This window comes from Canis lupus, chromosome 2 (assembly GCF_011100685.1).
Source record: "Canis lupus familiaris isolate Mischka breed German Shepherd chromosome 2, alternate assembly UU_Cfam_GSD_1.0, whole genome shotgun sequence".
Classification (NCBI taxonomy): Eukaryota; Metazoa; Chordata; class Mammalia; order Carnivora; family Canidae; genus Canis; species Canis lupus.
The window spans coordinates 61949459-62021547 of record NC_049223.1 but is presented as its reverse complement, the minus strand read 5'-3'; the positions used below and the strand labels follow the sequence as shown (position 1 = coordinate 62021547).

The window sequence follows — 72089 nt, the reverse complement described above, 5'->3', positions numbered from 1 at the left end:
AGCTCTCTACCTCTGCCCAAAGCATTAAGAAGCTAAGAGGAACCTGTATGGGGGGCTTGTCCTTCAATGACTGAAATATATATGGCCTCTTTTGGGGGGACAACAACCCTAATAGGACACAGAGGGCATAAACATTCATACTCACTTTTCTGTCATTTATCTCTAGAGAATGCTATATACATGCTAGATAAATCCCCATGTGGTAGATGGATACATTCATGGTTCCATGAATCATGCCTCCTTCTATCTATGCCCATGTGTAGGTCATCCCAGTTGGACTGTTGTCTTGGTCATGTGACTTTCTTTGGCCAATAGGATGGTCAGCAAACATGTCCTGGGCAGAGGCTCAAAACATACTTGTGGATTAGAGTTCTCTCTCTCTCTTTCTCTTTCTCTCTCTCTCTCTCTCTCTGCTTTTAGAATCAGCCACCATATAAAGAAGCCTAGGCTAGCATTGTGAAGACATGTGATCCCATAGACAGCCAAGCACCAATACCCAGAAATGTGAGTTAGGCCATCATAGATACCCAGCTCCAGACAAGCAACCAGAAGTGACCCCAGATGAAACGGGCTAAACAACAAAGCCCAAATTTCTGACCCACAGAATTGTGTGTAATAAAAGTGGTGGTTTTAAGTTTTGGGGTGGTTTATTAGGCAGCAATCAATAACTTGTTATACCCAAAGCACTGGTCAGCTCTGCATCAAGAAAGGCAGGAGTAGTAACCACTCCTCTGGTTACTCAAAGGAGAAACAGAAAATGTCTCATTATATTGCCTGGGACTTTGGGCTTAACCTCTCCTGACGCAGTCCCTCTCTCAGCCCAACAAATCAATGCGAATAAAACACATGTGCTGGAAATCCCCTGATGCCCTTCTAGGCAGAACTTTTTGGTTAGGAAAAGAAAAAGAAACTTAATTTGAAGCTTTAATAACCTCCCAATTAGGTTGTTTCTGCTAGCATTAATATTTAATCATGACATTACTGTGACTATTTTAGAATTGAACTGAAATTAAGTATAAATGTTTGATCATAAATAATTTCATTATTAAAGATAATCTCTGTTATATATGTTTCTGTGCCTATCTTTTATTAAGTTTACTTTTCATGTTGACATTTTTAAGGGCGTAATTGTATGTTTTCGTTCTTAGTAATATTGTTACCATATATTAATTATGGCATCATGCCAGGAACACTAGTAATGAAATAAGTTGTTTTTTCTACTTCAAGAGCCAGCAATAGGCTCTCTCTCCTACACAACTAACAAATAGATGGTCAGCTTTGAGCTCTACACTGGTTCCCTGAATTATTCTTTCTATTTGTGCATAAGCACCATTGCTCTTGATTTATGGAAAAACTCAATGCAAATGAGAGCAGGAGGGATGGTTATCTTTGTCCTTTTTGTCAGGGGTTTCTTGGAAGCCACAGATACCACCAAAGGAGGGTGTGTGTGGCAGGATGAATAACAGACTCCCAAAGATGTCCACATCCTAATCTCTAGAACCCTTGACTATGTCATTGTACCTGGCAAAAGAGACTTTGTGGATGTGATTAAGGACCTAGAGATGGAGAGATAATCCTGGATGATCTAGGTGGGCTCTATGTAATTGCAAATGTCCTTAAAAGTGGAAGAGAGGCACAGGAGAAAGTCAGGAAAGTAGATATGACAATAGAAGCATCTGTTGAAAAAATCTGTGAGAAGGACTCAACCCCCTACTGTGGATCTTGGAGGTGGAAGAAGGGGACACACATCAACAAATGGGGGCAGCTTCTAGAAGTTGGAAAATGGAAGGAAATGGATTCTTCCCTAGAACCTCCGAAAATGAATGCAGCCCTGATTTTGGCCTAGTGAGACCCAGATCGGGCTTTAGAACTATACGATAACAGATGTGGGTTTGGTTAACTTTTGTATTTTTGTTTTTGTTTTGCTTTATTTATTTATGTATGTATGCAGCACTAATGTTTATTAAGCTGTGCCTTAGCACAGGTGCTGGGGCTTGCCCATGGAGCTCTTGATGTATAAGCTCAGCCGTTCTGCCAATTCTTGAGCTATGACCCCAGGAAATTAACAGCTAAGTGGATGTTGTACACGAGCTCATCATCTGTCATCTTTACGTGGCCAATGGCCAAGGCCAGAAACAGCACCTTCTTCATCCGGCATTTGATCATGGACTTCACTTCATCCACTTTGGCCACCATGCTCTCATTGTGGGTCAGCAAGGGAGGGAACTTGTCAGCTTTAATCAGGCCTGGGCTCAGAATTCATAGGATTTGCTAGATCAGAGATTCTGAAGCCAAAAAGACATCATTCTTCTTGGCCAGCTCCTTGACTAATTTTTTTATTCTTGTTGAGTTTCTTCAGTGCCTCAACATCCATAGCGGGGATAGCCACAGCCTTGGCCTCATCACAGAGCTGCTGGTCCTTCAAAACACATATGCAGAACTTGGGGCAGGGAGTGGTCTTAAGCCTGACGGTGCCTGGGAAGCATTTATCCTTCTGAGAATCCGAATTCTCCAAGCCAATCTGCAGTTTCACTGTCTCCAAAAACTGTGGCCACTTACTCTGGTGCCCTTGCAGGACTTCCTGCACCACCTCATACAGAGTGTCACGGGAGATTTTGCTGTTCATGGTGCTGCATGTCACAATAACTGGAAAAGAGCTAGATGCGTGTGGTTTTAAGCCACCAAGTTTGTGGCAATCTGTTACAGCAGCCACAGGAAACAGGTATAGGTTGCATTCCTTGGGAGTGCATCAGTTGGATCTAGGCAGTCTCATGTATGGGCTGTAGCAGGAGACAAGTTGTAAGCTGGCATTTTCTAGTCAATAAAGTAAGGGCAAGAGTGGTTACTTCATAAAGTTATTGGGATAATTAAATAAGGCAATTTGCATAAACCATTTAGCAGAGTGTCTAGCTCATTTTAAACACTTGGTAAAGGTCAATTATTGTTGCCGTTATTAAAACCTGCTGTGGCCGACTATTACTGTTCACACTTAGTGGTACCCTACCCTGGTAGAGGATCCCACTACCTACCCATTGACAAGTGACCTGCAGAGCCTTCCTGGAGGTGCTGCGTGTTCCCTGCCTCATTGTTAGGCTTGGCCCTGGGACTTTTTTTTGGCCAATGGACTACAAGCAGACTCCAGCCAAGCCACTTCCAAGGGGAAGCTTTTGGAGCAGGTGCGTAGTTTGGCTCAGCCTCTTGTTCTTTTCTCTTTGTGCCAAGAAAGACACTTCCCAGGTAAGGCCTGCTCCTTCCACCTGAGTCCTGGCTGAGTAGACACATGGCACAGAGTGACAGCACATATAAAGTGAGATATAAACGTTTATTGTCATAAGTCATTGAGATTTGGGGGTTGTTTGTTTTCATAGTAAAGTTGACAAACACACCTCTCATAGATACTGTTTAGAGAGTCTGTCAGCCTACACACACAGGCACACACCTGCCTCCAGACTACCTACACTTGGCCTACAATCACTCTGACACTCATTTAGTATTCTATCATACTAATGCTAGGAACCCAAGGGGTCTTAACCATAGTTAATCCAACCACAAATGGACACTTGGCCCCATGTGGGCAATTATAGGCTTTTGCCAAGAAATTTGGAATTGTGACCTGGAGGCAGCTAGAGAGCTTTGTCTAGGTCTATAGATAACAGGGAAGATTTGGAAAGAGGGGAAAATCCTAGAAACTATGTCCTGATCCTCCTGGACCTTGCAGTTGGAGAAGCAGAGAAGGCATATTTGCAGGGACAGAAGAGTAGAGATGAAAGAGTAGAAGACATGGCAGCCTGAGTCCCTAGCGGTTTTTAACTCCCTGAACATGTCTACCCTGAGGCCCATGGGTTCCATGGGATAAGCCAGTATCCTTTCAATAAGTCCCCCCTCCTACTTAAGTAATCTCAAGTTGGTTTCTTTAACCTTGAACCAAAGGTACCTTGGCCAAGTTGAAGTTCTAGGTAGACTTCTATCCAGGAGAATCCCAAAAGCCCTGAGGAATCAGTCTGCATGTAACAGAGGACACTCCTCTTCTCTGTCTGACTGAGCTCCATCTGTGCAGAGTTCATAACTCCCCACTTGCTGTAAAACTGAACTCTTCTGGGCACATTAGTCAGAGAAGTAGAAGAATATGATTTCAGTATAATTAGTTCACTGTGAACCATATATGTTAGAGTCCTATTCTGCTCTAGACACCATGATAGCAGAAAAACAAACAAACAAACAAAAAAAGATAGCCCCATCCTGCCATTTGTGAGCATATAGCTTTGCAGAGGATGAGAGGGTAGGAAAGAAGCTCAAAGGAAAGGTTCCAGGTGGGAGGTTGGGCCCCATTTCTTCCACTAGCTATCTGTGTGGCTTCAGGAACCATCCACCACTCTGGCCTTCAACCGCCCATCGACAAGATGAGGGGCTAGATTAAGTGATTTTTACAGGTTTTTTCCATGACACCTGGCCTATTGCCACCATAGCTAAGTTCTGATAAGCAAAAAGTAGCCATTGCCTTTGGACTAGCAATAATTTCCACATACATATAGTGTGAGGCTGGCTTCATCGGAACCATGTGGGTAACTGCCTGAAAATGCAGATTTCTGGAGCCTCAACTCCAGAGTTCTGATTTGGTGGAGCTGGGCATCACCTTGGCTAGTGCTGATTTTAACAAATGGCCCAATCTAGGAACCACTACCCCAGGCTATTGCAGATTCTACAGAAATGTCTTGGCCTTCCCACCTGTGCCCTTATAGGCAATCAGCAGCATGATAAATTGATAAACTGTACATTAGTTGGTAATACTTACATAGAAATTCTTTCCCAGCCTGGCACCGTATTATATCCTTTATATCTAGTATTAATTCCTAACAACCCTGGGAGGTATTTCACTCTCTCCAGAAAGATTTGATTCTCTCCTCCACACAGCTACAGACTTTGATCTGGCCTTCCCTGTAGGAAAGTGATTCGAATAAATAAATAATTAAAATCAAATAAAACACATGAGGAAGAGAAATCCTCATCATTTAAAACTAGCTGCTCTGTGAGCCACTCTTATCCCCATACTCCTAAGGACCTTATGTCATTATCTACCATGCCTCCAGTAAACAGTGAGGAAAAAATGACAAAGAAATGGCTAGTACTTCCAAGAGTAAGGTGGATCTAATGCAATGGAGATTTAGTCGGGAGCTTCTTCTGTCACTGATCCAGGTGTCAGGAGAAATCTGTGCATCAGATAAGGTAAAAGAAGTGACCCAGTTGGATGACCTTGAAATTTTATGATCAGATGTGATATCAGATATTTACACTCTGGTGTAATAGGTAATAATCTATGAATACAAAGGAAGTGAGAGAAGGTGTGAGGCCATAAGCCACTGAGGATTTTACTGGATCTGGGGAGGGTTCTATTTCAAGGAGAAATGATAGCAAGTGACAATAGTTTTAAAAAGGCATTCAATTATCTCTATATTTAAGTTTGAAGCTAGGTGTTCCTGCGTTGGTTCAGCATTGCATCCAGGATCCATATTGTTTTCTATCTTCCATTCTTTTATTCCATCATCATCTACATGTAGATACTCAGCCTCCAGCTTATTACCTCATGATTACAAGATAGCTGCCTTAACCCTGGATATTATATCATAACACCATAGCATCCAAAGCAAGAAGAGAGAGAGAACAAGCCCCTTCTTTATACATCTCTCTCTGTCATCATGCAGGAAAACCCCTCCCAGAAATAGTCCCCTTAAGCCTCTTTGGTTAGAAATGGGGTCACTTAGCCATTTATAAGGGTCAAATTGTGCTTCCCCAAAATTTATGTGTTGAAGCCGTAACTCCCAGTACCTCAGAGTGTGACCTTATTTGAAGACATAGTGTTTACAGAGGTAAGCAAGTTAAAGTGAAGTCTTTAAGGGGGTCTTAGCCACCTGTGTCCTTATAAGCCACCTGTGTCCTTGGACACAGAGGGAAGATGATGTGAAGACACAGGGAGAAGGAAGACGGCCATCTGTAAGTTGAGAGAAGTCTGGAACAAATCCTTCCCTCACAGCCCTCAGAAGGAATCAATCCTGCTGACACATTGATCTTGGATTTCCAGCCTCCAAACTGAGATAATAAATTCCCGTGGTTTAGGCCACCCAGGTTTTTGTACTTTGTTACAGCAGCCGTAGCTAACGAATACAGCCACCTGTACCTAACTTCAAGAGATGCCACAAAAGTGAGCAGATAATCAGCCTCTGTTGTGTGAGGCAGACCTATGAGCATACACTATGGAGAGGAGAATGTCTGTTGGCTAGGCAGCCAGTGATGGCAAGGCCATCTTTAAAAAAAAAAAAAGATTTTATTCATTCATGGGAGACAGACAGAGACGGAGACACAGGTAGAAGGAGAAGCAGGCTCCCTGTAGGGAGACCGATATGGGATTCGATCCCAGGACCGTGGATCACCCCCTGAGCCAAAGGCAGACGCTCAACCACTGCGCTACCCAAGCGTCCCACAAGGCCATTTTCGTTTGCAAGTCACAGAAATAGATTCTGACTTTGTCAGAAGGGAAGCCTTAGAATATGAAGAAGGGGTTAGGATTGGGGAATTGGTGAGAAGGATAGAGAACCAAGCTCAGGAAAATACAAAAAGCAGGGCAGACTGAGGATCTGGATAGCAGGAATGACATAATCTTCTCGTAGCTTCCCCATTCCAACGAATGCGCTTCTAATACATTTTCTGCCATTGAAATCCCAACAATTCTGAGCCCCAGGAGAGCAGGGACCTAGCTTTTGTCCTAGGAAGAAGAGAGAGGGCTAACCTGATTTAGGTGTAACAAAGCAAGCTCATACTTGGCTGGAGACAGATAATTCCCCAAAAGGAAATTATGGAATTACTTCTTAAAGAAAATTAGGAATAAAAGATGGGAGGGGAAAGAAATCAATTTCCACTATACCAGTGGAAGAAGTCCACTGTACCAGTGGGTACAGAAATTGGAGACAAACAGGGCTTCTTTACTATCATGGCCAGTTGTCCCATACCCTGGGGAGGGGTCCTCAGGACCAAGCTCTATGTTATTATGCTTAAGCTGCCCACACTTTCCATTAAAAAACCCTCAAACCCTAAGCCTGGTCATTAATTACCTAGTATCCATTCTGGATTCTTTCTCCAGTCTCTTCTTCTAGGTCCTCCCTATCCATTTGTAAGCCCTCAAAGGACCACGTTAGGAAGCAAACACAAAGGAAAATGGTTTAAATTTGCTAGGATCACCTATTTTCTTCCAATGCAGTACCTTTGTCCATGCAAATAACAAAGACAAGAAAAAAATCACTGAGTCTGTATCAAGGAAGCACCTAAACATTTAGCAGATTAGATCAAGTTGGCAAACAGCCTGTCACTCTGGTCGAGGGAGGAGAGAATCTGCCGAATTAGATGTTTGAGTGAATTGACAAGCTGTCTCGGTCAAAATAAGTCTTTTTTATTAAATGTTGAGAGATCATAGTATATCAAAAAGAAAATCTACGAAAGCCACTTTTCATCTATGTACACAGTAAAATCAAGGTGGCATATTGGAAATCTCTAAATAACACTTTGTCTACATAAAAGGGTGTAATTCTTTGGGTCAGAATAAATTAGGACAGAAAGCCTCCTATTTGACTGGAGAAGGACTGAGAGGCTAAGTTGCCTGGAGACCCTGTGTCATCTCTATCAATATGATTTCTTACCACCTCTACCATTTCTCAATGTGTGCATAGTGCCAGCCCCATATACTGAGTGATCAACATGCTGTTTTCTCTTTATTATCTTATTTAATCCGACCAACAATTCTATAAGGTGAAGACTACTATCTTCGTTGCAGGAAGAGGAAAACTGTGGTTTATGTTGTGTAAGTAGTTTCACTAACTTTACACAGATATTACATTTCAGAGAGGAAACTCAAACTTCCGTCTGACTTCAAAGCTGTTGGTTCAAACCAGGTGGCTGCCTTCTAAGAGTATTCAGTAATTTCTTCCTAGTCACACTGCTGGCATCTTTCTCTCTTGGGTTAACTCAAGAATTCTAGAACATTCTTTTTCAATTCTTCATGGTCAAAGAGTACCTCTTTTCACCAGAATAAATGCAAATAAATGCCCCCTATAATCCTATAAATGCAAAAATGCCCCCTCAATGGCCTTGGCTGCAAAATTCCTTAGTCCAACGTGCCCTTGCCTTTCATTGAGGCTCAAGGCAATGGAGTCCCATTGGGTGAACCCTGCCCTTTTCAGCACTCTGTTTTCCATATGCAATGTGGGTTTACCCCTTCTGCTGTACAGTCTGATCTTGGAGAACTCTCACAATTGTATGTACACAATAGTTATATACTGACTTCTTTTATTTAACTCAGGCCCCAGGGGGCTACTTCTTCGAGCACAATGGTAAGATTTTCATTGCATTGTCATTGACTTTTGCCTTATATTTATGACCACGTCTTCAATTTCTCCTTTAATTTAGAGAGCAAGAGCTGCTTAAAAGTCACCAAGGCTGGCTACTCAGCAGACTGTCTCCTGCCACTTCTTGCTGGCTTCTTCTCTTTTGTTCATCCCAATTTCAATTTCTCTTTTGTGCTATGTGACCAAAGCCCATAGGGAATCACAGAACATGAAGAAATGGTTTCTAGTTGACCCTTTTCTTCAAGGACAATAGCTCAAGGAGTGTGTAGAACCCTTTACAGCATGTGAACTTCTTTAAATTCTTTGCCTTTAAGGGGTCCAACGGAAATTAGTAAGAAGAGCAACCTTCCCATGATCCATTTTAGTAAGGCACGAAATTTTTTTGAACAACTGTTTCAACAGCCTAAATCAATTCTTTTAAATTCTAGCGTCCTATTTTCCCTCACTTATCTCTTAGATAAGCATTATATATAATTGAGCTGAGCTCCAAGATCAGACCCAGAAGTAAAATAAAGTCATAGGAGAAATGGAAACTTGAGTTCCTTCTTAAAAAAAAAAAAAAGGAAGAAATCTTCATAAGAGTGTCCAAACTTCTAGTCTTTGATCTCACTCATCTCTACTCTTAGAACTTAAAAGAATATTTTGTATTTTCTATAATTCTTTTTTCCCCAAAATTTATATTCACTTTCCAGGACAAAGGACTGTGGTGATATAAAACATACCCAAGGAATCATCTGTCCTGAAAGCTATCCCATGTGGCCCAACTGCAGCATTACTCTTAGGTTCGTATCAAGTTAGCAAAGGTTGAGAGTTTAACCTCTAGAAAGAGATCCATTAAATCAAATTTCTTGATTCTAAACAGCATTTCTTCTCCCTCTCTCCCAAAAAGCTTTTTATTAAATAGATGATACATGTTAGAATCCATGGCAATTTAAAAATTAAACAAATAATCCTCCTGACTCTCAGTCCAGGAAACTTCTATTAATCTATTATGTAATATTTAATATATTTTACAGGTACTATTTTGGATGTAAATCATGAGGTATATAATAAAATGAAAACTTGTGAGCTCATTATCCAGTGTATGCCAACCACTCTTGTCGTGTCTCCTTGTGGCCTTCTTCCCTATCCAAGCTCACTGCCATTTCTAAAGGCAAGATTTTTCATAGTTGTTTTTTTTTTTCCTGTTTGGTTTTTACGTGTGTGTCTTCCTAAACATATTGCTTAATTTTGCTAGTCTTTGAACTTTATAAAAATACTATATGATGTCTCCAATGACCTGCCTTTTCAATAAATTTTATAAGATTCATAGTTGATCTACATACCTGTGACTCATTTATTGTCTTTGCTGTATAATATTCCATTTTGAAACAACACCCTAATTGATTTACCCATTCTCATGTGATGAATATTTGGACTGTTTCCAATTTAGATTGTTCTCAAACATTCTTTTACACATCTCCTGGTAAAAACGTCCAAGGATATTTCTCAGACACATACCAAGGAGTGAAATGCTAAATCATAGAACATGCAAATGTTCAATTCTATAAAACAGTCCCAAATTATTTTCCAAAGTGGTCATAACAGTTTATACTCCCACCATTCCTTACTGCCACTTTTGTTTCAATCTTATATAAAAAAACAAGAACAGGACCAAGAGGATGAAATAGAAGATGAAACAGTATTTGATATAAGCTGAGTACAAAAGTAGATTGCACACGGTGTGCCACCCACACCAGGCTAGCCAGACTAGAATCTTCTTCCTGGATGAGTCTAATCATTCTGACCCAGCCCAGCCCACAGCCACAGGTGACCCATAAAAATCCATCATGACTGCCTGTTCCTCAGAACCTTTCCTTGTTTTGCCTCACACCTGCTTTCTTGGCAGAGCCTAGCAGTATCTGTCCTAGGTCTTGTTCCTCAATATAATAAGTCTACAAGGATTTCTTGAACACCTATCAGATGCCAGACTTTGGAGGTGTAGAAGGGATATGGCAGATAAGGTGGTGGCGTTTATATTCCTCTGGAGAAAAACAGACAAGTAAACAAAAGATGACTCAAGATTGTGACCATTGTCATTTGTCCTATTTGTTCCTTTAATAGCAAATGAAGAACTTGGGAATAGCATTCCAGTCAGAGAGCAAGTGGAAAAGCACTCAAGGAGGAAACGAAGGCTGTACCCAAGGGTCAGAAAAGAAGCCATGTAGCCAAAACCTTCCCAAAAGGCAGAATGGTAAAGAGGAGACTGCAGAAGTTGTCAAAGCCAGACCATGCAGGGGGTTTTGCAGGCCAAGATGGTGATAAGTAGCATGGGGTCTGCTGGAGAAAAGCATATAGATCCAAGATAGATCCACTCATAAGACAGAGAGAGAGAGAAAGAGAGAGAGATGGAGGGAGGTGGTATAGGGGAAAAACGGAGAGTGACATCTTGTTTTTTGGCTTCATCAACTCATATATTTCTTTCCTATTATCACCCTTTGGATAATTAGCTAATGTTTATGGTCCACGTGGTTTAGATTTTGCATTTTCCTGGGACACTGCTTCCAGGGTGGCTAATGAGGAACAAAAAAACAACAAAAGCATGGTTTCTTCATCTTTCTACCTCCCCACCTCCAAGTCTGGATCATCTCTCAGCTGTTTCCAAATGAAGCCATAGCATCAAGGGGAAAGCCCCAACATGGGGATTGTGGCCCCAAATTTGCCACTTCTTAACAATGTGACCTATGGACAAGTTGCTTAACCTGAGCCTTCATTTCTCTAGATGTAAAATGGGGGGGATCCCTGGGTGGCACAGCGGTTTGGCGCCTGCCTTTGGCCCAGGGCGCGATCCTGGAGACCCGGGATCGAATCCCACATCGGGCTCCCGGTGCATGGAGCCTGCTTCTCCCTCTGCCTGTGTCTCTGCCTCTCTCTCTCTCTCTGTAACTATCATAAATAAATAAAAATTAAAAAATAAAATAAAATAAAATAAAATGGGGTGGAAGAAGGGAGAGACTTTGAGTACCCAATGCACATCAGGCACTGTACGTACTTCATCTCTTTCCATCCCGAGAGTAATGACACTTTATGGATGACGAAGCAGAGGCTGAGAGATGTTCAAAGTACCCTTCCCAGGCTATGATGCTAGTATTCTAAACAAGGTTATCTAAGACTCTACAGAACACTATCTCAGTGGCATCATGAGCATGAAGTAAGAGAATATATGTGAAAATGTTGGGCAGCCCGCGTGGCTCAGCGGTTTAGTGCCACCTTCAGCCCAGGGTGTGATCCTGGAGACCCAGGATCGAGTCCCACGTTGGGCTCCCTGCATGGAGCCTGATTCTCCCTCTGTCTTTGTCTGTGCCTCTCTCTGTGTGTGTCCCTCATGAATAAATAAGTAAAATCTTAAAAAAAAAATGAAGGGTCATTAACTCTATAAAAAAAAAGAAAATGTTCAGTAAGCTACAGTGTTCTATGCAAATGTAATTTATAATTACTATTTTTAAAAAACTCATTTCAAATTGCTCTCCTGCATACTTTCTGCCCAGTGATGTAGTTGCCCCTTTCCAGAAGCTTCATGCACTTTAACTAAGGCCTTTGCTCATATAATTCCTTTGGCCTAAATACTCTTCCCTATCTTACGTATTACCTATCAGCCAATCTTTTATTTCATTTTCAAAAAGACTTGCTCAGTAATTACTTCCTCTCAAACTTTTTCTTACCCTTATCTTGCAAACAAAATTTATTACCACTTCTTTTAGATTCTAACGGCGAGCAACACATACAAAATACATACACACTGTTAGCTATTGGCACAACAATATATTTAATGTCCAACCTAAAACTCTGCAACTTCAAACAGCAATTATTTTTCTTGCTCACAAATTAGGTAGTTGGCTGGGTGCTGACCTGGGAGGGGTTTAGCAGCACACTGCATGTTGAATCCAGATCTGCTCCATGTAAGCACTGCCTGGAGTGGTTCCACAGAAGTAAGCTCTCTAGTGGAAAGAGCTGTAGAGTCAATGGCAAAGAATGTAGACTCGGGGATAGGGGAAGATTTGAGGTCAATGACTCAATCTGTCACGCATACCTATTAAAATGTGCATAGAGCCATTGACTTGGTCATTTCTTACTGAGCACCTACAATGTCCACCAGGCACTCCTCTAAGCTCTGCAGATATAGTAGGAAGCAAAATCAGAGAAGATCCCTATCTGTACAGAGCTAAAATTTTGATGGAAGAACAGAGACAAATAGACAAGAAAGACCATTTTAAATTGTGCTCAGGACTCTAAAGAGAATAAAACCTAGACATAAGATAGGGTAATGTCAGCAACAGTGACAACAAGGGGAGTGGTCACCTTTGGTGGAGTGGTTGGGAATGGCCTTTCTGAAGAAATAACTTTTGAACTGAGATGAATAATGAAGCAGAGCTGGTCCTACAAATTACATGAAGATCAGGCTAAGAGTGTTTCAGCTGAAAGGATGTTAATTGTGTCTGAGGAAGAGCCAAATGCCAGTCTCATGTCAAAATCACCTAGAAGACTTGTTAAAACAGATTTCTGGGTCTCACCCTCAGAGTTTCTTGTTTGATTGATCTGCCATGAGCCCAAGAATTGCATCTCTAATATGCCCTCAATGATCCTAATAGTGCAAGGACTACACTTTTGAAACTAGTGTACCTGTGTGATCAAGGAAGCATGGCATAGGATGAGGCCTTTTAGGTCATGATAAAGAGTTTGAATGTTATGATATGTGCAGTGGGAAGTCAGTGGAGGACATTAGCAGTGGAGTTCAGTGACCTGATTCAAGTTTAAAAGAGCACTCTGGCTTCTATATGGAGAGAGGGTCACAAGGGAACGAGAGTAGAAGAAGGAAGTTGAGATACTTGATACAGTCAACCATCGGCTCCCCAAGCAAGGTTCCTATTTGAGATGATGGGACATATGGTGCTGCTACCAACAGAATGACCAATCATAGTGGAGAGAAGGTTTGGAAGGGAGGGAGGCTAATTTTGAAATCAGTTTGAGGCCCCTTTGGGACATCCAAGACCTCCATGTTGCACAACTTCAGGGGTGCCATGCACACTGGGTATGGATCACAGGCCTGGAGCACAGAAGCATAACATGGCAATTGGAACAACACCTGCTGAAACTGTGTGACATGTCAGTCCTGGAGTATTCTCCCTCCTCTGAGCTCACATTCTAGTGACAGGAGGCAGACAATAAGCAAGCAAGATAATTTCAAATGGCGTTCCATGAAATAAAGAAAGTAAACTCCCAACTCTATTGATCTGGACCACTCATGTTGCCATTGACTCCTCCCCAACTACATGGCTGAGGCATCCTGGTGCTGGATTCCTAGAAGTTGCTTGGTTAAAGAACACATAGAATGGTAATTTGCAATAATAGTAGCTAAGGTGCCAAGCACAATAAGCTCTTTTCAGGTATTAGTTCAAGCAATAATCTTATTGGATGTGTATAATGATTATCCTCATTTTACAAGTGGGAGAATTAAGGCACAGAGTGGTTTAGTAACTTGCCACAGGATACACAGCTTGGAAGAGACAAAGCTGGGATTCAAGACTACAGAGGCTCTCTTACCTGGAGAGCGGGCTCTCTTACCTACTTGGCTATACTGGTTCTCAGTTAGTTGCTGACAGACTCTGTCTGGAGGGGTCTACATCACCATTATCCCTGGGCCAGGTTCCAATATTACCAAAGAGAAAAATCCAGCCTTGCCAAGGCCTATCTCCTTTGCCGATAAGTAGCTAGAACTGTCAGTGTCTGCAACATTAAGAAAACTCCACGCCTGAATCTATGTGCCAGACCTTTTACACAGAGAAAATATGGACATTTTCTTTTAATAATGCTACAGAGAAATAATGAAATGGTACCATTACAAAAACATAATTAGGTCTTCAAAAAAAAGATCTCCACTGGAGTCCTATAAAAAGACCACAGGTGTTCGTCATTACTTTTTATTTAGCAGACAGTTTTAGCCATTGTTTGTTTTCCCCCCCATTTATTAAGTTCTGGTATTTTAAGATGATTTGTGTATAATAATAACAATAATTTCCTGTTTGCCTGTCAGTTGTGAGCCGCTTTAATTACAGATATTCATTTTCACAAGTTAACTTGGTAAACATGCTCATTTGTTATGTTGCCTGTTCATTAAATCAGTTAGCACAGCTAGTAACTATGTTAAGTATCTTGCTGTCGGTTTCAGCAATGGATCTTCATCAGTTTCCAATACTATTTCTCATAGAGACAGACACAGACTTCCTGAGAGTCCCTTCCCCTTTGTTTGTATATGTTAAGTCTTCCATCTCTACAAGGCCAAGTGCGTTAGGCCCAATGGAGGCATACAGTCTAGATTTTGTGTATCACAGTTAAATTGTTAGAGTGCAGTACTGGGTAACCAGAGGCAAGATATGGGATAAAGGAAGAGGGATTTCCTGATGAGGGAGGATTTGAGTACACATGTTTGGAGCATACCTGACCCAATCCTCCCTTTAGATGCCCTCATCACCCCCACCAACTAGTCCTATAGACAAGGAGGGTCTATGGGACCACAGTTGTATCAAATGACCCTGAGATCACCAGTTGTTTCATTCAAGTATTTGAAGGAGAGATGTCAAGTTGGAGATATAAAATTCAGATAGAATCAGAGCTGAGTCTCTAAGGCCATAACAGCTCCAAACCATACACAAGCTTGCTGTTAGGAAAGGTATAAAGAGAACAATGAAGCAGACACTCCTCAACAATGAGAGAGCATGCAACCAGAAAGGAAAAAGCAGACAGAGAGAAGGTTACCTGAAGACCTAGTAGTTCCCAAGAACCACAATTACTTGTTTCTTTAAGACTTCTGTGCTTCTTTACAATAAAGCCGTTACTTGGCCAATTTACCGGGTGTCTGTTACTTACAACCAAATACCCTCTGATCGATACATTCTTCATCATAATGACTGGAATGATGGTGATTCCACAGAGGTCTCATATCTGGTAAATTCCAATTTTTCTAGGAAAGAGCTACGGACCCAGTACCTAGGTCATTGGCCACCTGTTGATTGGATGTTTCATTCAAAATTTTCCTTTAAGCAAGTGGGAACTACTAATATGCTGACAAGCCAAAGCAAGATGAAGGGGAAATAAAAGGTCATAAGCTACTCCCAGTAACTGAATCACGTAGCTCAAGAGGAAGTAGTTCATCTGGGGCATGAGTTAGGATGGAAGAACTATTGTCAAGGTGCTCAAGAGTAAATATTCAAAACAGAATAAAAGGTCCATGAGTTGCTCATGGTCAACTCTTTTTAATTACTCTCCTTTGCTCCTTTTGTGGCCTTGCTGAGCTTTCCAAAGAAAGAAAGGTCCATTGGTTGTAGTTGGATGAGCAATGATGAGAAATTGAATGAGAAAAAGGTTTGATGTAAGTATGAGGCAACTAGGGAAGATGATATTTAGTCATGCTGAATTTAAAGTGGGTCATCTATGTGGAAGCATCAGACCCTGAGGGGCAACATTAATCACCATAGGGCATAAGCCACCACATCTAATAAACCCAAACCAATCTGGTAAGGATTCTTCAAAAGTTCCCCAAATTAGTCCCATACTAATTTTTTCCATGATATATGACATCGCTCTACATTTCTTTCCCTGGTCGGTAATTTCAATGCCCCCTTGCTTGGCTCTCCTATTGACCATCTCATGCTCATCTTTTGGTTTTTCTCACAGGTCTCAGTTATCCCTGGATTACTATTATTATTATTATTATTATTATTATTATTCTTTTTTTTTTTTGATTCTTCTTTTTTTGAGAGAGAAATCCCTGGATCAATGCTAGAAATACACACTAGAATTGAGGAGAGATCTAAGAGTCTCATGCTCTACTCCAGAGGCAAAAACCAAACACCACCCAAACCACAGAGTCATGGGGATGTAGGGTAGATAAAGAAAGAATTTTTGCCACAAGACTTCCAGAGGAGGTGGATGATGGTAAGACCTCGAGTGTATATGAAGAGTTATAGTCTTAGAGGAGAAAGGCACTTGAAAGGGAGGAGAAATTTTCAACAAAAGCAGAGGAGTCATAAGGGATTTCCCTTTAGAGATCTTCATTCTCCCTGTAAAGTAGAAGTATGCTGGGAGTACAGGGCTCAGAGATAAAATTACAGGTATGAATTGAGTGGTAAATATTTGGAGAAGGCAATGCCTGTGTACTTATGAGACTTGCTTTCATGAGCAAATAGTCATTTGTGTCCTAGAGCTCTGTGGGTTTTTCCTAACATGCATCCTTTCTCCCTCATCTGATAATAGTATCTGGTTTTGATTTGGAACCCTCAATGGATAACAGTCTTATTGGGACTGTCAATCAAAGTGACTCACCTTCCCCCCCCCCCCCCCACATTAAGGCATGGGCAGATGACCTAAGCTAGACCAATCAGAGGTCCTCTCTAGACTCTGAATCATGAGTTCAGTAATGCAACACCTGAACACTCTTGGGGATGACTCATTCTGATAGTGGCTTCCAGAAGGGACTTCCTATTCATTTCTGCTCTCTAAAGGCAAGAAGCAACTGTAAGGCCAGCCTTTCCAGAAGTCTGGCTCTTCAAATCTTCCTTTATTTTTGTGAATCACCCCACATCCTTCCAAGATATTCCTTTTTTGCTTAGATTTGGTCAGAACCAAGTTCTGTTGCTTATAACCTAAAAACCCCAGCCAAGGCAGAAGTAGGATTGCCAGTGTTGAATAAAAAGTAAGACACAGCAGAAAAAAAATGAGAATTCCAAAACCAGGTTTCTATTCCCAGCATTGCCACTGCCACTAAGACACTGGGCAAGTTGGAACAGTCCCCTGAGCTTACCCAGCTTCATGTATCACATCTGCAGCAGAGGTTGAACCAGAGCCTATGTAGAAATAGTTTTTCCTGCATCTCAAGTAAACAGGCCTTAGTCCTTATTCCCTGTCATCCACTAGTACTGGTTTCAGCCATTGGGCTGAAAAGACTGAGCAAATGAAAGAACAGAAACATCTCATTTCATCCCAATAGCCTTCATCAAAAGAATTCCAAATCCCATATGATAAGCCAATTTCGTTAAGCAATATAAATTGAATCTGATTGTATTATTTTTTTCATTCTTTCATTTAGCACCTGCTAAGTACTTCTTGCACAGATTTTATATTCTTCAAGGGCTAAAAAGGAAGTCAAAACATGGTCTTTCAAGAAGCTTGAAATTTGATTGAGAAGGTAATTCTAAAATCCCTAGAGAATATGTCTAAGAGGGCTATAATCACATACCTAGCACCGAGCAGGTGTCACCTATAAAGTAAGGGCTTAATAAATATTTGTTGATTGAATAAGGGATAACACACATGTCCATACTGTTATATAGACTAAAGCCTTAAAAATTCAAAATGATAAAAAGGAGATGAATATTTATTTTGCAACTATTATGAATTTCTAATATGTAGAAGATTAACATAGGTTTCAATTCTGCAGATGTTGCTCCAATGAATCAATCACTGGATGATTGAGTTTCGAACAAGAATATTCCTAACTTAAGAAAAAAGACAGAATCATATGTGTTTAAAAATAATTCTTTTCTTTGTAATAAAGAAGATCATGTCAACGCTAACTGAGGATAAACCTGAACTTGACACATTAGAACGTAACTCCACCTGAAAACTTCGCTCTGCCCCTTAGATGCCAGTGTGATAGAAGTTGACATGCAGCAGCATTAAGCAAATGAAATTGTTAAAGCCTCAAGCCCCTCCCCAGGCCTGTCAACACTTAGAGGTCTGAGTAACACAGGGGACTCTTGTTTCAAGAGGCCAAGTTCACCCTGAAGATTACAATCCATTAGGGAGTAACGAGAGCCTTCTGGCACGGCCAAGTGGACGAGACTTGGGAAAATCTGAGCAGTGAATGCAGTAAAATTAAAATGCAATGGGGGTGACCTGCCGTGGCAGAAAGCATAACCTTCTTGGTGTCTTTAGCAGCGTTAATGGATCTACTTATGGCCCAGATGGTGGTTTTCAGAAAAGTCATTTTTTCTCTAACAAATTCATGACTAAACTAAAAAGACCACTATCAACTTCATTATGCTTTCCAATTGACTTGCTTTAAGGGTTATTCTTTTATTATAGCTCTTAAGCTCCCATTTCTTTTTTAAAGTACTTCTTTTAATACCAATTTTCACAGCACTAAGAAATTTAACACTCTTCAGTGGTTATATTATTGGCAAGTAACTGTTGCAGGCTAGAGAAAAGCATGAAAGATAGTGCTGTTGGACTGGTCATTTGTTATCTCCTCTACCACTAGTTAGGGACCCACATCCTAGGGGGTGATGACCAGATTGCCACTGAGGGGAGCAGTAAGGAGAGAAAGCGGGTGCCATACCTCCCCGGGAAAAACAGTCTTCCTCTCTACAACATGAAGGTTATGGCACACAATGTATTCCACGTTCCACTTTTCAAACATGATTCTACTACAAACCTTTCTAATCAAAATGTACCTATGCAGCTTTTTCAAGTGACCGGCAGATCTAATTTGGAGTTGATGGTGGAGTTGTATACCATGGGATCAGCCAAAGTTCTGTGTGATGAGCCAAGCAAACAACTTTATGATTTTTTTTCCAAAGTGAGATGGGTTTGGAGGGAGACCAGCTTTCACAGGAATGAAGGTGTTTATCGTAATATTATTTGCAAGAGTAAAAATTGGAAGGAATTTCCCAGCAATGGGGAAATAATTAAATATATTTGCTCACTCTTAAGAGGGGGATGGGGAAGGAAATACACAAATACAAATAAGGAAAATCATTACAATGCTAAGAGAAATCCGAGATATAAAATAAGCTAGACACAAGAGCATGCAACTATATAAAATATCTGAAATATAGGAAAAGCACCTGTAGAAATACATTACAATGCCACCAGTAGTTGTTCTCTGGTGGTGAAATTGCTTAGGTGTGCTCACATACTTTCTTTTTTCTATTTTCCAGTCTTATTTACAAATGCATCTATTTAAATTCATAAAATGAGGAAATTTTAATCTTGTACCTCATTGAAGCCTCCCTTCCTTATGGATTTTGTGCTTTGTATAACATTATGTTGAAAAATCATATTTAGCATCAACACTGGCCAAAGTAAGGGTCACGTGCTCCAACCCTTCCACTTCACAGGTAGACAAACAGATCCTGAAGTTCTTTACCTGAGACCAAGAAAGACACTTCTTCCTTGGGCTCCCTCACCTCTCAACCAGATTATTCCTTTCAAGGCAAATCCTCACTTGTGAAAGAAATCTGCAAAACTCTCAAAGGAAGAAAATTAAAATCTAGACTTTGCTTCATCAGACATAATCAAATTTTTTCACTATATCTTGCTATTTGTTTCCCAGAGAATCTCAAACTCAGTGGCTAGATTAGCCTTAAGGAGATGAAGTTTCCTAATTCTTCATTTATAAGAGAACTAACATGGCCTCCAAAGCCCTTTTATTTTGAGGCCCACTCCTGAGTATAGGAGCTGTGTGATGGTGTGTGAGCACTTGTATCCCAGTCTGGCTGAGAAAACTCTGGAATCTGCCTTTGCCACATCTCATTGTGACGTGGCCTGTGTGTGGTATAGATGTTGCAGGCATATGTTAAAACACAGAATGGCCTGCCGTATCTGGAAAACAGGGCCTCCAGTAAAACACTCTAAATTCTGTGCTTGCTGCAACTCATCCTATCCTGTGGGGGGAATAACATATTGGGATAGCTGAGGAAAATTGAAATGCTGTTCCATGAAAGGTTGAATTTTTTTGAGAAAGTTTTCTTCCTTTTTCCTCAGAGACATTTCCCCTTTGGAAATAGAGAGCAATTATTTTTTATTCAACTTGTCTTTAATTTTTATCTCATATGAAGAAAGAACAGTGATCACTCACAAAGAGGTTTTAATGACAGTAAAATGGTTTCATGATTGATCATTTCGTGTCGTACATTCCCCCTGGAGCGCCTGCAGATCGCCAGCATGGGAGAGCCTCTTCAGTGCAAGCCAGGGGCAGGCCTCAAGGGCTTGGCATATGGGGGGTATTCCTTGAACAAAAAACACAGGGGGAAAAAGGACCACAATTAGAGAGGCACCTTTAGAAATGGGGAGAAATACTCAGAATGTGAAATATTTGAGCACTTTTGAATGTGCTTTAAACTTTTAAGCTCTCCTATCATTTCTCATATCCTGATTTTTAATGAGGAACACTGCAGATAGAAAGATACAAAAGAGAAAAAAAACCTGAATGAACAATCAGGAGAGTCCTTAAAAATCAGAGACATCTGAAAGAAGTTACAGATATTTATAATTCAACCTTTTAGTTAACACAATGTTGAACTACAAGAAGAAAGCTGTTCTTTGTCTCAGCGTGCAAAGTTTCTCACTAAGTAGGATGAATGCAATATTTATTTCATTTCAATTTCAATTTCCCAGTACAGTTTTCCCTGCAGCGGCATCTGAGATAGAATGGAACATCATGTACACACTCTTGGAAGGTTTTACCTTTCTTCCATGGACTTCCAAGTTGCCATGGGGGTTGATCAAAATTCATACTCCAAACCTCCCAGTAGAATGCCCATCAAGGTACACAAAAGGCCTAGAGTGTCCATAACATTGGAAACCAAAGATTGGGGGACAGGAAGACCAAAGACCCAAAGACAGAGGGAATTGACTTGTGCTGTATCATTTAGTGTTACTGATTCAGAAATACATACATACTTTCTGAGTCAAAAGAGATTGATTCTTTGGCTCCAAAGAAGCTATGAAAGATGATTTCTCCTTCACTACCTATAGCCCAACTGCATAAGTCCAAGGGTTGAACAGATAGAAAAGCAATCACCCATTTTTTCCACCCAACTCCTAAACTAGAGCTTAAAACTTGTCTTTGTCACCTTCCCTCTCCCCATCCATCCAGAGACATGGAAAACCAACATATAGCATGGCATGACAGATGTCTTCACCAGAATAGAATAGAAACAGGTATGAAGAACAAAAAGGGCTGGAAGCCATGGAAGGTGTTAGGGAGAGAGTAATTTTCGCTTCATACACTACTCAAAATATTGAAAATGATCTGTGGCTCTTGAAATTTTTTAATCAAACTGCAACACAATTTTTTAAACAGACAAAAATAGTATGTAGGCCAATATATAAAAATTCATGTAACATACATGCAAGTGCACAATGCACACACATGCACACGCACACACACACCCCACACACACACCTGTCTTCCTACCAAATCTTTATCACAATAAAGGTAAGGGCAGAGTCTCGATATGGAAACACGAGATATGATATTGGATTCTGGGGAAATACAAAAGCTGAAAGAAACCACAAAAGCATCGATCAGAACTCACTGCTTAGAGATGATTTGAAACATTCATCTCATCTGAACTGATAAAAATTAAATCCTGGACAGTGTTGGGGGATTTCAGTGCTTCACATTAAATAATTGTTTAGTAACTCACTGGCTACCTCACCAAGTGTTTCCCAAAAGTGACAAACTGGTCTTAACAGTCAGCTTTCCATTTGGCTCCATTTCCTCATCTTAAGACAGGAATGTGATGATGGCATTTCTTGAAAGACTACAATAAAGAGAAGACATTAAAATAGCTCAGATGGTCTGCCTGGAACATTCTCTAAGGCTAAGGGGAAGTCATATGGATTTACTGTACAGCCGAAGTGGCTAATTTGAGAGGGGCTGGGGATGGGTTCTATTCAATGAATCCTTCCACTTGTACAGTATTAACATTTTTCTACATGACCCCAACAAACCCTCAGGCTTGGAAAAAGAAGTCCTTCCTCAGATATTATTTCACAGGTAAATATCTAAAAGAAGTCAAGCTAGTGTCTATTCCTAGATACTGCAGAGTTTCAAATGCCTGATATTTCTGACTTCGTGCTTTTCAAACCTAAGAGTATAGAAGTTCCTGGGAGGAGCATTGCCTTGATAGAAGAGTGCTGTTTAAGAAACTCAAGTCACTTTACTCTCTGGGAAACTTTTACATAAGAACTAACTTAATAAAACATATTCGAGAAGAGCCACTGTTACAAGTATTACACAGGAAGATATGTTTTTCAGGACTAAGCTGTTGCTAGAATTTCAAAGATAGAAAGTAGGTGTTTGACTGAGATCTTCTGTCTTCCCACTGTCCACGAATTTCCTTAAAGTCCTAATTCTGAAGGAAAGATTCATCAAAATACATTCAACCAAGATTTACCAAGCCCCTAACTAAGAATTCAAGAGAATGAATTTTACGGTTTCCGGGGACACATGTGGAATCCTGCTTCATAAGGTTCCAAAAGGCAGCTCAAATGAAAAGAATCTCAATGTGGTCTTGGAGAATCTAATAATCATAATAATAACCTTAAGTATTGAGTGCTGGAAGTAACATCAGGGAGTTGTGAGATCCAATGTTTGTTCTCTCTCTCTCTCTCTCTCTCTCTCTCTCCAAGCTTCTCTACCCTCAGAGGCATCTGACACAGTGAATCATACCCACTGTGGTGGAAAACTTTTCTGGGCTCTGAAGGCACCACCTCTGGTTAATTTGCCTCCAATCTTAATGGCTACTCTTTTCCATTCTTCCTCAAGGTCTCATGGGTGCCTTGTGGACTTTAAGCTCTGAGGCTTTCTGTTCTACACCCATAAACTCTCCATAGGTGATTCTCTACCTGCCCCCAGTCCCATGACTTAAATACTCTCTCCATGTAGAGGTCGTCTCACCTGAGCTACAGATGTGGGTCCATCTGCCCATTTGGTATTGTGGCAGGTGCTGCTCGCATCCCTATCATGACCCTGTGCTAGCTGCCAGCACCTGCATCTCTTGACCTCAGGGCTCTCTCCAATGGCTGGGGGCCTCTCCATCTGCACACACAGTGGGGGGGGGGGGGGGGGCGGGGCGGAGGTGCCAGGAAACTCTCCATCAGGAACAGCCTTCAGCCAATGGGATTAAGAAACCCAGCTTCGTCACCACTTGGGTGGAATAACATTGAGGTACAAGGTTCTACACTGACCCCCAGAGTTCTCCAAGGGGACTTGCCACGCTGGTAACTTGCTTGATCATGTGTCCCCGATTGGCTGCCTTCTTCTCCTACCTCACTTCTCCTCCTCTTGCACTAGTGTTTCCTGGGATCACCTCCAGGATAATCCAATGGTGCCCCAATCCTTAGCTCAGAGCTGCTTCTGGGGAAACTCAAACTAGTATCGCATCTCTACACATTTATATATGCAACTCTCCCAGTGTAACTCCTCTCTCCACATTTTGCTCATCTCAGAAAACGTCACCACCATTTACCCTGTTTCTCAAACAAAAAATCAGGCACTATCCTTGCTCCTCCCCTTTCTATTCCACTTTCACCTCCAGCCCTATCTTTCCATCTACCTCTGAAATACACTCCCTGTTCTTTCTGTTTCCTTCTCTAGTCTTACCACCCATCACCTATGGTAATACCTATGGTAACAGCCTTCTCTCTGGCCTCCCCGCTTCTACTCCTCACCCGTGTTCTATCCTCCACGAAGCATCCACAGTGGCCTTATAAAACCTTAGGTCAGATCCAGCCACTCCCTTGCTTACGATGTTATGATGGTGTCTGATCTCAAGATGGTTTGAATAGTAAGATGGTTTTCCCATCATCCAGACCCTTCACATCCAGACCCTGCCACAATTCACTGCTTTCCACTCCCTTGCTCAGTACACACCCGGGCTCCTTGCCCTCTTCCAGAGATGCCAAGCTCATGTGTAACTGAGGATCTTGGGTCAGCATTCCTTCTGCCCACAGATATTTCCAGGACAGACCCTTTGTCATTCAGACCTCCATGCCAATGTCCTCTTTTCAGAGAGACATTCCTGGAGCATCAGTTTCAGAAGTCATACCCAGTAGTCTCCACTGCCTGAAATCCTTCTTTCTTTACTTGCTTTTGTCTGCCTTCCAACATTCAGAACATAAGCTTTGTCTGCCAGGGCACCAGTGACCTTGACCTCTGGAACAGTGCCAGGCACAAAGCAGATGCTCAAAAATACTTCCTGATTGAGCGCACACTACATGCAAAGCACCATGCTAGGTGCTTTGCAGCATTGCTTTCGACTTTTTCCACTCTGACCTTCAATTTTCCATCTATAAAGTAGTTTGCTGAAGATCACTCAGCTAATTAGTGGGGATAGCAGCTACTCAGGGATGCCGAAGAGCAAGGAATGAGGACTTGTGGCTAATTGTTTCAGTTGAAACTGCTAAAGTCATGAACAGCTGCCACATCCAGAAACTCAAATAATTAGGTCACACGTTTGGCCTAAATTTCCTATCTTCCTCTATTCACCTTCAAAGCTACAAAATTCGTGGATAGCAGGACCTTGGTTTATAAAAAGGTGTCTCACACAGAACTGTGAATGGAAGCATTCTCATTTAAATCCTGAAAATGCAAACATATTGTCCTTATGCTACAGAGACAGACTTAATCAGAGATTTTGAAAAATGAGATTTCATTGATATGGAAGATACCAAATTACAGTGGGGTGTTATAACAGTGGTTTTATCAGAAGTCACACTTCAGAACCTCTTTGTGGATGAGATTATTTTTAGCATCCTTTTGATAGGTTAGGCTTGCTGGATGTTCAAGGCCCAGTAGGAGGTATATATATATATATATATATATATATATATATATATATATATATATATTTATAAAATTCTATATTACTTTTAGCATGTTTTACTATGAAAAAGTGCACATTTATCAAACCCTCAAAGGACTTTCAGAATTGAGAATTCCAGGTACAGTCCACCTAAAGCCATCATATTGTTTCCTCTTTAATAAGGGAATTACTTGAACTCAAAAAATTGTTTGGATATCTAATCATAGTTTGGTTACAGAAGATTCAATTTTGATTATGGATGTACTTCTTGGCCAGATCAACGCTCTGTGGGAATGTTCGGGGATGAGAAAGATTATCTCAAAAGAAGCAACATCAAAACTCGGAGGGGGGGAAGAAGCCTTTTAACAAATTCGTAGCACTTTTAACAAATTTGTAGCACTAATTTGTGTGGATCTTACCCAGCACGTATTCTATTAATAAGAGTTAGAGGAGGAAAAAAATGAGAAAGGAGACTATGTCCCTATAACTATCAAGCATATTAGAGCTAAAAACTGGGACCAGAACCAGATATCTGAACACTGTGGGCATTCCCTAGGTAACTGTGTCTTTTGACCATTGTAATCCAACCCTTCAGTAGAATGATAGGAATCCATGGAAAAACACCACTCACCTCTCATCCTTTGTCTATTCTGGAAGATCCTGGTGGAAGCCAACCTCCGTTGGCCAAGCAGCAACCTCAATGACACATATGTTGACTTCCTTCCTTCTTTGTTGCCCTACCCCAACCTTCCTTGGAGAACATGTTCCCAGAGCTTTATCTCAGTCTTCCACACTAACCTAATTTAGGCATCATACACTGCGGTTTACCTACAAGACTTAAAATGATCACCTCTCCTATTTTATATAATACTTAGCTCCTTCCAATTTCCAAAGGAATACTACAAACTCATCTCATTTGGATCTCTCCAAAATTTTCAGGGTTGTTAATGAGAAGTTATTTTTCTCAGTTAGGAATTTGAGGAAGTTGAAATTCGGAGGCAGAAAGATTACAGGGGTTATAAAATGGTATGTTTGGACAGCATCACCAACTGGGGCTAACAGCAAGTTCTCAGCCCCACCCAGTGCACTTGGATTTTCCTCAGATTGACTGCAACACCATTCCCCTTCTTGTCCGCCCAGCACCCTCCTCCTATTTGTCCTGCAAGACAGCCTCATCAACTCCAGCCTCATCAGCTCCAGGAAGCCTGCCCTGGAGTTGCTTTTTTAGGGAAGATACCAAGTCTTACCACTTTTAGTATCCTGGTACTACCACAACCTCAGTGCCTTGTTCCTAATCACTATTATACATCTATTCCTTATTGAACATTCAATGAATCAAGGAATTAACGACTCACTCTGTCAGGGCATTTTCATCCTGCTCTGAGGAACTGCTTACCTGCCAGCCACCTGCCCCCCAAGGGTCTGTGAGCCCCTTGAGAAACCATGTTAGTCATTTCAAAGCTCCGTGCCTGGAACAGTGTCACTTACAAGTTGGTACTTGATAGCATTTTCTAAACGAATGAATGGATGAATGGGCAGACTTCATTTTCCTTGGAATAATATGGCACTAGGCAGCGGATAACCTGGTTAGAGTCATCTCAAAGAAAATTCTAGAATGAGGTTACAGGTGAATCAAATCCACAGAAAAACAAAAATCCAGCCCAAGTTTTTACTGGGCAATTAGTGGTTATCTTACTCCAATAATTGGAATCTAACAAGTACACCAGAATTGCTGATAACAATGGTTGCCTACTAGTTGTTGCCACATGATGATGGGTTTTTCGCAGAAAGTATATAATCATAGACAGGCTTCATAGCATTTGTGTGCCTTGGGTCTCCCATCAATAATAAAAATAATATAACAATAGCTTCATCTATCACTCACTGACTTTGTGCCAGAGCTGCCACATTGCATTATAGTCTATGTGACCTGGCACCCCCACCCCTGCCCAGAGAGTTGTAGGGTTCACAATCTGCATGGCTGTACTTGGCAGCCTGCGACACTGTGCTAAGCACTCCATGTGTATTATCTCATTTAACCCCCCACAAAGACTCAGAAAAATATAGAATTACTGATTCCATCTCTCAAAGAAACAGGTCTACAAGAGTTAAGTTATTTGCCCAATATCACACAGCCATGAGTTATGAAACCAGGATTTGCGCCTATGGAGTCTGGCTCTGAGACTCCCAGTATTAACTTCATGCAATACTTTGCACTATTATTGCAAAGTTATTTTTTTAAAACACTCATAGATAGGAAGAAATGCTTTTGCAAAGGGTAAAGCCAGGATATTTTCAAAATCATTTTTTATCCTTACTATTCCTTGATGGTCAACCCCTAATGGTCAAAACCTGAGAGGGTTTATAAATAACCTGGGAAATTTTCAAAGCTGTCTGTATAAATTCATATTTTATGATGTGAACACAAACTATATCTGAGGGAAAAATAGAATAAATCCCAGTCATTATTGATGTTCCTTATCAATAATGATAAATATAGAATGATTCAGAGCAAAGGGGAGAAAGAGCTAGAATCTGTTGAATGGTGAGTCATAGAATTTCCTTCCTTTAAAAAGGTCCCAGAGAATGTATTGGAAAAAATCCTTCAAAAACATCAACTCAGCAGCAGCAGCCTGACTGCTGAGAGTGATGTAGTCTCAGGGTCCCAAGCTGGAAACAACCAATTTCCCCCTAAGTTTAGCAATAGTGGTCCAAGATATTCTTTTTTTTCCTAGGAGAACACTGTTTTCAGCCATCAGCATGAATTGTGAGTACATAAAGTACATCTTATCATTCCACATAGATTGCTTTAAAAAGGACGGTTATGTAGATTTTAAATGTTCTCATAAGCCCCACAGAGACTCTGTTCAAAGATCCATGTAGAAAGTTGGTTTTGTTAGCTAGTCTCAAGTTTAAAGAGCAAAATATAAAAAAATATAGCCGCATTATTTTAAAATTTTTGAAGATCCTTCATACATCTTCCATAGTGGCTGGACCAATTTATAATCCCAGCAACTGTGCAGAAGAGTTGCCTTTTCTCCACATCCCCACAAGTATTTGTCATCTCTTAGCTTTCTGATGACAACCATTCTAATGGGCATGTGGCTTTCATTTGCATTTCCCTAATGACTAGTGGTGTTGAGCATCTTTTCCTATACCCGGTGGCCTTTGGTGTATCTTCTTTGGAGAAATGTCTATTCGGTTCCTTTGACCATTTTTTAAAATTGGGTTATTTGTTTTACTGCTATTGAGTTGTAGGAGTTATTTGTAGATTTTGGATATTAGCCCACTATCAGGTTTGGAACTACCATATGATCCAGCAATTCTACCTTTGGGACTGTATCCAAGGAAAATGAAAACAATAACTCAAAAAGATATCTGCACTTCCATCCATGTTCATAGCAGAGCCAAGACATGGAAATAACCTAAGAGCCCATCGATGAATGAATTAATAAAAAGTTGTGATATATATAATATATGTATATATTATATATATATGTATCTTCCGTATATATGATGGAATATTATTCAGCCATGATGAATGAAGATATCCTACCAATTGTGACCACATGAATGAAACTTACAGGCATTATGCTAAGTGAAATAAGTCAGAGAAGATAAATACTGTATGATCTCACTTCTATGTGAAATCTAAAATAAAACAAGCAAATAAAAAACTCAGGAAAAGAGGTCAGACTCATAGTAACCAGAGGCAGAAGGTGGGAAGAAGAGAGAGTGGAGGAAGGTGGTCACAAGTACAAATTTCCAGATATACAATAAATAAGTACTAATGATATAAGGTACAGCATGATGACCGTAGCTAACACCGATGTATGATACACAGGAAAGTTGTTAAGGGCGCTGATCCTAAGAGATCTCATTACAAAGAAAAAATCATTTTCCTTTTTTTTTTCCTTTTCTTTCCATTGTATCTATGTGAGAAGATGGATGTGAGCTGAACCTACTGTGTTCATCATTGCCCAGTGTGTGTACATCAAGCTATCATGCTGCATGCCTTCAGCCTATACAATGCTGTATGTCAATGATTTCTCAATAAAACTGGAGGTGGAGGGGGGAACTATGGTAGCACCTCAAGAGCCACAGATTTCGGAAAATGGAGAATAATATAAGAGTTTTTCAGATCACTGATACTTGCCACTTCAAGTACCAAAATTCCTTTTTTATTTTCATCTATTTGAGGTAGCTCTCTCAAATATGTTCTCTAATTCTCTGTCTTTGTAATCAAAATATACAGAACATGGTGTAATCATTCCTGGAGGATGTTGGGTCTTCACTGTGAACCTTGGTTATCACATCTGAAATCACATCATCAATCATGTTATTATGCTCACAGACTCCTTTCACCCACATGGAAGGGCCCTGGATGGATGTACTTTCTATAAGGTTCTGTCTGCCTTGAAGATATCGTTTTATCCTTGTTTCTGTTCAAAAGCTATTTCTTCCTGCTATCCTCCTTCTGTCCTGCTACTTGTAATCTGCTGCTATATTTTAGACTGGAGGGTGTGTGGGGCCAGGGGCGACTACAGCCCATGGGCCAAATCCTAAGCACTTGTTTTGTAAATAAAGTTTTGCTGGAAGACAGTCCATGCTCATTCCTTTCTGCATGGTCTATGGCTGCTTTCAGTCTACAACAGGCCAAATTAAGTAGTTGTGATTTGAGACCACATAGCCTGTAAAGCCTAAAATATTTATGATCTGCTCTTTGGAAAAAAAGAAGAAAAAAAAAAAAAGCTTGCCAGTCCTTGTTTTAGATTCATGGATAAATCAGTGTGTTCGGAAAAATCTCACCCTCTCCTTCTCGATAAAATGCCGTGCCTGCCAACAACTGTGTTCTTAGCAGCTGAAAGATCGTTTTCACTTACAACCATGTTTCCAGATGTGCCCTGGGTAGTTGAGGAGGCGAAATACCTGATCTTCAAATACAGTAGCAGTTCCTAGACTTTTAAAAGTTATAAAACTTTTATGTTTATGTATATATGCCATTATGTAGGATGGTTGTTTACAATGTCCTAAAAACAGCATTTGTATATAATAGAGCTCTATCTATAGGCTTCGATCTGGGTATATAAACATCACTGCCATTCAGGGTTCTGATTCCTTCAGGGAACTAGACCTTCAAAGCATATCTGGGCTCATGGACTTAAATATCAATGGAGAAATGATGTGGGAAGAAAGAATCAGGAAGTCACCCAATTAAAAACATAAAATTATAAGGAACAACAACTAAATAAAACTTCTCCCAGAGATTTAGAAGACAAATCAACCAGAGACATTGTTTAAAAACCAACGTGGTATCATAACCCAGAGCAGCTTTCCAGCCAGAGGAACTCTAGCATATGGCATTTCACACACAAAAGGTAATTAAGAACTGCCTCGGAAAAGAGCATTTGTAGCCACCTCATCAGTGACCTAGCAGGCTGGTTTGTATCAGTTACTATTCATTACTGTCAGGAAGAACAAAACAGGGTATGATTAATGCAGTCCAGTGCAATGAATTGCAACAGAGGATGACACCTCAAAAAAAAAAAAAAAATGAAGTTCGGGGGAAAAAAAATACCATCATTTCCTAAGGCTGGGGATTCTATTTGCATTTTGTACCAAGAGTATTATTATAATTAGTGTTATTACTAACAAAGTAATGAGCACTTAAACATTGCCTAATACTAGTCTACGTGTTATGTGTGCATTAGCTTGTTGAGCCCTCGAGAAATTCAATGAAATGAACATCAACATTATCCCTAATCTACAGGTAAAGAGATAGCCTTCAAGGGGTCAAGTAAATTGCTCAGTTAGAAGGTACTAGAGCCAGAATACACAGCCAAACCGAGCAACTCCTGAGGCCATACTCTGAATTCTGTCTGGTTCTATGCTTTCCCATCATCCATTTTGCTTAGGTTTCAAATTTTGCAGCTAGACATTCAGTCCACACCAACACAGTCTATATCAGTGCTCTCCAATAGAAATATAGTGCAAACCATATATTGTGACTTTGGTGGGGTTTTTTTTAAGATTTATTTATTTATTTGAGAGAGGGGGAAAGGTGAGGGGCAGAGGGAGAAGAAGAGAGAGAACGTCAAGCAGACTCCCTGCTGAAGCGTGGAGCCCAACTCCGGGCTCCATCCCATGACCCATAAGATCATGACTTGAGCCAAAATCAAGAGCCAGATGCTTAACTGACTGAGCCACCCAGGTGCCCTGTGATTTTGCATTTTCTATGTAGCTCCATCCAGAAAAGAGAAGATAGGTGAAATTAATTTTAATAATATAGTTTTACTTAAGCCGCTATATCCATATTATGGGTTCGGCACATACCTAATATGAAAATATTACAGAGATACCTTATATTCTTTTGTCATGCCACATCTTCTAAATCAGATGAGTATTTTACTCTTAGAGCTCATCTCAATTCAGACAGTAAGATTTCATCAAAACATACATGATCTATATTTAGTATCATAAATTTTAAAGTTGGAAAAAGCAGTTTCATATACCCATGTTATTTCAAACATGCTTAAGAGAGTTCCAATACTTAAAATGAGTATTAAAATTTTTCTTAAATTAATTAAAATTAAATAAATTGTGATTTCATTTCCTTAGCTGCTGTAATCACATTTCGGTGTTGAATAGCCATGTGTGGCTAGTGACTACTGTGGATTGACAACACAAGTCTCTAGCCTACCTTTCACATCCTGGGTATTGGAGTAATTTGAGCAAGTGATAAATAGCACTGGCTATTTAGGCAAAAGGAAAAAAAGGAGACCATGCCCCAAGTCTGATTTTGAATGTTCAAAATTGTATAGTCTTGGGCAGGACATTTAACTTCTCTAGACCCCTGGTACTCCCTGGGTAAAAATCGCTCTTCTATTTCTCTCCTACAGTTTTTGCTAGAGTTAAGTAAGATGGTATCTTTGAAAGGAGTCAAGCCTTCAAATGCTGTGTCACAGCAAAGGATACAGTCAACAAAACTCAAAGACAACCTACAGAATGGGAGAAGATATTTGCAAATGACATATCAGATAAAGGGCTAGTTTCCAAGATCTATAAAGAACTTATTAAACTCAACACCAAAGAAACAAACAATCCAATCATGAAATGGGCAAAAGACATGAACAGAAATCTCACAGAGGAAGGCATAGACATGGCCAACATGCATATGAGAAAATGCTCTGCATCACTTGCCATCAGGGAAATACAAATCAAAACTACAATGAGATACCACCTCACACCAGTGAGAATGGGGAAAATTAACAAGGCAGGAAACAACAAATGTTGGAGAGGATGCGGAGAAAAGGGAACCCTCTTACACTGTTGGTGGGAATGTGAACTGGTGCAGCCACTCTGGAAAACTGTGTGGAGGTTCCTCAAACAGTTAAAAATATACATGCCCTACGACCCAGCAATTGCACTGTTGGGGATTTACCCCAAAGATACAAATGCAATGAAACGCCGGGACACCTGCACCCCGATGTTTCTAGCAGCAATGGCCACTATAGCCAAACTGTGGAAGGAGCCTCGGTGTCCAACGAAAGATGAATGGATAAAGAAGATGTGGTTTATGTATACAATGGAATATTACTCAGCTATTAGAAATGACAAATACCCACCATTTGCTTCAACGTGGATGGAACTGGAGGGTATTATGCTGAGTGAAGTAAGTCAGTCGGAGAAGGACAAACATTATATGTTCTCATTCATTTGGGGAATATAAATAATAGTGAAAGGGAAAATAAGGGAAGGGAGAAGAAATGTGTGGGAAATATCAGAAAGGGAGACAGAACGTAAAGACTGCTAACTCTGGGAAACGAACTAGGGGTGGTAGAAGGGGAGGAGGGCGGGGGGTGGGAGTGAATGGGTGACGGGCACTGGGTGTTATTCTGTATGTTAGTAAATTGAACACCAATAAAAAAAAAAAAAAATCAAAAAAAAAAAAAAAAAAAAAAACAAATGCTGTGTCAGTGTAAGATCCTATGATCATGCTATCTACCTTTCATGATTAGCTCTGAGGGTGCATGAATGTCAGCCCAAGCCAGATCAGCATAAATGGTCGGTAGGGTTAGGAAAAAGCCAGAAGAGCAATCATCACAGTATTGCAAGTTGGATTCACATATGATGATCTCTGTATTTTTATCTCCATAAGGTTAGGAGTTAATCACAAAGTAGCGACTCAATAAACATTTGTTGAGCTCATGAATAAATAATGGAATGCATGAATAGATAGTTAAACCAATCTGCCTGGTTTAAATATCAGGTTTATCTTAATTTGGTTGCCTAGCAATCTAAATGTGTGTCTAAAATACTTACATTTTTCCTGCCAGATACATAATGTCTATTTCACAGATGGCTCCCCATGGATGGTCCTTTACAATATGGTAGTTCATAAACATCTCCAGAGGTACCATGATTGGAGGTGGCCCCAGTCTGATCACCTGAAACATGAGAGCGTTGCTTCCTTCCTAGAGCAGAAGCTGGCAAAGTATGTTCCTACTAGACTAACAGGTGTTAACCAAAAAACCATGGACAAGTAAGTGTTAGAAAAGCAAAGCTAGTCAAATTGCTTAACTTCAGAAATCGTGAGAGATTTTAATGTGCTAAAATGCATTGAGAATCACCAAGTGGAAGAAGATAGTCCACAGAATTTAGCAAATTCATTTGACCACAGAAACACTTTTTTCTTCAAAGCAATCTTATGGGACTATGAACCTGAGAAATGCACACTGGAAAATATTGTTATAGAGAAAGATGAATGCATCAAAATGGGAGGGAATGCTGTAATCTTATCAACACAAACCGGTTGTGCCAAAAAAGAGAAACTCAGGAGGTCTACTCTTGTCGGGAGTGGATCTCTGGTTTCAAGCACAGCTGAGTTCTGGAGCAGAAACACAGTGATTAAGATTCAGTTCCTTTCATGTCTGCACATCTCCAACCACCATGTGGGCACTCCCAAGCTTCACAGGGTGGCACTAGCTGCTCTAGAGCCACATCCTTCTTCCAGGTTCAAGACCAGGGAAATGAGTGCCTCCTCTCACTTCCATAAGCAAAAACCCCAAGATGTCTCTGGTTGAGCCCAATTAGCTTGGTTTATGTGTGCCCACTTCCCCACCCCCAACCCAATCATTGTGGCCGGAGGACCAAAATTCTCTGAGTGGCAAGGCCGAGTCAAGCATCCTACCATTGAGATTCAGCATAGAATGAATATTTCCCAAAGCACAGGGGGAATTTGGGAGTACTTTTACTAGAAGGGAAAAATGAATGTTGGGAGGCTGAACTGACAAGTCCCCAGTACAAGGATTAATTCTCTTAGATTTCTAAGATGTAAGTAGCTTTCTGACTGGTTGGGGTAATGTCCCCTCACATTAACAGTTTGATTAAAAAATCCTCATGTAACACAGAATCTGAGGAAGAGGCAAAGTCTTCAGAACTTGATACTTGCAATTTGTTGCTCTTTGTCATTTCTGTGACTAGAGTCTTATCAAAAAGGATAGCAGCGGGATCCCTGGGTGGCGCAGCGGTTTGGCGCCTGCCTTTGGCCCAGGGCGTGATCCTGGAGACCCGGGATCGAATCCTACATCAGGCTCCCAGTGCATGGAGCCTGCTTCTCCCTCTGCCTGTGTCTCTGCCTCTCTCTCTCTCTCTGTGACTATCATAAATAAATAAAAAAAAATTTAAAAAAAATTTAAAAAAAGGATAGCAGCATGCCATCGACCTCATATTTTTCTTCTAAATGTTAGGCCTTATTTCCCAAAACAAAAGAATAATCAGTCTCAGAAAGCCAAATATATACCCATTTCCTTCTTGACAAATCCCAAGCCTAAGGGTCCCAGTCCTGTAATCTACCATGAAGAGTGTCTGATTTCACCACAGTGATTTCCCTGTCATTTACTATTATACATTTTAGCACTGCGTTGTGAAAACTATTCAGAATAACAGGTAATCGTATTCTCTCTCTCTCTCTTTTTTTTTTAAGATTTATTTATTTAAGAGAGAGAGATAACAGGGGGAAGGGCAGAGGTAGAGGGAGAGAGAGAATCTCCATCAAAGTCCCCGACACAGGGCTCAATCTTACAAGTCTAAGACCATGATCTGAGCCAAAATAAAGAGCTGACTGCTCAACCAACTGAGCCACCAGGTGCCCCAGGTTATCCTGTTCTTAACCTGCATAAAAGATAAACCTCCATCCGCCATAATAGGAAGCCTCTGAATCAGTGCTTTCAGAGTGGCCACCAGCCACATGCAGCTGTGAAGTACTTGAAATGTGGCCAGGAGGATTGAGAAATGCTCTAGGTGTAAGACACACAAGAGATTTCAAAGACTGAGTACAGAGAACGTAAAAATGTCTCATTAATAATTTGGAAATTGATTACATGTTGAAATGATATTATTTGGGATACATTGGGTTAAACAAAAGATACTATTAAAATATGTCAAATATATCAATTTCACCTGTTTCTTTTTACTTTTTAAAAATATGGCTACTAGAAAAGTTAAATTACATACATAGGCTTCATTTTATTTCTATTGGCTAGCACTGATCTAGGTCACCTCTATGCATGGCAAATAAATAATAGTATGAGTACTTTACAGATATGGTGGCAAATACCAGAAGAAATGGTTGAAACAGTCACATATGAGTGCCTCTAGAAGCAAGGATGACAATTTTTTTGTTAAGCCTTTTCGGTACAATCTATATTATCTTTAACTATGTTCATTCATCACTAATTTTTTAAAATTTAGGAGACAGCAAAGTAATAATTAATCATTCGAGGGAGACTTCATTGAGATGTTTTAGAGATGGAGTTATTTCCAATTGCTGCGGCGGCTGCTGCTGCTGCTGCTGCTTCTTTTTTTTTTTTCAATTTAGTGTCTGTGCTTATCCAGGAGGATGCTTCAGAACTACCTGTGGAGTTTAGTAAAAATGTTTAAGCCCCAGAACCAGCCTAGATGTGTTAAGCATGTTATTTTTTCCCCAAAGACTCATAGAGATTCTGTCTCTCACATCTAGCTAAGAATTTCAGGTCATAGGATTTCTGGTGTAGAACTCTGGGACCTCATGGCAAGTGTTATAAGAACCAAACGATTTATTGAGAAAAATCTTGGACCAACTATAGATATCCTATAGGTATCCAATAGGTAAGACATTCACTTTCCCTTGGAACAGGTGCCATCTTTTTTTTTTAAGATTTTATTTATTTATTCGTGAGAGACACAGAGAGAGAAGCAGAGACATAGGCACATAGGCAGAGGGAGAAGCAGGCTCCATGTAGGGAGCCCAATTCAGGACTCGATCCTGGGACGCCAGGGTCACAACCTGAGCCAAAGGCAGATGCTCAAGCACTGAGCCACCCAGGTGTCCCCAGGCACCATCTTAATATCAGGCATATCCATATTAACTACTGAGCTCTGCCCATGAGAACATGTGACTATCATACATTTTATGGCATAGTACTTGCTGTTTCCACAGAACAACTACAAAGCAAGTCTTTGTCAGGTTGTTACCTCAAATGTACCATCACTCAGCATGTATCTAAGTCCCAGTTCAGGGAAATATTTATGGAAGATTGCCTGAGGGATACAGAATCTGGCCCTTTCTCTAAACCAGGGCTTCTCAGAATATAGTCCAGAGGCTATCTGCATTGGAAGTAGCTGGGGTTCCCATACAAAATACAGATTCTCTCCTTCCAGGCCACAGGCAGGGATGCATTTTCCTGTCACCTTTAGAAATTTAACATGACCAGGTGACTTGCTTTGACAATGAAATGGGCTCTGGAAGTAACATGCCTGTCTCCATTTGCTTTAGAAGCAAATATGCAGTTTGTCCCAATATATTATCTGCCTTGGCAATCATGGAAGCACAAAGATGGAGTCTCCCTTAGCCTGGATCCCTGGTGCACAAGCCATAGAGCAGAGACACCCCTATCCCGAGGCCCCCACTAGCTGGCCCACAACAGTTATGCAGGATGAGCAAGAAATACATCCTTGTTGTTTTAAGCCCCCAAGATATTGGAGCTGTTTGTTTCTGCAACATAACCTGGCTTATCCTCATATATAATGGAAGCAGGAAGGCCTGACAACTTTGACTTTCAACAAACTGTTGGGTGAATCTTATGCATGGTGAAATTTAAGAACTACGGCATGGGTGTGCATGGGTGTGCTCGGCTTAGACGAGGGCAAGAGAGAACTGCCTATCTAGGATACATGTTTGGCTTCCTTAGAAATGCTTTTGCTGCTTGATGCTGTGCCATTGGCCTTCAGAAGGGTACAAGTATAAGGAAAACCCCAACTAATTGATTGCATTTCTTAAGGAAGTTATCAAAGACCTTTGTCCCTCAGTGATTGGATCCTCTTGCTGAGGATCCAGAGGAGAAATTCTCTCTGGTGTCATTACCAAGTACAGTTTGGCTTCTCCTGAGTCATTAATGTGTCGCTAATCTAATGGCTACTGGGAAGTATGGCATTAATCCTACAAGGAACCTCCAAGCCAAATGCGTGGCCCTTGCCAGCCCTCATAGCATTCACTTGTGGGTCAATCTCATGCCCTTGTTTATTCTTTGGAACTGATCTCCCCCTTCCCCTACCCCCTTCCCACCAATTTTTCTGACTCACTTTTATTTTATTTTGAATTATGTATTTTTGCAAGCTGCCTTAATTCTTTTCAGGAGAAAGGTAGCACGTGAATAGAAATATATGACATGCAAGTGTGTATGCATAAATAACAGGCCCTTGTTTCCAGAGCTACAATAATGAACCTCAACTTGCTTTTTAATGATGCAAGGAAAAGAGGAAAGGAAAAATAAGGAAGAGAATGAGAGGGGGTTGGGAGGGATATAATGCCATGAATACTCCACAGTATTCGAATTCTGGCTCCTAGTTAATAGGCAGCAGAGTAAGGCAACTTTATCTTCAAGATAAATGTTATAAATTGCGTGTAATGAAATAAGATCTTATTTTCCCACCTTTTGGTTTCTTATTTTTAAGATATACAGTCCTGTGTCAACCAAAATATCTAGACTTATAGCACACAATTCTATTCAGCTTGTAGAACAAATTCACTGGCACAGTCGATTTTTATTTTAATTATTTGTATAGAGTGGGAAAGAATGGCCTGATTTATTACTGAGTTGGACTCCAATGGCAATATTATTATAGTTGCAACAGATGAATAAACCAATATATTTCTTAAAGCCATAAAACAACCAGCTACATGTCAGAGAAAATTGTTCTCCAAAACAACTGCAAAAAAATAAAATAAAATAAAAAAATCAAGGGGAATAGTGGCCTTCTTAGCCTCCCAAAGCCATTCCAAAGAAAACAGGACTCCCACAGACCAAGGAAAACTCATTTCAACAAACTTACTTTCCATCTACCCACTGAAATTAAAAGTTCACTGATATAATTTATAATATTGTCTCTGGCACTGATGTGTTTATTCCATTCGAATGTGCTTTAAAAAAAAAAATCAGTAGCCACAGAAGATCATTGTTCTCCCATAACCCAAAGTTTGACATGCTGATACAGCCTTCGGCAGCAAGCTGCAGGATTAAGTTGATCAAAACTCTGTGCTATGATGGCATTTTAATGCCTGATCAGAACAGAACTGTTCTTTGCAATTTGCTTTGAAGGGGGAATGAGGAGGGAGGGGGCAGAAATGGGAAGAGGGTTTTTACATCCCATCTTCACTTATCTACAGCAAGCATGCCATCCTTGCATGGGCTGAGGACAATGAGAAGCAACTGCAGAGGGTGAGTTGAAGTCAAGTCCGGCTCCGGAATGCATCCCCTGCAAGCCTCTGCTGGATTAGGTGAACTCAGCCTGTGCTTATTGTCAGGCCATGGGGTAACCAGGATTCCTCGATTTTTTGTTGTCCACTGAGATGCTGATGTTAATTCTCTGGTGTGTTTTTCCACTTGTATCTATTTCAAGGAATGCCACACAACTCAAAAACATGTAGAACCATCCTGCATGTGTTTCCAGAAATGTGTAGTGGTTAAGATCTTAGATTCTAGAATCAGAAAAATTTGAATGGACAACTGGTTCCACTTGTATCTTGCAGTGTGTCCCTGCACAGGTACCCTGAGTTCTTTGAGCCATGGCTTTCCTCATGTGCTAAGTAGGGACGTTCAAACCTACCTCATACCATCACCATCGTTGAGGGGATCAAATACAATGTACTTTGCACAGTGCCTGGTTCACGCTGACACAGCAGAAGCTCCTGGGGGTTATTTCCTATAAATACAAAAGTTTTTAACTGTCACCTGCCATTGCTAATCCAATGGCCAGTTCCAAATGGTCTCATCAGGTCTGGATCTTGGTTATAAGAGAATTCTCTGCAGATACCCATAGTTTCTTAGAATCCTATTTGGAAGTATGTCTTTAAAAGTGAGCACAACCATGTATCTTAATTCAGAGACAATAGAACACTCTGAAAAGAAACATGGAATGTAAATGCTCTAGGCCTAGAAATACAAGTGTGCCCCAAGGTCTCCCAGAGCTAGCAAAACATCAAGGCTTTTTCTCTTCTGGGCAGCCAATCTTAACATTTACTTTTTAAAACAACTACCACCATTAGTAACATTTATAAGGCACTTACTGTGTGCCAGGCACCGTACTAAAGCTTTTCTGTGAGGCAGCTCACCTAACCATCAGAACAATCCCATTCAGCCGTTACTAGGTGCGTCCCCTTTCTACAGATGAAGAAACTGACTCAGAGAAGTCACACAACCTGCCTGAACTAGGAGGTGACAGCAAGAATTGAAAGCTAAGTCAGCCTAATTCCATGGCCCAAAGTTTTAAGCAGTCGTTAGGGAAAACCTAAGATGGGGGTCCCCACATTCTGTTCCTTGCCGCTCGTAACACTGGTGGGGAGTTAATGCAGCACCTCTCACTACTCAGGGTGGCATAATTCCACTTTTAAGGAGCCCATTCCAAAAGCACTATCATTATGAGAAGGAATGACTCCAAGGGTGGGGACTTCTGGCTTTGGAGAAACACATGGTCTTCTCTATCACCAAGAATTCAACACACATGGTTCAGGCACTGCAGTGACAGACCGTTATTAAAAAGCTGGTCTCTGCTCTCCAGGAGTTCCCATTTCAAAACAAACACACAAATGAAAAAGTCCCCCATTTACAAATGCCCCCTGACGTCGAGGGAAACGTAGCACCAGGATCCAAGTGAAGAAGACCCTTTTTTTCTCTGAATGCTAATCCTCCCTTGGCATGAGTAATTAATTTTCTACCTAGAAAACCTCTATTCTATCCAGATTGAAGACCCCATCTCTAGCTCAAACTAGACAAGAGCGAAAGGATAAACAAAAGATCAAAAAATATATGATTTAAACCTCTCTCCACTGTGAAAGAACATTCATGTTTATTTATTCCTTATTCAAAAAAAAAAACAGGATTTCATTTCTAACTCTAAAAGAATTCATAGTTTCTGTAGGCCATTGTTCTGATTTGGAGCAATTCATCACAGAGCGATAACATGCTGATGATGTGTTACACTAATACATCCTTACATTGGTAATGCTCTAATAATCTGGCAGGCTCCTAAATCACCAGAGAGCTGTCACTCCCGTGATGTGTTACTCAGAGATACGGCTCTGATCGGAGAAAGGCATCCAGGAACTCAACAATGGAAGAGTTATATTTTTTGACTTCAGAATTTCTTGACTATAAATAATAACCTCTTTCATAAAGAATAGAAAACTCAGCCTGAAATCAAGAGAAGCAACAAAATTTCTTATATTTTTTAAATAAGCCAGAGATACAAAGATAAGCATACCTATTAGTGGCAGCCTTGGCTGTGTGGCAGAGGAGGTCACTGATAAGAAAATGATTCCTGAAGTATCAATGGGGTTGCTCAATTCGTTTCTGAAAGGTAATAAGTTAGGTGCTTACGGACCCATCTATCACGGAGGTGGATTTCATCAATGCCCTAAAATAAACAGCGTTAAAACCTGAGTCGAGAGAAAAATGACAGAGTGGGGAGAGAGGTACCCTTCTTCAACACCGTTGGTTGGAGAGTAAATTGATATAACCTTTCAGAGGGCAATTTGGCGATATTTATCAGAATTTAAAGCATGCATACTTTGGCCCCAGCAATTTCATTTCTAAAAAGTCTATCCTGCAGACATTCACACACCCACAGAAGAATATTTATGCATAAGAACATGTCCTGCAGCAACTGTTGAAATTGGGGGAAAAGAAAAAAACAAACAACCTAAATATGCATCAATAGCAGAGTGCTTACATGCATCAGTGTGTATTCGCTCTATGAAGTTTATGTGCCCATTAAAAAGTATGATGTGGATCAATGGCTTTGGAAGTGCTGCAAGGAACTGCAGAGCTGTGCTTGTCAATTTTCTGTGTGCTCCAGAATCGCTTGGGGAGCTAAGGAAATACACGGAGGCTCCAGGCTTACTAAGCTAGAATAGGGCCTGGACCTCTGTATTTTCATCAAGTCTTCTAGGTAAGACATCAAAGAATCAGGATCCCCACCCTAGCCTCATCTAGAGAAGCTTCACTCTGTGCCTGCATGTGTGCACACGTGTGTGTGTGTGTGTGTGTTTGTGTTTCTTTACTTAGGACTTTACAAAATACTTTTTTAATGGGGTTGCACTGACTTAAACTACTTTGAGAACAATTGGCACTGAAAGGTAGCTAACATGATTGAGTTCTTATACTGTGCTTTATGGTCATTCTCATTTAGTTCTTGTGGCAATGCAATGAAGGGGGTCATTATTATTCTTAACTTGGAAAATTAATAAATAGCGCAAAGAAGGTAAGCAAATTCCTCAAGATCAACAGAATCTAGTGATTCTGGAGTTGTGATGTGAACCTAGGCAGCATGAATTTTGGGCCTGAACACTCTGCTTTCTGACTCCAATGTGTGTGTAAACCCATGTATCTGTTGACTTGGAAACAGGTCCACAATACATCAGGCTTTCAAAAGCAGGTTAATAAACAGCATGTGCAACTAAATACTATTTTATTATATATTCATAGAAAGGAACGGATGTCTTATACTCATGTATTAGGGGGAAAAACCGAAGCTATATCCAAAATGAGGAAAATGAGAAGGATGGATAAGCCGGCGAGAGAGTATGTCCTAAAGATTCTTAATTTGGTATAGTCTATTGTCCCAGGCATTATTACTCGAGGTATTACTACCTCAAGGTCTACATGGGAGGGTTGCCCTTTGGGAGCCTCTATGTGCCAAAGCCATTTGTGAATGACCAGCTTACATTTTCAAGACTGAGATGTGTTGAGTGCTAAGGTACCATTAAGGAGGGGATACCATGTAAGCTCCATGCAGTCAAGGATGCCACTGTCTGGCTTCTTCCGTGTCCTCAGAACCTACCCAATGGTGGGCACATAATACATGAACCATAGATAGCTATTGAAATGAATAAGTGAGCACTGTAAATATAGAATGGGTTTTTTGAAGAATATAGGGTGGGCTGTTTAGGTTTGGTTTGTTTTTGGTTTTTTTCATGCTAAGACTTTTTGGAGCAGTTTTAGATTCACAGCAAAATTTGGAATAAGGTACAGATACTTCCCATATGCCTTCCACCCCCACATAGGCAGAGCCTCCCCAATTCACGACATATCCACCAGGCCACTCTTCTTGTTGTGCATTCAAGGTTTGGACAAATGTATAATGACATGTAGCCACTATCATAGCATCATATAAGTAATTTCACTGCCCTAAAGAATCCTCTATATTCAGATTATTCATCCCTCCCTACTTCCTAGCCCCTGGCAACCACTGATCTTTCTCCTTTTTCCACAGTTTATACTATCTCCATATCTTTTCTAGGATGTCACATAGTTGGAATCATACAGTAGATGTCCTTTTCGGATTAGCTTCTTTCACTTAACATGCATTTAACTTTCCTCCGTATCTCTTCATGATTTGATAGCTTATTGCTTTTTAGCACTGAAAAATACTCCATTATCTGGATGTACCATACACAGTTCATCCATTCTCCTACTGAAAGACATCTTGGTTGCTTCCAAGTTTTGGCAATTATGAATAATGCTGTTATAAACACCCGTGTGTAGGTTTTCATGTGAACTTAAGTTTTTAACTCCTTTGGGTACATACCAAGAAGCATCATTGCTAGACTGTATGTTAAGAGTATCTTAAATTTTGAAAAAGAACACCAAACTGTCTTCCAAAGTGACTGCACCATTTTGCATTCTCAGCAGCAATGAATGAGGGTTCCTGTTCTCCACATGCCCAATAGCACTTGGTGTTGAGGATGTTCTGGATTTTGACCATTTTGATAGGTGCGTAGTGGTATCTCATTATTGTTTTAATTTGCATTTCCCTGATGACATACAATGTGAAGCATCTTTTCATTTACTCATTTGCCATCTGTCTATCTTCTTTGGTGAGGTGTCTTTCAGGGTCTTCTGCCCATTTTTTAGTTGAGTTCTTTGTTTTCTTCTTGTTGAGTTTTAAGAGTTCTCTGTGCATTTTGGATAACAGTCCTTTATCAGATGTGTCTTTTGCAAATATTTTTTCACAGTCTGTGGCTTGTCTTTTTATTCATTTGACAGTATCTTTTGCACAGCAGTTGGCAAAATTTTTCAATCACAGCTTCAACATAGGCATGATTAAAGTGTCCTTGTCTTTGTTTAAATCATCTAATCTCGATAAATCAACCTAATGGTTATTTTTAGAATCTACAGGTAAAATGAAATAGAACTCACTCCAGAACCACGGGAGAGGTAACAGAAGAGGTGGCAAATGGTTCTCCTATCTTCATGGAGCTTACAGATTCTCACTGGAATGAAGAGACACACATTTAAAAAGAATCAGAAATCATACACAAGTTTGTAAATCCCATGTTAGCATACATGGTGTAGACTGAATTAAAGGAAGAGGAAAAAGTTCAGCAGAGTCTGAAGTGGCAAAACAAAACAAAACCCCAAACAAACGAACAAAAAAGCACAGGGTTTTAATTGCTCTTTAAAAATAATTTGCATTGGCTAAGAACATAAGCAGAATTTCCATCTAGAATATCTGGATCTGTGGCTCTCAACCACAGAGTTGTCACATACTATTGAACCATCAGCCTGGCACAGGGGCATGGCCAAATTTTGCTCAATGTGACATTTTCTTTGAATGGGTGCACAATTGAAAATACATCCCGTTGCAGCTGTATCTGCCTGATGGACAGTTTAGTTGAACAGACAGGAAGACATAAAACATGATCCAACCTGCTGTGAACAGGATTAAAGTGTGAGGTCAAATGGGCAAGGGCTTTTGATTATTTAAGAGAGTGCAGTCAAGGCAGTAAACAATCTACTCTACTCAAGTAGCGGACTGGTGCGAAAGGGTGACCACTAACTGCTTTGTAAACACTGGGAGACATTGTTCCGCTGTGGTAACGATTGCATTGTAATTATTCCTAATTTGTTTAAATGTTGTTTCTAGTCTCCTAAACACTCTGAGAGGTCTGCCAAAATTCTGATATTCAAAAGTGTGCCATGAATCCACAAAGTCTGGGAACCACTGATTTCCATCCTCCCTCGCTACCATGTTTTGCCTCGTATGATAGTTTTGCCCTTAGGACACAGTATTTTAATAATACTAAGCAAAAGCACTTTGGAATTTTGTGGTTACCTGCAACTATTTAAGATGAGAAGATATTTTTTAAAAGTAACTTTTTATTTTGAAATAATTTAAAATTCCACATGAGGTCACAAAAATAGGAGAGTGTTCCCATGTACCCTTCACCCAGTTTCCCCCAATGATTATATTTTATAAATAACCATAGTATGCTGTCAGAACCAGAAAACTGGGGGCCCCTGGGTGGGTCAGTGGCTGAGTGTCTGCGTTCAGCTCAGATCATGATCCCGGGGTCCTGGGATCGGAGTTCCATATCAGGCTCCCTGTTGGAGAGCCTGTGTCTCCCTCTGGCTGTGTTTCTGCCTCTCTCTGTGTGTCTCTCATGAATAAATAAATCTTTATTTAAAAAAAAAGAAGTCCCCAGGGGCATGTGGCTAGGCTTACTGACATGTGCTATAAGCACAAAATCTGCACCAAATTTCAAAGATTTATTACCAAAACATATATATATATATATATATATATATATAATAATCAGAAAGTATCTCAATAATTTTTATATTGTGTTCATGTTGAAATGAAAATATTTTGGACATGTTGAGTTCAATGAAACATATTTCTTTAATTAACTTAATTTCTCCTTTTCTTTTTAAATGTCTACTGGGAAATTTAAAATGATACACTGTGGCTCACATTATATTTATTGGACAGTGCTGTGCTAGGGGGTCAGGAATCACTTCCCAGGGAAAACATTCTTTAAACCAAAATGTGTGGGATAAGAATAAGTTATCGGCAAACAGAGGGAAGGACCGACATTTGGGAAGGCTCAGGGTGGAGAATGGAGAGGCAAACAAGAGCCCAAAATGCAGTGTCTTCCAGGTTAGGTTGAGAGGGTAGGTTTCAGTGAAACCTTTAATCTGAGGGCAAGATAACCATTGAAGGATTTTACCCAGGGGAGTGACATGATGGATTTTCAGCAAATAGGATCCCTTTGGTCAATCAGGAGCAAGAGTGGAGTAGGGAAGACAAGTTAGGGGTTGTTGAAGTATTTCTGGGCTGAATATTTTCCCTCCACCCTTCCTCAATTCCTCACTTCCACCCTGATGCAAACCGTTCAAGCAGGTTGGGCATCAAGGTGGGCTCAGAGCATACTTGTTAAGTTTATTTTTAAAAAAATCTTGTCTCTGTAGCTCAATTTCCAAGCTTAAGTAATTAGAGTTAAGGTCATTCCTGGATGTACTGGATGAAATTCAAAGCTAATTACAGATTCTGTTTTCCTTGGCCCTGTGTATATCAAAGTGAAGTAATCTCAGAAGGACAATTAAATCAATTTTTGTTGCAGTCCAATTTTTCAATCCTCCATTTACCTCAGAGATCAGAACAGAAGCATTGAGTGTACTTTCCAATCCTGTCCATCGGTTCCAGCCACTGGCCAGTTGAGTGATAAGTGAGGGATCTGCTGTCAGCCAATCAGATAGACCAGACGGGGACATGGAGGCGGGGAAAGAACCGGAGCAATACAACTCTGTCAATGTCCCAACATTGGCCATTGTTAGTGACATCTTTGGGGGCTGATTTTAACCACCAAGTCCTCAAGTATATTTTTCTCTAGGTTGACTTTGTTGCTGTTGTTTATTCTTATTGTTTTCTTATCCCTGTTGTTTGGACTCATGTTTTATTCCTCTCTTTTTCATTAGTTTCTGTCTTGAGATCATCTTGGGAACATTTTGTAGATGGAAACTGAGGTTTGGAATTAGGTATATTATTTGTCTACTGGGATCCTATGGAATGAAAAAGGAAAACAGCTTGTCTTTTAAAAAGTAATTAGGGCAGGCCGGGTGGCTCAGCGGTTTAGCCCGGCCTTCAGCCCAGGGCCTGATCCTGGAGACCTGGGATCGAGTCCCATGTCAGGAGCCTGCTTCTCCTTCTGCCTGTGTCTCTGCCTCTCTCTGTGTGTCTCTCATAAATAAATAAAATCTTTTATAATAAAAAATAATAAAAAAGTAATTAGGGACGCCTGGATGGCTCAGTCCTTTAAGCAACCTACTCTTGATTTTGGCTCAGGCCATGATCTCAGGGTCGTGAAATTGAGCTGAGCTTGAGCTCCATGTTGGGGATGGAGCCTGCTTAAGATTCTCTCCCTCTGCCCCTCCCCTGGCACTCCACACACTGTGCTTACTCTTTAAAAAAAAAAAAAAAAAAAAAAAGGCAATTCACCTAGAAAGATAATGCAAATAGTATATTCAATAGTATAGACAACACAACTAGCAAAGAAGAAGGTAAATCAAAGAGCACAAATCAGCAGTCACCCAGCCACATCAAGCTTGCAGATAGTTTGGTTTAACCCCAGTGACAACTATAAAATATTTTCATTAGCTGCCAGTATTTAAAAATTAGGAACTTGGGCACTTGGGTGGCTCAGTGGTTGAGCATCTGCCTTTGGCTCAGGTCGTGATGCAGGGGTCCTGGGATCGAGTCCCACATTGGGCTCCTCACTGCCTATGTCTCTTCCTCTCTCTCCGAGTCTCTCATGAATAAATAATTTTTAAAAAAAAATAGAATAAAAATTAGGAACTTTTACTTCAAAATCTACATTTCAAAATCTACATCTCTTGAAAATAAGAAGTGTTTGCCACACTGGACCTCATAGCAGGGGTGACTTGCTAACAGTTGTCCCTGTAGCTCCAGTTCCCCATAGTCTCCACCCTGCCCTGCTGCTTTACATCCAGCCTCCCTCACTCATTTGTGTTATCTGTAGGCCCCAGGAGATAGTTGAGTTAGCAACCTTACCATGAATGCAGAGAAAAAAGCACGAAGGATATGCCCCATACTTTAAGAGTGATTGCTCTATGAAGAGTCATAGATTTGGAAGACACTGTCTGCTTTCCCATTCACATCCATATTTTTGAGTTTTGAGGTTTTAGAACAAGAACATATTCATATTTTATTAACATAACATTATAAAATGATGTTTATTAAGAAATTGTAATTACAGGTGTGCCTGGGTGGCACAGTTGGTTAGGGATCCGACTCTTGGTTTTGGCTCAGGGCACGATCTCAGGTCTTAGGATCAAGCCCAGGATCAGGCTCCATGTTGGTTGTGGAGTCTGCTTGGGATTGTCTCTCTCCTTCTCCCTTTACTCCTCTCACTCATGCTCTCTCTCTCTCTTTTCAAAGATTTTATTTATTTATTCATGAGACACACAAAGAAAGGCAGAGACACAGGCAGAGGGAGAAGCAGACTCCCCATGGGGGAGGCCCCGATGCAGAACTCGATCCCAGGGCCCTGGGATCATGCCCTGAGCCAAAGGCAGATGCTCAACCATTGAACCACCCAGATGCCCCAATAAATAAAATATTTTTTAAAAAGAAATTATAATTTAAAAAATAAAATAAAATAGAGTATCCTAAAAAAAAAGAAATTATAATTACAAATACATTATGCTGCAATCTTAACTCTGTCCATTACTTGGCGTTTAGCATAACAGATGCTGCATGGGAATAGTCAACATATTTTCTGTGAATAGGTTCCCTGAAAAGTATAATGGCCAAGTGGCCAAATTAGAAGGTCAAACAAGACTAGAATATATGAAACCTTGGACAGAATAGATCATATTGAAAGAAAAAAAATCAGCCTTACACCAGTCAATTAAACAAAAGTCTAATTACTCTATTAGTCTATTAGCAAAAGTAGTTTTGCTTTTACTAATACAAAAAATAAGCTGGACTGGGATTCATATCTATTTAAGATGGGACCATGTGGGCTAGTTGTGCTCTTTCCCACCCCATAGAGAGGCATGAAAACATATGACTATCAACTGAGCAGACCCCAAAAAACCTCATTCTTCTCAATCCTCCCCATGCTGTAGTAGAAGAGTATGTTCAAAATTAATTAATACTATTTAAGCTGATCGACCAGCCACCACTGATGGTGCTTATTTGTTTGCTCTCCTTTGCTTATTCGCTACAAGATAACTTTGCCCCACATGTCATAAAAGAATTCTGTAATCAAATTTCATTTTTAATTGTCTGTAAAAACCTGAAATAAGAGACTCACTGGCATGTTTCAAAATTCTACAGAAAGCAGTGACAGTAAATGCAACAGTCATCTGAAATACAGAAAATAAAAAGAAATCATACTTCCTCTCACTCACTGATTTGTAAAAGAGGTAATGTATAAATTATAATTTTTGAATCAATGAGGAACTGCAATCATTTACCCATACTTTTAATTTGTGGCTATGTAGACAAGCCAGCTTTACTTAAAAGATTTTTAAAAGCATTCCCTTCATCTTAAAAGAAGTTTGGATGAGATGAATCTGTTAGTCCTCCCAGCTCCGGGATCCTATGTTTTATGACAGTAAATTCACTCAAACAGCTGTTGTTTTTTAAATAACTAATTAGCACTACCATAGCTGGCTACTAAAGTTAATTGGGGAAAAAAAACAGCAATGAATTATTTCAATGCATGTGATGATTTTTTATAATGTATTATCTATAAATTTTGATGCAGTTGTTTTATTATAAAAATAATGACAATATTCATTAAGTGTTAAGTGTTTTTATTTGCCAGACACTTGGGTGGTGGTCTCAATCTTGACATCAATCTTTATTTAGGTAGATGCTATAACTTCCCCCATTTTATATGCCAGAATACTAAGGCTCAAAGTGTTGAATGATGTTCCCAAGGTTACAAAGGTAAGAAATGATGGAGCTGGGATTCGAATCCAGATTGATCTTATGCCAAAACTTTTGCTCTTATTCATTACACCATGTAGTCTCCAGACTCCAGGATAAGGTTTTTTATTGAGACGAACCAATTTGAATCTGTCCCTTTGATTGATCAGTTCACTGGCAGACCAACTGGTCTCTATAACAAGACTCCAATCGAGTAATAGGAGCCAATTTTTCCCATCATTGTGCGTTTTGAATATTTTAATATGTATTTCTATTTCCCTGTAGTTATAATATAATGCTCATGTAAAAGGAATCAAAGATCTATAATTATTTTCAAATCTCAAACACAATCCATACTTTTAAGAGGAGGCTTATAAATATGCGTCTGAGGCCTCCCACTCACTCCCCATACATTGCTTTATTACTCAACTGTTTGCATGGTTCCTTTGACAGAGTATGTCACTTTCATACCTAATAGCTAAATAGGATTGATATGATACCAAACAAATGCCTTTCTGTTCGGGAGAATTTATACTTGAGAAAACATGTTTCCCCTAGGAAGCTCCATTTATCCATCAGAATGAATCATGGGGATGGGTTACAAGGCAGCCCCCAAAGAGACAATTTGCTCTTCTGCTTTGATTGGTTGAACTTTTGGCTCTGAAAATATACCTACAAATGAAGCATGTAGATTATCTTCCCAAAGTCTTCTTCATTTTGTTCATTTCAGTGGCAGAAGAGTAAGGCAGTGTTTAGACCCAAAGTATTTTCCAAATGGAACATGCAAGTTGGATTTTAAACATTTACCAAGAAGGCATACTTTGAGTCCAGTCATATTATTTTAAACAGAAACACTGTTTGGCCAGAAATTACTTCGGGACAGAGCTGATTCCAACATTCACTGTGGCTACAAAAAGGATTCTATTTTGGCCAGCAAATACTTCCAAAAAAACATTTCTAGCCATCCATGGGAAAGGAGTGAGTGCCCCCTGGTGAAAATGTGGGAAACGTTTCCATATGTTATTTTTGGCTGGCAAGAAGGTGCAGATGTCTTCACAATAAAAATATACTTGCTATGAGTGCTCGTCTCCTTGAGAAGAGTTGGCACCATTTGGCGCGCTGGATCTACAGTGTGGCAAAGACGCGTAAAGGGGGGAGGAAAACCAAAACAATCACCAAGACACAGTTAAGAGGGCGAGCACTGATGTTATATAAGCAGGGATCATGGGTGACTCTTTGTTTTATTTTTTATACCTCTGTTGGATTGTCTCTTTCTGCGCCCTCCAAACCCATTCTCCACCCTTCTTCACCTTGCTTGATTGTAGGAGGTGGACTTTTAGGGACCATGTGAACACCTTTCCTTGCCCTCTGGCTTCTAATTGGATTCAATCAAGGGAAGGCACCAGCAGGGAATCTGAGGGTAGGAGGAGTAACATTGGAGTATTTATTTCCAGGACTTGCTCCTTTCCAGTACAGGTTGGAAGGTGATTATATCTCTCAATCTATAATCATAGATGTGTTGGACAGCTGTCTCCTCTACCTATAGCTCTCTAGGTCTAGTGAATTCTCCCATCCAAAGCCCCTTCAAAACTCCTTTCTGTTACCGGCCTAGGAGCTTCAACATTCTTTGTTGAGGTTCCTTAATCCTGCCCACACTTTTGTAAGAAGTTCATGCAGCAAACACACCCTCTGAGCCTCTGCAAGCGTGCCACCTCTCCCACATGTATTCTAACTCATGCAGTACTTTCAAAGATAAGCATCTATCCCTGTACAACTCTAAGTTGAGTAGTCCAAACTTCAATTCCACCAGCAGTGATCACTTGGACTGTAGTTCAAGCAGAGGAATGACAACATGGGACCCTGTGTTCAGGGTCTCACTTCACTGTCCTGTGCCCCTGGAAGGTAGTCAGCCCTCTGCCACCCTTGTAACTCAAGCCACTGGCTTCAATGGCACCTACATTCTGAACAGGAGAACGAAAGGCTCTGTTTCCATTCAGCCTTCACCTGTCTACTCAGAAGGGAAGGAGACCAAGTTGTTCCATCAGGAGGAAAGTAAAAGATTAAGAAAACAGCAGACTGGTTCTGTGGGTCTAGAGTTGGCAGGACTGGGCTCTCCGCAGACTGCAAGAACAGAAGGGCAGCCTGCTGGGTCAGCTTCCAGGGCATCCCGCCCAGAGGTCTGCTCTTGGCAAGACAGTGCTGAAGTAGTGAGACCTTGCCAGTTACACCTGTCCTCCAAACATCCGGACTCCCCTCATGAATCTTTTATGAAACTGTCACCCAAGATTTCGCCTACATACTTTTTGAGGCCATGAATGGCTATGATGAGAGAGCAGCATGGATTTAGTCAACTCAACTCCCAGATCTGCTCCGATCTTAACCACGAGGTGAGCAGCAAATTCTACTTAAGTCTTCCAGGACTGATCTTCCTCGACTGTCAAATGGACATGATGATACTTATAACTTGATATACTTATCAGGTGGTCTTAAGGGTAAATGACATCATGTACATGAGGGCCACAATCCCATACACAGAGTTGACACTCAATGACTGTGGTTTTATGTCTTTCCTTTAACTTTTGGAGGTATCGTAGGGTTCCACTGCTCCCCCGAAATTCAGTAATGAGATCAGCATGAAGAAAACTGCTGAGATCTCACACGGAGATTGAATTGTTCTGCATCAAGGAAGTTCCTCCTTGCTTCCTTTCACATCTGCTCAGGGTTGATACACTAGGGGTAATAAAATTAATGATAAGAGCTAATTATTGAAGACTCATTACACAACCAGCACTGTGCTAAGACTTCTTAAAATTTCATGTTTATCAAAGATATAAAGGCACACATTGGAAGAGCCAAGAGTTGTACAAGTTTATGCAAAACTCAACAACTCCCTATTTTTTGCCCCACTTGTCTTCCCCAGAGGCCACCATTTTCAACTCTCTGAAGACATTATCTAGGGATTTACCTTCACATCTCTAAACAACATACTCAGGATCACATCTTTATTTTTCAGTTTTTGACATTACCTATTTCCCTTCTCCTCTGGATGATGACAGCTGAGCCTTTATTCACTCCCCCCCATACCACACACTTCCCAGTACAACTTCCATTCCCCCAACTTCCCAATAGAACTATTTTGTAATTTTGCTAGATCAATATGCACTGTTGACATTACGACTATGCAAAGGCTGTTCACAGCTGAGTCATGAGCAAACTAATAATTATGTTTCTTTCCTGTACAAATTTTAGTTTCCCTACAGATAACTGTCTTGTTTCCTTATTTGTTTTTTTTTTCTGTGAACTTACCACTAATTCAACTCCAAACTCTCTGTCTTTTGTCTAAATCTCTTTTCAAAATATTTAGATGATTGATATTCTATCAATTTGCATTCTTGCAGGAATCTTTCGTGGCAGTCCTCTGATATGTTCCCACCAGAATTGGTTTCCCTCTAAGCCTGGTGCACAGCTATTATCCTGGGATCCCCCTTCCACATCCTCCTGTGCACTCCCTTTGCCTCTCTTGTGTGTTGGACTTCCACCTCTTTCCTGAATCCCATGTCTTCCTCCTTACTGGTTTATTCCCTCCTTTGCAGGGAGCACACCTTCCAGCAGCTTCCTGAGAAAGGAAATGTGGGAGATAAAATTGTTTAAACATTGCTTACCAAAAAACATCTGTATTCCACTCTCATACTTGGTTAGTAGATTGGCTATGTGTAAAATTCCAAGTAGGAACAAAGTTTCTTCAAATTCTAAAGGCATTTTTCCATTGTCTTCCAACATCCAGTATGACTGCTAAGAAGCTTGAAACCATTCTGATTCTTGATGTGTTCTCTCTCTCTCTCTCTCTTTCTCTGTCTCTCTCTCTCTCTTTCTCCCCTGGTGTTCTAAGACAGGCAGGTCTGGTGTAGGTCTATTTCCAAACCACTGTGCTGATAACTCAGTGGCTCTTATCTGAGAATTCACTCTTGACTTCTAAGAAATGTTCTTCAATTAAACAAACCCTCAATGTTCTCTTCCTGGAACCCCATTGTTCATATATATTTCCTGGACTGGTTCTGTAAATTTTTTTTACTCTCTATCATCTTTTCACTCTACCTTCCAGGAGATTTTCTTGGATTTTCCTCAGCATCATCTTCAAGCTCTCCTATTGATTTTCTCTTTCTGCTCTCATTTTTAATTATCAAGGGTTCCATTTTGTTTTCTAAATGCTCCTTTTTTAAAGCATCCTGTTCTTCATTTATGTATACAGTAATAAAAGGATGCTTTTCTTGGTTTCTTTTCCCTACATGGTTTCCATTTTTTTAACCAGATGGTTTTGTTAGTGTTGTTGCTCACTTTTATTGCTATCTTTCAATGTTTAAGTTTTCTCTTGTGTCTGGTAGTCCAGTTTTCTGCTGTATTAAAGAGTGAGGGGAGAAAAAACAGATTAGCTCTCAGCAAGACTAAGGTGATCTGGCTGGACTGCTTCCTTGCAAAACATCCACAAACCATGTCCATTTCCTTCAAAAGACTCCTTTCATCTCCTAGAAAGGAAAAAGGCCTGAATGTCATTTATGGAAGCTGAGGTAAGAGAGTATTGAGGGTCTTAGCAACCAGAATACATTCATTCACTTAAACCCTGTTTTTTTCAGTAGGGTAACCCCATCTTCAGGTATGACAGACCCACCAATCCAGAGACCTTCTGCTTTAACCTCTCCAAAAAATAAACTTCAGGTCTTTTATTGAAATGAAAGAGGGACAGTGTTCTGGCTGGATGCCACTGGGAAGGGGATTTGAGGCTTGAACAGTTCTTATACAGGCTTTCAATCAATCTTTCTGGATTCTGATCCTCTGCCTCACCCCATCTTATGTTCCTGATCTCAAGCCTTCGGGTCTATGGTTTGAATCAAGTTAATTTTTAGCTTTCCACATTACAAGGTTGTGATTCTGTTTTTTCAGGCATGCTAAGTCATGGTAAGTGACTTACCACATTCTATTTCTCCATTAATGGCTTCCAAACATTTCTTGCCACTGTCTCCCCTCACATTCATTCATTCAAAACAAAACACTTTTTATATTATTTTAGTGGTATTAAGAAGAAAATGAAAATAGGTAAGTAAAATGTATGAATTCCAAATACCATCTTTACTCAGATGTCCCATTAAGCACTTTGCATATATTATTCACTTACTCCTCACAACCCTGTTTTAAGTAAGACACAATCATCATCCCCACTTAAAAGATATGCAAACCAAAGCTCAGATTAATTTACCCAAAGACACGGAACTGATAGGAGACATAACTGGGACTTAAAATCAGGTCTGTGTGACTCCAGATGTGCAACACACAGAAATAATGTAGACTTGGGATGCCTGGGTGGCTAAGTCCATTAAGTGTCTGCCTTCAACTCATATCTTGATCCTATGGTCCTGGAATTGATCCCTACATTGGGCTCCTTGCTCAGCTGGGAGTCTGCTTCTCCCTCTACCTCTACCTCTGCCCCTACACCCTGCTTGTGCTCTCTCTCTCTCAAATAAATGAATAATATCTTTAAGGAGAAAAAAGAAAGGAGATAGAAAGAAAAAGAAGGAAAGAGAAAGGAAAGAAAGAAAGAAAGAAAGAAAGAAAGAAAGAAAGAAGAAAGAAAGAAAGAAAGAAAGAAAGAAAGAAGAAGAAGAAGAAGAAGAAAGAAAAAAAGAAAGAAAGAAAGAAAGAAAGAAAGAAAGAAAGAAAGAAAGAAAGAAAAAAGTAGACTTAAGGAAAAAAATATATGGTTGTGACTCTTGACCTGAAAATCTAGTTTCCTCTGGTCAGCACATTATATGAGGACTTGACTGGATTGATTTAAAATGCATTGTACAAGTATTTATAGTATGATGTCTTGGACTTAGTTAAACAACTATTTGAAAGTTTGGATTATAATTGGCATCTTATTAGATTGTAATATTATGGCTAACATTCTACATAAAATGCTACAGAGGAAAGAAGACTGAAATTTGAGCTCTTTCAGTGAGCATTTTGATCAAAGGCAATAATTTCATCAGAAGTACTTCAGCTAGTAAAATAAGGCAGATCTAATATTCAAACTTTTATAATTTGGGTATGTAAAATTAAATTTTCTCTAACAGTCCCTGACATCTTTGTTTTTCCTCAAGTGTTTGAGAAACTGAGAGAAGACTCTCTTTCAAAAAAAAAAAAAAAAAAAAAGACTCTCTTTCTTCTAAGATGAAGGATCTACTTTGCGTAACAGCCTGGCCTCTCTCTGCCCCTCTGTCACCAGCCCCAGAGGACGGAGAGGTGGGAAAAGAAGAGGTAGTTAATCCCTAGTTCCCACTCTTCCTATCTCCTTTGTGTATGCTGGCCACCTACTGGAAACATCTTTCTTCATTGCTCTAGCGGCTAGGACTGCCTGTGACTAAAGTGTACATGTGTGAATCAGTCAGGGTTCCACCAGACAGATATTTATTGCAAGGAATTGGCTTATGCAGTTGTGGGAGCTAACTAGAAGAGTCCAGCATTCATAGGGCAGGCTGGTCACCCTGGGAACTCTCAGGCAGGAGCTGATGCTGCAGTCCACAGGCTTCATAGCTTCTTCTTCAGGGAAACTTCAGTTCTGTTCTTAAGTCCTTTCAATTGATCAGATCAGACCCACCCAGATTACCTAGGTTAAACTCCTTTTTATAAAGTCCACTGATTGTAAATGTTGATCACATCTGCAAAACACCTTCACAGCAACACCTAGATTAGTGTTTGACTGAATAACTGTGTACTACAGTCTACCTGGGCGGATACTAAAACTGACCATCACTGTGTTATAAATTCACTGTTCACACAGACGTAAGTCACGTTCTCAAATACCAGCTTTCCTTGGCATATAGTAGTCATTCAAGAAGTATTTATTTGAATAAATGGATGAGTGATGTTCTCCAACTGCTTATCCTTCTCAATGTGTTTGGAATTCAGGATGCAAGAAAAGACAGAGTCCATTGTAATTCCTCAAACTCAGCTTGGCTTTTCCCCACTTCCAAAGCTGAATCCAGTGAGTTCAAGGACAGATGGATGCCTAGAGAGGTGGTCAACAAGTAGAGAAGTATCCTATGTGACAAAGAAGCATCCCAAGTGGGGCTTCTTGCAGCACAAAGAAATGTGAGAATAAAAGAAGCTTCTACCCCATGAAGTCCTTGAACAAAGTCAGCAAGTTGCCCTTGGAGAAAGGAACCTGAGAGCAATCAAATGTTGTTCATGCTCCCAAATAGGTTGCAGAAATAGCTCATGAAGATAAAAGCGGGAAATGCTGGGCTTCTAGAAGTGAAAGGCAACACAGCAGCCTGGATCAATGACTCAGGCTAGATGGGACCATCTCAGCAGAAGCCAATACTTGAGCTTTGAGGGTCCGCGACTCAATATCCTTCTCTACAAGAGCTGTAACATGAGTAGGGGCCCAACAAACCAGACAGCTCCACGAGAAATGTTTAGGGAGAGGCAGAACCAACCCTGGATTGATGGAAATTCTGTGCCATCAGCCCCCACCACCACCACCAACCTTCCTTCTCAGAATAGAAGTTCAAGAAGCAGAAAAGTTTGATTGTGAAAAAAAAAAAAACAACCTTACATTTCCCATGCATCAGAGTTGAGGACTAATATTCATTCCTGGCTACACACAAAGACTGGTGGTATGAACCACAAGTACTTTAGTCTGAAAGCCCTTTTCCTTCCTGCCTGCCTGCTTTCCGATTGATTGATTGATTGATTGATTGATTGAAAGATAGAGACTTTGGAATGTTTCACAGATTACACCTAAGCTGAAAGAGTGGCCCAAGGTATCTAGAATCTTCCCAGGGACTGAAGAGACAAAAATGCTTATTATTAGAAGGGGAAAAAAATTGTGAGTGGTTGTGTCTTTTAACACTACAGAGTGTTACAGAGAAACATGTGGGTCCTTTGCTTTAACCAGAAGAGGATGGAAGGTTTCAGGGAGGTTTTTAAATTTTTAGCTGCATCCAAAATACATTTTGAAAATGAAGTTTAAATTTGCATATGAGAGTAGCCGACAATTTAGATGTTCTTTCACATTGACTCGATTAGAAAAGAAGCTTTATAAAATAAAATGTGCTCCTACAACACCAAGTATTGGCAAAGAGGTAAAGAAAACTCAACTCCCATGCAAGCTGGTGGGAATAGAAATTGGGCAACTTAAAAAAAGTTTTTGAAGACATCTACCAACCTATGACTCAGCAACAAGAGAAATGTATAACATAGTCACCAGATGTTGTGATCAATTTTGGAGCATGGCCACAATATTCAGCAGCTTCTCCTAAAGGTGGTGTCTATGTCCCAACCTCTTGAATTCGGAATGGCCATGCAGTAGACATGACGGTATGCCAGTTCCATAGCTCCAAACTCAAAACGTCATGCAGCTGTTCCTTTCACCCTCTTGGGACATCACTCTGAGATTGTCACTTGAAAAAGCTGGCCCAGCCTGCTCAAGGTGGAGAATCATATGAAGGAGATGCAAGATGCCTCAGCTGGTAGCCAACAACAGCTGCCACATGAGAGGGAAGCTGTCTTGAACCTTCTAGTGCAACTGAATACAGTAGCAGGGTGAGCCCAGAACGAACCTGCAGAGGAACTGCCAAGCCAACCCACAAAATCATATGAAATAACACATCATTGTTGGTTTGTTGTTGTGGCTTTGTACATAGCAACTCATAGTAACTAGAATGGTAATAGCAGCCTGTTCTAGAATGTTTATATCATCCCTCTTCATAATAGTCCAAAACTGGAAAGTACTCAAATGGCCATCACCAATGAATAGGTAAATAATTTACAGTAGACTTACACAATAGAATATTATTCAGTAATGACAATGAACAATCTACAAGGACACATAAGAATTTGGATGCATCTCCTAGAGTTGAATGAAAAAGGACAGAAACAAAGGGAACATACACTGATGCTTTTCTATAAAGTACAAAAATAGGTCCAAGTATTCAATGCTGTTAGAAACCAGAATAGTGGCTTCTTTTGGGTGACCAGAAGGAAACACAAATGGAAGTTTAGGGTGCAAGAAATGTTCAGTTTTTCAATGTGGGTAGCAGAGGCATGGGCATGTTCAATCTATAAAAGCTCAACAAACTGTATAGGTCAAAGGGCATACACCTCCAGTTATAAGATGAATAAGGTTTGAGATCTAATACTCAGTATGATGACTATGGTTAATAATACTGTATTACATACTTGAAAGTTGCTTAGAAAATAAATCTTAAATGTGTTTTTTTTAAAAGATTTTATTTATTTATTCATGGGAAACAGAAAGAGAGAGAGAGGCAGAGACACAGGGAGAGGGAGAAGCGGGCTCCATTCAGGGAGCCTGACATGGGACTTGATCTGGGGTCTCCAGGGTCACGCCCTGGGCTGAAGGCAGAGCTAAACTGCTGAGCCACCCGGGCTGCCCTGACAATAAATCTTAAATGTTATTACAACAGAAAATAAATGTGTAATTATATGAGGTAAAAGACCTGTTAACTAACCTTATAATGGCAATCAATTTGTAATATCCATGTGTATCAAAGGATCACCCTCACCTTAGATTTACACATTATAAATAATAGTGAAAGGGAATATAAGGGAAGGGGGAAGAAATGTGTGGGAAATATCAGAAAGGGAGACAGAACGTAAAGACTGCTAACTCTGGGAAACGAACTAGGGGTGTTGGAAGGGGAGGAGGGCGGGGGGTGGGAGTGAATGGGTGACGGGCACTGGGGGTTATTCTGTATGTTAGTAAATTGAACACCAATAAAAAAAATGTCAAAAAAAAATAAATGTAGCCTATTTTAAACAAAACACTAAAAAAAAAAAAGATTTACACATTATATCTATTATATCTCAATAAAGCTGGAAAAATAAAATTAAATAAGTTCAACAGGTTATAGACATGTCTCAGGTACACTTCTCCATTCACATGTAATACTTTAATATAAGATTTAAAATGCATATTTTATGGAGTGTCTACAATATTGGAGTGGTTGAAAGTGGGACCCACCTTTTGTGTCAATGCATGGTTATACAGGAATTCAGATTCTTCAAAAATGAAATCACCAGGTGAAGCTTCAAATTGTTACATTGAGTTCTGCTATCTCTCAGTTCTATTTACTGTTGTCTTAAAATTCAGATAATATAGTTCCTAAGGAAATATAAAGTCAAACCAATAGTAAAAATTGGGGTCTCTCTAATCTTAAATGTCCTCCATGAAATCTTTGATAAAGAATCAAAATACTGTTCATGCAATAGCCATTCACTAGGTATCCAACTACATCTTGAGTTTTCTGCCAGTCCATGGGGGGATACAGTGGGGGAGACAAGCAGACTTTGGCTACTCTCAGGGAAATTACATTCTTATGGCATCAACTTCAACCTAACCAGGAGCAGGGAAATCATTACTTCACAAGGAAGCCTAGTCTAGTCCCAGTAACTTTGTTAGAAATGGCTTCCTTTGGGCCCCTGGGTGGCTCAGTCCGTTAAGCGCTGGACTCTTGGTTTCAGCTCAGGTCATGATCTCAGAATCAAGGGATCAAGCCTGGCATGGGACTCCACCCTCAGCAGGGAGTCTGCTTGAGATTCTTTCCCCTTCTATCTGCCCCTCCCCCTCTGCTCTTTCTCTGCTCGTGCTCTCTCTCTCTCTCTCTCAAATAAATAAATTCTTAAATAAACAAAATGGCCTCCTTACTTAAGCCGAAATCTCTCTCCCTGTGACTTTCAGTTCAATCTCTGAATTAGCAGAACAAACTCCTGTGTCTCCTGAATCTCCTTTTCTCTGGATGAAACAGTTTTTGTCTCTTTCCTGGTATCTTATTTGATACTATTTCCAGTACCCCCACTTCCTGGCCACCCTTGTGGGACAAGCTCCAAATGGGCCAGATCTTTATTTAAAATGTTAGACTCCGAATCAGACACAGTAGTCCAGGTAAGACTTGATCCAGAGCAGGCTTTCTCGACTGCAGCACTATTGACATGTCAGGTAGGATAATTCTTTGTTGTGGGTCTGTCCTGCACACAATAGAATGTATAGCAGCATCCCTGGCTTCTAGTTGTGAAAATTTACATCTCTAGACATTGCCAGATGTTCCCTAGGGTGAGCGAAATCTCCCCTATTTGAAAACCACTGACCTAGAACAGCATGATTCCCCTCCCAGGCTGGATATTCTATGCCTACCCTTCTGCCACCAAGTTGCCAATCTTGCCTGGACTTCCTAGGCATTAGCTACAAGTTGCTCTTGCTTGCTCTTAACTACATTGCCCCGAATAAATACATACGTAAAGTAAACTAAAATAAACTAAAATGGCAATTGCCCAAAGAAAAGCAAAGATTGCATTGCGCCCCTACCAAACAGAAACTCTCTCTCTCTCTCTCTCTTAGCTCTTATAAAGTTGATAGCTTTATCTTGCATCCATGTCTCTTTCAGAAGAGAAGTGTGAGAATAGAATTAGACAGACAAACTTGAGTCTCTGTGACCGGATCAAAAAGAACCAGGGTCCAGAAACAAAGCAGGTGTAAGTTTAATTCCCCACCGGCCGCATCCCCCACGCCATTCTGGTGGGGCAGGAAGAAGAGAAAGTTTATAGGAAGGAGAGAGGCCTGGAAGAATACAAGTCAATATCAAAAATCTGGTCTTTGTCCTCTGCTTAATAAACAGATCTCATTCTTAACTGAATGAAGAACAAGCCGGTGTGTAAAAAGCAGACACTGAGAAGGAAGGCAGGCAGTGTCGTTTTACCAAAAAGTATCGTAATCAGGCTGAATTTAACTCGGAGGGTGGACTCTTGAAATGGGCAATAGACTGGATCTCAGTCATTTGGGAAGCTATAGAAATTTAATTTTGTTACTATTGTTAGCTTGACACTTCTCTCTTGGTACATACCAGAATTCTCTTTATATCACGAGCTCACTTCCGGAATAGGGTGTTGTCAGCACTTAGCACAAGAAGGTAAACCAAGTGATCTTTCCTTTGTCTTCCTGCCTCGAGTGAATGGACTCCCAGCTTTCCTACATATTTGGGGGGAAGTAGGAGACACATTATTTTGTTGTGGGTACGCATAACTAGAGGAATTCCTTAAAGCTTGGGGTGGGAAGTGGGCAGTGAAAGGCCGGTGGTTGCTTCTTTTGTTTGGTTTTTATTGTGCATGACTAAATGTATTAGACATGTTGGATCAGAGAATATGCATCTGTGAATCACAGCGCTGTGGAATTTGTATGTGTTTTGCCTACTAATATCACTTGCCCTTTCCAGCCACAAAAGGCCTCCCTACTAACATGATATCTGAATTACTTTAATAAAATTAGAGACAGGGCATGCTATAGGAGTCTTCTGTAAGAAACGAGAGATCCTTCCCAAAATGTTTCTGTGCAATGATTTTCTGTGATGTGTATTTTCTTCAAACGCAAAATAGGAAAAGATGGGGAAGTAGGAACCGTGGCACAGGAATGGGGGGGGGGGGGATGAGCATAATAGGTTTTAGAAACGACTCTGTATAGCCTACAACAAACTGCAAGTAAAAGTACATTTTTGAATTTAATCTTTTCAACAAAAATGCATTGAACCTCTACTATGTGAAAGGGGGTTGGCTTGGCTAGGTCATGCTCCATACGGTCTCTGGAAAGCTATTGATTCAAAGGACAGACCATTTTTTAAATACTATTTGGGTTGGTTTTTATTCTTCTGTGGATGGAACTGTAATAAAGTATTGCCCTGGGCTACTGCTAGACCCAAGGGGAGAAATCTGAACGTCGCATGGTCTTTCATCAGCTTTATTGTCATTCCTTGGGAGAAGAAAAATGAGATTCCCTTAATCGCAGAAGTATGGCAAATTTCTTTCTTCAAATCTCAAAATGTTTTCAGTGAAGATTTTCCATTGCGAGAGATTATTATTTAGGGGGAAATCCTTGAAAATGTCTTTGCTCCATGTTTGAAAAATCCCTCTCCAAGAGGATTACTTCTAGCTTTATGGCTGTGTCGCAGAGCCAGGTGATTTGTGTTTAAAACAAAGGTAAATGCGGTGTACTGGAAGGAGCCCCAGAGAGGGAGGAGTCCACTTGTGTCCTGACCGTCCTTTTACCCTGTGACCCTGAGCAAGTCATTTTCTTTCTCTATGCCTTGGTTTGCCCATTTGCAAAAGAAGGGCTTTGGGCTAGATTATCTTTAAGGCCCCAACAGCTCAAAAAAAAAAAAAAAAAAAAAAGGCCCCAATAGCTCAAAGAAATCTTAAGATTAAATTTGTTCCTGCCTGCCAGCCAGATAGCATTCTGAGCAAACATATTTGCTCCATTGGATGGCTGTGTTTCCCCATACACATAATCGAAGAGATTTTATACCTGAAGTTACAATTTCATCACTTACCTACCCCATATCATTTAAGGTCTCCTCATTCTGCTTTGAAGTTCAAAGAAAGAGAAGACTCCGTATAATGAGAATGGCCCCTTTGAAATGCTTCCTTCGCAGCTGCAAGCTCTGTGGATCCTGCACTGTACGAAGGCTATTGTAATGCAGATGTGTTCCAAAGTGCGTCTGTAGCGAGAACATTTCCATGGGTCTTTACTATATTTCTTCTATTATTCATAGAACACAATGTAAATGAAGCCATAAATTTTACCCCCCACACTAGATGGAGAAAGAAGATAATGGAAATTGTGAATTATGAATGAATCACTGTTATTGTAATTCCTTAAGGATTCTGATGGAGATGATTAAATTCAGGCAAAGACACAGATTCTAAACTTTTATGCCTGAGTCCTCAGTAATGCCGTCTGGAAGTTCACAAGGAATGGAATAGAGATGGTCTTGGTTTCATATTTACCTGCCAAATTATCTCCCAGAGAATCTACCTAGGCCTGGACAGATCACCCTATGAAAGATGAAGAATTCATTTGGGGGTGAGGGTGCGGGGAACATTGCAAAATACATGTGTCTTCCAACCATTCAGACAATAGTGCTTAGGATCCTAAATACAAAGCGGTGGAAGCCTTCAACACCGAATTCTGGGAATTTATTCTTCCTTTTGGAAAACTGCAGGGAGGAAAGGCAAAGTAATTAGGAGCCTCTATCCTTCTGAAAAAGATGATCTGACTTCTAATAAAGTCAAGGACACAGATATCTTTTTTCTTCTTCTAGATTTGTTTTGATAACCAGAATTCTGGTCAACAATTCTTCTCTCAGCCACGGTATGCAGTTCTCCTGAACCATGACAGTGGTCCATGAGCTTCAGAAGCCATTCTGGCTTTGACAATGATGGGAAGTGATTAGAAGTACTTCACTGATGTGAGACAAAGCCTCTGGAAAATTTCAACATTAATCCACTTTAGTCTTGTGCCAGGCTTTTAGAAGGCTAGAGCCACCAAAATGAGATTTGAGATGATATTGAGCAGTTCAAGTGTCATTCCGGAAAGAGCTCTCTTTTGCAGAACCTTAAGGTGAACGGTTGACATTTTTATATTACCATATATGCACGAATAGGTACAAAAGTAGGTATGTGCGGACTTCTTTTCAGCAGCTGCTCTCTGCTCTCAAACACAAAATAATGTAAAATTTAAAATGTATGTGATTCTGTGGGGTGTAAAAAGTACCAGTGGAGATTCCCTGTTTAAGGTGCTAATATTCACCAAAATTATTAGATGCAGGATGAGCGAGAAGTTTTTGGACAGCCAAAATCCCTTCCCTGATCCTCAATATCCTTAGGTGCAGAATGAAGAATTTGGATAAGGTGGTCTCCGAGGTAATTTGCAGCTATACGTCGCTCGGTTCTTGAATAGAAAGCAAAATGAGATGCAAATGTTCTTACTTTGGGGGGCCTTGGTTATGAGATATTGTAGAAGCTAGGACCCCCTCCGCTGTCCCGGGACTCAAGGGGTGTCCTCTAGAATGGGAGTTATCTACCTAGAGCCATGTTTAAGGGTAAACAAGGGCACAGCAGCAACTAGCCAAGAAGAATCTTTGCTGGTTGCCAAAGGTAAGGATCACTATGGGCTAAGGATGCTAATTCCCACAGCAAGTGGGTGCTGTGATCCACCGTGCTGGCTTGAATAGGAGCTCACATAGAGACCAGGCAATGCGTAAGAGAAGCTCCTGTCCGATCCGTGTAGATGTTTCAAGTCTGCTGCCTGCAGCCCAGGCCCCATCCATATCTCTTCTTTGTGGACTCTCCTGACAACTTCCGGTACCAATCAGCTTTCAGTCAGGGAAACAGAATTTAGGCCGCACTGAGGTCACACAAGGTAGAGAACCATTTGCAAAGGTGTCAGAAAGGCTGACAGGGCCATCAGGAGACACTGAGGCAACCTGAAGAGTTGGGGAAACAAAGGGACAAAGGGAGGAGGTAGTGTTCACTGAGCCTAGATGATCCCCATATGCTGGAACTGGAGAGGGGATACAGGGGCTGTCAGAGATGCCACCGGAAGCAGAGACAAAAGAGGGAGAAACACCCTGACACCTCCCTCCTCTCACCACGGACACAAGGTCTGGGCCAGGCCTCCATAGAGGAACCTACCCAGGAGCCACATGTAGGAGGGAGCCTGGGAGTGGAGTCTATAGGGTGTCAATCCCGAGATGCAAAGCAGAGTAGTGGGAGGGTGAAAACGGGGTCTCAGAGCCAACGGGCAATGGTCCACACACCTTGGACTCTTGTTTTGCATTAGACACCAAAAGTTTTCCTCTAAGGCAACTCAAACCCTTCCTGTTCCTCTGAGGCCTCAGACTTTTGAAACTCAAATCCAAGAAGACACATTGTTCTTCTGAATTTCTGCTAAGTCCATGAAGATGGAGAATCTGTTTGGCTGAGTAGAGGTGCACCAAGAGCCAGAGAGACAAGCAAGAAATCACAAACACATGGCTAAAACTTTAAAAATGTTACACCATCCTGTGTGTTTTCTCCACGGCCACTGTCACTCTTCTAAGCCCCCGGCCTGACACCTGTCACAACAGCCTCCTGAGTGTCCCAGCACTGCCTCCCAGGATTAAAATGTATTTTTTTTATTTTTTTAAATTAATTAATTTATTTATTTATGATAGTCACAGAGAGAGAGAGAGAGAGAGAGAGAGAGGCAGAGACACAGGCAGAGGGAGAAGCAGGCTCCATGCACTGGGAGCCGACGTGGGACTCGATCCCCGGTCTCCAGGATCGCTCCCTGGGCCAAAGGCAGGCGCTAAACTGCTGCGCCACCCAGGGATCCCTAAAATGTATTTTTTACATGTTGAAAAAGTCCCAACAACTTTACTCACACAATGGTCATATTTAATGAGTGTCAAAGTGGACATATCAGTTATTTCTCATCCAACAGATTATATTCTCCACCTGATACTGTTGGCATCCCAGACACAGCCCACATTAATTCTTGACCTATTCCAATTAGATAATATGAGGAAACAAATGTCCATGACTCATCCCTCAAACAACTCGGATAGAAGTTTTTGGTCGTCTTCATTTCTTACGGTGTTGGATCATGCATCCACTCTGCCCCCCACTTCTTTTATGACATGATTCACCCTTGTAATTACCCATTCAAAGTCTGTCTTTCCCTGCAATAATATACACTGTCACTTTGTAGGGACTGTGTTGGTGCGATTCACCAAGACATCCCTAGTCCCACAGTGTCTGGCACCTAGCAGGCATTTCATGAATAGCTGTGGAATGAAAGGTTGAATGAATGAATACAGCCAACTCCTAGGACCACCTTTAAGCATGCTAGAGAGATATTTTCCTCTTTGGAAAGACAGACCTTCTCATAGACAAAGAAGGAAGTGCGGAATTGCAAAAGATTCCACGGATCTGAAAATTACCTGCCTGCTGGCCTGATATGGTTACCAAAGTCTCTGGACATATTCATTTCTAAGGGTTCCCATACAGAGTCCCCAAGTAACTCTCATCAAGTAGTTCTTACCTAAGTGGCATATTTAGGCCATATCAGAGAAGCAAGTAGTTGACAAGGATGAACTGAACATTCTGAGGTTACAGGAGCAGAGGGGATTTGGGCTTGGGAATACCTACTTCAATTAAAATAATTCTTTTCAAGTACAATTTGCAAAATGTAATTTTTATGTCTGACTTGCCTCAAAAATCTTTCACCTTTTTATGACATTTCCATAATTACTTTTTGAGAGGAAAGTTTTCTTTTCCAAAAATGATGGCTAGATTTCTGAAAAATCAATGACTCCTACCACAGTGCCATAGTCATTAAACAAAGATAAAGTAATAAAAATAAAGTTCTGGCATGGACTATGACACGAGTAAAACTCTGAAACCAACACGCTAAGTGAAGTAAGCCAGACAAAAAGACACATATTGCAGGAGTTGGGTTCCATGAGGTACCCTACAATTGGCAAATTTATAGAGAGCCCAAAAGAAGTACATAAGTTATGAGGAGCTGAATGAAGACTTATGATCTAATAGATCCAGACTTTCTGTTTGGAATGATAAAAAAGTTCCAGAAACAGTTGCATCATGTTGTGAATATACCAAACGCCACTGCATTTTACCCTCAAATGTGGTTCACATGGTTAGAACATACACCCTCATGCGCACGCACAGCCACGACCCAACTGGATTAATCCCAGAAGTACAAGAATGGCTCCATATTAGAAAATCCATAAATGTAACTCACTTTAATAGACGAAAAAAGATAAAACATTTTTTAAGTCCTGCTACTGTCACTGAACTCAGAGTTATTTCCTATGCTAATGATTCCCAGTCAAGTCTGCTTGAAATTTTTAACCCAGCCATAAAGTGAAGTGTCAACAGGACACCATTATAAAAACGGCACCAGATGAGGGTCATTTGTAGAGTCTTCTATTCTTCTATTTTACATTTTTCTTCCGTTTGTCCGGACAAATCAATTCAGTAAACATATGAACTGCCTTTTCAAATGTGATTTATGGGGCTATTTAAGTACTCATCACTAGAGGCTCTATTTCTTCCCCAGCACCTCCTCACTATTCCCCCAAGACTTCAAATTGCAAATGTTTCAGACATGTAAACTTTCTAACGTACAACTGATTTCAATTTTTTTCCCATTGTACATGGTGTGGAGTTCCCCCACTCACCTGTAAAGAGACTCCAATAGATCAGTTCTCTTCAGCTCTGAAAGAGAAGAAGTGGAAAAGCAATAAAATCACAACCTATAAGAGTCTGCAGAGGGATATTCACCAAATTCTGGAGGGCCAAGGTCAACGGAACTCTTGCTTTTAAGTGTCAAAGAGGTAGATAAAGAACGCACAGGAATAAAATAGCTCACTCAACATGCAGTGGTATAATGAATTTACAAACATTGTTCAGATTCTATGTGTAAATACTGCCAAGGCTTCAGGTAAATTCATAAATGACATCTTCATTCTGGATTCTTCTATAGATACTCAAAAATTATTACATATATATCATTTAAATTTAAGTGACTTAGAATGATTGGTATTTTGAGAGACGAGGCATTTGTGTGACATTCACCCCCTTCTAAAGAACTGCAAAATTTAAGGAAGGCTAGATTAATTCATGGATCACACAGCAATAATGGACACCAACAGAAAGAAGTCCGTGGGTCACTTCAATTATCAACTGGGAAAATCTACAAATCTGACCACGGTGCATCCAGATCTTGGTAGCCTTGCCAAAGAAAGAATCCTGTCCTGCCCTTATGTTCACTGTGCCCTACTCCCACTGGCTTCCTCTCTGATTCTGATAGGCCTGGCTCCTTCCTACCTGGGGGCCTTTGCACATGCTATTCCTTCCACCCAGAATGATCTCCCTGGAGAAGACTCCATGTTGGTATGAGCTATCTTTTCTGTCTGCTTCAGTGGCTCTTCTTCTGGGTGATTTTATTGCCTGCAGACTACTAGGTCCCTCTGTTACATACCCTCTAAGCACACTTGTACCTGCTTTCAAGTAACCTCATCACATGTGGAATTAGTAGCTTCGGTAATTAGGTCACATCTGTCCCCACCACTAGACTCTAAGCTCCAGGAGGGCAGAAATGATTGTGTATTTATCAGGATAGGCTACATATTCCTCAGGGCCTGTGCAAAATGAAACTGTGGGACTTTTCATTTGAACGTTGCTAAGATTTCAAAACAGCAACAATAGAACCTTGAGTCAAGTATGGAGCCCTCCTAAACGTGTGGCCTTGGGGATTCCATGAGTCACATGGGATGATAAACCTCTGACCTTTATCATTCACACCTGTATCCCCAGCTCCTAGCACAGGGCTTGGTACACAGTAGGTGGCCCCATCAATACGTGTTTATTTATGAGTAGACATTGTGCAGGGGTTCTCTGGCATCCTTTTCTCCCTTTGCCCACCCATTTTCTATCACTTCAAGCCAAGAAACATGGCTCCTGCTATGGTCACACCTTGGCAACCAGCTTTGCACAGTTTCCTTTAAAGGTTAGAAACGTCTCCAGCAGCCTCATCCAGGGCCCCTACGATTGAGATTTCTCAGAAGTTACAGCTGAGAAATGTATTTTTATGTTTTCTTAAAGGAGACTCCAGTGCATCCTTCAGTGAACTGTTCTTGAAAAGAAGGGAAAAATCAATGCTTTCAGATAGCATTACCTTGCCCTGAATAATCCTGAAGCTGCCCATGACTTACTGTAGAGAGTATAATTGAAGTGAGGATAAACTGCACACCATTTCAAAGTCTACTAAATTGAAACCGTTCTTTTTGTTGACACATGCTTGGGAAGCTGTAGATAATGTGATTTAAAATAAATACACTGGCCCAGTATACTTATATAATTGAAATAAATATGGAATAACCCATAGAGTCCACAGGCAGTTGGGTAAATTAACCCCTTGCGCACCAGGTGACCAGGCTTTGGCTCTAGGAGAACATAGCACTGAGTAAATTTGGGGGAGAAGAGGACACACACCCCAAAATGAAATGGACACTTCCAAATGTTGGGTTTTCAGAGACTCAGTCTGAGATGGATGGGAAAAAATTATGTCAGGTGATAAATCCTTTCTTGATTCTTCCACCATGCAATGCTGTTGAGTCAATATTAAGGGCTTCTGGTGCCCCAGGGTAATAGCTACAGTGGATTTTTTAGAAAGAGAGAGAGGTGGAGGGCAAAGGATCAGTTTTCCTTCCTCTGATGGTTCCCCAGGAACAATAAAGAGAACAACACCAAGGGGCACATTAAAATGTTTTCATCAGAGCCCTTCTGAGCAATCTTTGAATAGGCAACCTCTCAATCAGGAAGCATTAGAAGACCCAGGAGTGAGGGTGTCTATAATTTAGGTTTTCATCAGAGGAACAGAGCCACCATGAGTGACAGGCCAGGTCTGTTCTAGGGTTTAGGTCATTGGTGATCACAAGAACTGGTTAGCAATCTGTGAAGGTCTGTTGGCCTATGTCTGGTCCCGAAGTCAGCAGTCTCAGCAGTCTCTCATTGAGAGACTTGATATGAGGAGGACACAGCCAGAATGGAGCCAGAAGAACATTCTGCAACCTCAAGGAGGAACTAGAATGGGTATCCAGCTCTCATAGGAACTCGCACTGGCCTCTCGCTATCTCCATGCCTACCACACCATTGGTACACATGACCTGCTGGGGATCCACATGTGAGCCTGACCCAGATTCAGAGAAGCTGAGGGAAGGGCCAGTGGAGGAAAGAAGCCATGGGCCCTGCTGCCAGTGCACCCAACATCCAGCGTGAGTGCAATAGCACCTGACCTTACACCAACCTCCATCAAAATAAGGTGGTCTCTTCACTCCATCTTCCAAATCTCACACAGGCATCTCTCATGGCCAAGCTAAATCCAGGACCATGCAAGGAAAGGAATCCTGGAAAATGTAGCTGCAGCTTTGCCAAATGTGATACAAATCCCCAGGGAACAATAATGAGCAGAACACCGAAAGCATGTTTCATCAAAACTCTTTTGGCTAATCTTTGTGTAACTTTTCAGTTAGCATGTACCCTAATATCCAAGAGTGTGATTGGAATTAGGCAAGCCCTAGATTTGGGTAGAACTGAGGTGTGCACATAGCAATAGTCTTAACTGAGGACCATTCCGCCCCCCAAGGGGGTGGCATTTAACAAGTCTGAAAACATTTTTGGATGTCATAAATAGAAGTGTGCTACAGGTATCTAGGAGGTAGAGTCCAGAGATGCCACTAAACATCCCACAATGCTCAGGACAGCCACTCACAACCAAGAAATATGCAGAACGAAATGTCAATAGTGATGAGCCTGAGAAGCCCAGACACAGAGGATTACTAATTAAAAGTAAGGTGATCTCATTGTGAAAAGAAATGAGGTAGATCAGTATGTATTAGTATGGTTATTGATAGCTGAGAAAAATTCAAAAGGCACACCAAATAGCACATCTGGTATAACCCCTTTTTGGTAATGGGCAATATTTACAATGCTGTCTTACTTGAGTGTTCCAAAAACAAGCCCTGAAACAGGGATTCAAGTTCAAGTTGCTTACAGGAGATGATCTCAGGAAGCACAGGTAGCGGCTTGGGAAGTGACAGAGGTGAGTGAAGGCAGCCAATATAGGATGTATTATTATTGAGTGGGTTACCCCCCAGGGGGGGAAACAAAGCTCACTCCTGTTGGAGACTTGGAAAGGCAGAGTAGGACACACAGGTCAGAGTTATTCCACCTGAATGGTGAGAAAGCTGGGGTATTTATCCAACCAATTTCTAACAGCTATTGGTTGAGGACTGCTCCAGGGATGGGGAGGAGTGGGAGAGGGAGGCATAAATGCTCTAGTACTTCAGTGTGCCACATGGGCTTCAGTGACCAATGAAAGTCTAAACTCAGAGAGAGTCCTCAGGCAAAGAAATGTGAATGCTGACAGCTGGGAATCAGGTGGGCATGAACTGATGTGGAAAGACAAGGGGACAAAGCCAGCATCTGCTGTGATTATAAAACAAAAGTGTCTTAAGAACCAATGTCTTTATTATAGGGACACCTGGGTGGATTAGTTGGTTAAGTGTCCAACTCCTGATTTCAGCTCAGGTCATGATCTCAGGGCCGTGAGATCAAGCTCTGAATTGGGCTCTGTGCTGCTTGAGATTCTTTTTCCCCACCTCTCTGCTGCTCCTCCCCCTGCTCGCTCTCTCTCTCTCTCTCTCTCTCCCTAAAACAAACAAATAAATAAAATCTTTTTTTAAAAAACGTATTTTTTGTTAGTTGCAACTATTAACTTTTAGGATGTGTGACATGAAGTAATACCAATTCATCAAAATACTGATTCATTCATCTTCTGATTGCCTCATCAGAATGAGACCCCAGTCCTCATTGAGCTCTTCTTCTGGTTGTGTGCATGGGCATGGGGCCAAAGAGGGCAGCAGGGGAAAGACCATAATAAAGCCAATAGTGGTAAGTAAAAGAAATTAAACAGAGTTAAGTGGTAGAAAGTGAACACAGATGGAGGAGGTGCCTTGAGCTGGGACAGGAAAGATGGTCACATTTGAGCTGTGACCTGGATGATGAAAAGCCTGCTGTATTCTTTCGGGAGACGGAGTTCCCAGCAGAAGGAACAGTAAACTCAAAGACTCTGAGCCAGGAAACCAACTTGGCTCCTTGGCGGTGTGGCTGTACGTGAAATATGCAGTTGGAGGGGCACTTGAGGGGCTCGGTCTTTAAGCATCTGACTCTTGATTTCAGCTCAGGTCATGATCTCAGGGTCATTGGATGGAGCCCGGCATCAGATTCCATAGGGAGTCTGCTTAAGATTCTCTCTCGCCCTCTCCTTCTGCCCCTCCCCACCCTACTCTCTCTCTCTCTAATTAATTAATTAATTAATTAATTAATTTAAAAATTTTTTTTATAAAAG

At 40.7% G+C, this 72089-nt stretch overlaps 3 long non-coding RNA genes and 1 pseudogene across 3 annotated transcripts; all 4 read right to left on the bottom strand.

Moving 5' to 3' along the window:
- Positions 1-1752: 1752 nt before the first annotated feature.
- Positions 1753-4893, bottom strand: LOC100686992 (annotated as a pseudogene).
- A 15357-nt stretch (positions 4894-20250) lies between these two features.
- On the bottom strand, positions 20251-22603 carry LOC111094670. The gene is made up of 3 exons (XR_005355035.1): positions 22407-22603; positions 21864-21973; positions 20251-20434 (listed from the first exon to the last, which is right to left on the bottom strand). It is a non-coding gene; the product is annotated as an uncharacterized LOC111094670 (long non-coding RNA).
- A 16557-nt stretch (positions 22604-39160) lies between these two features.
- On the bottom strand, positions 39161-48941 carry LOC111094669. The gene is made up of 4 exons (XR_005355036.1): positions 48672-48941; positions 43753-43826; positions 40817-40905; positions 39161-39259 (listed from the first exon to the last, which is right to left on the bottom strand). It is a non-coding gene; the product is annotated as an uncharacterized LOC111094669 (long non-coding RNA).
- A 1557-nt stretch (positions 48942-50498) lies between these two features.
- On the bottom strand, positions 50499-57982 carry LOC111092846. Its single transcript, XR_005355786.1, has 3 exons — positions 57534-57982; positions 52954-53685; positions 50499-52021 (listed from the first exon to the last, which is right to left on the bottom strand). It is a non-coding gene; the product is annotated as an uncharacterized LOC111092846 (long non-coding RNA).
- Positions 57983-72089: the final 14107 nt, after the last annotated feature.